The sequence below is a fragment of the Leucopleurus acutus genome (genome assembly GCF_964270905.1).
Source record: "Leucopleurus acutus genome assembly, chromosome: 2".
Classification (NCBI taxonomy): Eukaryota; Metazoa; Chordata; class Mammalia; order Artiodactyla; family Delphinidae; genus Leucopleurus; species Leucopleurus acutus.
In genome coordinates, this window is record NC_139143.1 from 104,394,470 (window position 1) to 104,463,003 (window position 68,534).

The 68,534-nt window shown below is 36.8% G+C and overlaps 1 protein-coding gene across 2 annotated transcripts; it reads left to right on the forward strand.

Annotated features, from left to right (window-relative positions):
• Window positions 1-21,800: 21,800 nt before the first annotated feature.
• DPH5 (diphthamide biosynthesis 5) lies at window positions 21,801-58,817 on the forward strand. 2 transcript variants are annotated; one of them, XM_082863042.1, is made up of 8 exons: window positions 21,801-21,879; window positions 22,226-22,383; window positions 29,694-29,818; window positions 36,610-36,718; window positions 49,225-49,345; window positions 54,246-54,285; window positions 55,759-55,862; window positions 57,797-58,817. In XM_082863042.1, exons 2-8 carry the CDS (start codon window positions 22,249-22,251, stop codon window positions 58,018-58,020), a joined length of 858 nt encoding a protein of 285 aa, XP_082719168.1. In that variant the 5' UTR covers window positions 21,801-21,879; window positions 22,226-22,248; the 3' UTR covers window positions 58,021-58,817. The 2 variants fall into 2 exon arrangements, with proteins under 2 accessions (XP_082719168.1, XP_082719167.1); XM_082863041.1 differs by lacking the exon at window positions 21,801-21,879 and adding an exon at window positions 21,889-22,000.
• The last annotated feature ends 9,717 nt before the right edge of the window (window positions 58,818-68,534 follow it).

Here is a 68,534-nt window from a genome sequence, read left to right on the forward strand (position 1 = left end):
TCTGCCCTTCCTGGACTTGGGTGGCTATTTCCTTTCCCATGTTAGGGAAGTTTTTGACTAATCTCTTCAAATATTTTCTCGGGTCCTTTCTCTCTGTCTTCTCCTTCTGGGACCCCTATTATGCAAATGTTGTTGCATTTAATGTTGTCCCAGAGGTCTCTTAGGCTGTCTTCATTTCTTTTCATTCTTCTTTCTTTATTCTGTTCTGCAGCAGTGAATTCCACCATTCTGTCTTCCAGGTCACTTATCCGTTCTGCCTCAGTTATTCTGCTATTGATTCTTTCTAGTGTAGTTTTCATTTCAGTTATTGTGTTGTTCATCTCTGTTTGTTCTTTAATTCTTCTAGATCTTTGTTAAACATTTCTTGCATCTTCTCGATCTTTGCCTCCATTCTTTTTTCCAAGGTGCTGGATCACCTTCACTATCATTATTCTGAATTCTTTTTCTGGAAGGTTGCCTATCTCCACTTCATTTAGTTTTTATTCTGGGATTTTATCTTGTTCCTTCATCTGGCACACAGTCCTCTGCCTTTTCATCTTATCTATCTTTCTGTGAATGTGTTTTTTTCCCCACAGGCTGCAGGACTGTAGTTCTTCTTGCTTCTGCTCAGTAGTTCATTTTTAATTGCTTATGGTATTGTATTCCAGTGTATGACTATCTCAATTTTTAAAAATCCACTTGCCTTTTTATGGACATTTGGGTTGTTTCCAATTTGTAGCTATTATGAATAAAATTGCTACAAAAACTCTTGTACAAGTCTTTTTGTGGGCATATGTAACCATTTCTCTTGGATACATACTGGAAGTCAAGTGGGTTATGTTGTAGAGTAGGTGCTTGTTTAACTGCCAAACAGGTGTCCAAAGTCCTTTTACCATTTTACATGCTACTAGGAATGTATGAGAATTCAGGTGCTTCACATCCTTGCCAACATTTGGTAGTGTTAGTTTTTAATGTTTTAGCCATTCTAATGGGTGTAAAGTTATATCTCATTGTTAATATTAATTTGCGTTTCTCTAATAACTAATTATTCTGAGTACTTTTTCCTGTGCTTACTAGCCATCAATAAATCTTCTCTGGTGAAGTATTATTCAAGTCATTTTTAAAAATTGGATTGTCTTGTTTTTGAATGGTAGCATGAAATAATAAAATACATGTTATATACATATAATGTATATTTTGATCTCTGCCCCTAGTTCCTGACACAGAACTCTTAAAACCCTTGTAAATAGGGGTACTAGAAGAATCTTTTTTTCTAATATTTAGTCTCTGACCAGAGTTCCTGACAAAGACATACTACGAAGTTGGTAATTTCCTGAGTGATAGGAGTATCTTGTTCTAATAAGGACCCTTGGTGGGCTTCTGGATGGGGACTGGTCACCAAAGATCAAGTCATAATCTTGGAACCATCAGCCCCACCCCACTCCCTTCTCTTGAATGTAATCATCAACCATGCCTATGTAATAGAGCCTCCATAAAGATCCAAAGGGAGGAGATTTGGAAGGGGTCTGGAAATGGAGTTAACAATCAGTCATGCCTATGTGTTGAGGCTCCAAAGAAACCCCAGTGGTATGAGCTTCGGAGAGTTTCTGAGTAGGTGAACACAGCTATGTGCCAGGAGGGTGGTACACACCAATTCCACAGGGATAGAAGCTCCTGTGCTTAGGACACTTCCAGACCATGCCCTATGTATCTCTTCATATGGCTGTTCATATGTATCCTTTAACATATCTCTTATTATACAATAAGCTGGTAAACATAAGTGTTTCCCTGAGTCCTGTGAGTTGTTCTAGCAAATGATCAAATCCAAGAAGGGGGTCATGTGAACATTTGATTTGCAGCTAAGCCAGACAGACATTGTGGATAATGCTGTGATACTGTGCTTTACAATAAGAAATACATAATTGATCTTTGTCCATTGTTCCTGGCACATTGCTTGTAAAACCTTGCAATTCCCTGTATAAGATCTGTAGGGGCATCTTTTGCTATAATATTTGGCCTTTTGTCATCGGTTCCTGAAATAGCTCCAGAGCCATAAAGGTGAAAGGAGTGTCTTGTTATTCACAAGCCCCTTTCAACTTCATCTGAATTTGTGTTAATTAGGTGACTTTTGGAAATCCCCTAAGGATGGGGACTAGTTGTGAGGGGAACTAACCATGATTAGGCAGTTGGAAGTTTCAATCCTACCGCCTGAGCTCTGGAGAGGGCAGAGGGGCTGGAGTTTGGATCAATCACCAATGGCCAATGATATAATCAATTGTGCCTGTTTAATGGAGCCTCTCAGAAACTCCGCAAGCCAAGAGCATGGAAGCTCAGTACCCTTCCCGCATACCTTGCCCTATGCCTCTCTTCTTTCTGGCTGTTCCTGGGTTATATCCTTTTGTAATAAACCAGTAATCTAGTAAGTTCTATGAGCTACTCTAGAAAATTAATCAAGCCCAAAGACAAGGTGGTGATACTCTCCAACCTACAGCCACTTGGCCAGCAGCACAGGTAACAACCTGGACTTATGATTGGCATCTGAAGTTGGGGCAGTCTTGTGGGACTGAGCCCTTAACCTGTGGGTTCTGACACTATCTCCAGGTAGATAATGTCAGAACTGAGTTAAATTTGTGGGACACCTGGTAAGTATCTGCTGAGAAATGGAGAATTGTTTGGTGTTGGAAAAAACACACCAAACAGTAACCTGGACACCTACTACTTGTGATTGGCATCTGAAGTTGGGGGCAGTCTCATGAGACTGAGCCCTTAACCTGTGGAGTCTGTGCTAACTCTGGTTAGTTTCAGAATTGAATTGAATTGTACAACACTGAGCTGGTGTTGGAGAATTTGTTACTGTGGGAAAACTCCACACGTCTAGTGACAGAAGTAGTGTGGTCGTATTGTAAGAGCAAAGTAGAAACAGGGAGTTTCACCTCTTTGCAGGATTTAATTTATTTATCCAGATGTATGTATTTTGAATGTCTTCTCTCAATCTGTGACTTCACTTTTCATTTTCTTAATGATGTCTTTGGATGAGCAGAAGATTTTAATTTTGAAGTTTACATTTATTAATTGCTTTTAGGTTAGGGTTAGTGCTTTTGGGGACTTTTATAAGAAATTATTTTCCTGACTTGTTCTTTAGTTTAAAAAATTAACAGTTAATAAATGAGAATATATTTCAATTTTAAAGATATTATAATTCAGTAAGATATTATTTCTCATAGTTTGCACAGTTTCATTAAGTTTCAAATATAAACCAAAGTGGTCACGGAAAATGGCAGAGCTGAAGTAATTTAAGTTCTATTTCTTTGACTTCAAATCACTATTTCTTTTAATTCTGTTATTTAAAGGACTATGTAGTATCACATGGGTTATGAGTTGCACCTGAAGAAAGCTCGAATGATTTCTAATCATAAATCCTAAACCAAGGGTTGACAAGCTTTTTCTGTAAAACTCCAGATAGTAAATACTTTAGGCTTTGCAGGCCATGCATAGTCTCTACTGCAATTGCTTAACTCAGCTGTCCCAGTGCAAAAGCAGCCACAGACAATATGTACATGAATGAGCATGGCTGTGTTCCAATAAAACTTTATAGACACTGAAATTTGAATTTCATGTATAATTTTCACATCATGAAATATGGTTCTCCTTTTGATTTTTTTCAACCATTTAAAAATGTAAAAATCATTCTTTGCTCACAGGCTATACAAAAACAGGCAGCAGGCAGATTTGTCTTGAGATATACAGTTTGCTGATCCCTAACCAAGGGAATTAATATTCCTTGCTGTTCCCTTTTGTGGGACAGGTTTACATCTAGGCTCACCCTTACACTGAAGGTATAGCCCTTTGAGGACAGCTCTGTTTACAGCAGAGGTTTCTTATTGCTTTACTTTGGCAGGCTGCAGAGTTTGTCTCCTGCCCTCAATAGTCCGAGTTGTGCAGATGAAGCTCAGGGTCAAAATGCTTTTGCATAAATCCCTGGGACAAAAGGTAGCTTGAGCACTACTTTAGCTCTCTGGGCTTCTGTATTCATTTTGCTTTTGTCCTGTGAATTTTTAAAATTTGTCAACTCAGTTATACATTTACCAATCATTTATTGCTGTTATCAGTAGGAGGGCTAGTCAGAATATTTTGCCATTCTGCAGAAACAGAGATCCTCTTCCTAGGGGTTATACTTCACTCCAGGCTAACAGCTCTTAAGAAAGAGTGTCAATACTGGTAAAATAGATTTAATGTTGTTTGGTTACTTAAGGTACCTCTAATGTAGGCAGAAACCTTAATCAAGATTTAATTCCTGTTTATAAACAAAATTTTGATGTATTATATATGGTAAAAATATTAAATTCAATCAGTAAGAAATACCAAATGGAGGAAATAAATCTTTTTCAGGGAAGATTTCTTTGTCTATTCTATCTAGTTTGTTTGATGCAGAACCTAAAAAGATTTCACAGACCATCAGCTTTATAAGAAGGATCGTTCAAGTTTTATTCTCTTTATATGCTCTTAACGTACACATTAGCACAATTTCTGAAACATATTCTCTAAACAAGGTGTAATCTAATTACACCTTGTGCAATCTAATTCAGAAGTAGCTCCTAATTCTGATAAATTTTTCTTGTATGGACAGCTTCTAACAGACTTTGCCAAATAGAAATTTATGCTATCACTTCAGTTTTTAAGTGACATTAAGACTTTTAACCTGTACATGAATGCCAAATTCCTTGCCCCACCCCCTTTTAAAGAACATTTAAGTTTACTCTCTTAGCAAATTTTAATTATACAATACAGTGTTATCAACTATAGTCGCCATGTTATATATTAGATCCTCAGATGTTATTATCTTATAGCTGAAAGTTTGTAACCTTTTACAACCTCTCCCTATTTCCTGCCATCCCCAGACCCTGGAAACCACTTTTCTACTCTGTTTCTATGAGTATAACTTTTTAAAAGATTATACATAAATGATACCATGTAGTATCTGTCTGTCTCCATCTGACTTATTTCATGTAGCCTAATGCCCTCAAGGTCCATCAATGTTGTCACAAATGGCAGGATTTCCTTCTTTCTCATGCCTCAATAATATTCCATTGTGTGGAATATATTCATATACACGCACACACATACACTGCATCTTCTTTATCCATTCATCTGTTGATGGACACTTAGGTTGTTTCCATATCTTGGCTATTATGAATAATGTTACAATAAACACAGGAGTGCAAATATCTGTTCAGTATTCTGTTTTCATTTCCTTCAGACCATGGTCCTTTCCTGGTATGATTAAAAGGACAGATGAATACAAATTCTAGATTATCAATATAATTTAGGTTTTGCACAAGCTTCATTTCTGGTGGCCAGACTTGTTTTAATTTTAGATGGTCTAAGACTATTGGCTAGAGAATGTGGCTGGCCTTTGTCCCCAGTTTCTGTGAGGTAGCCTCTAAATCCTCGGAATTTTGCCAGTGATTGGAGTGGCTTTGTTATTCATGGTGGCTTCTAGAGTTTATACTAATGAGATGACTCAGGATGGGAGAGAGACATGCTAGAAAGAGCAATCATGTGATTAGAAAACTGGGACCTTGAGCCATATAATATCAGCACAACCTCTGGGAAGGGGTGGGGGGGATGGAGACTGAGTTCAACCTTATAGCCAACGATTTAGTCAATCATGCTCACGTAATGAAACCCCAGTAAAAACTCTGGACACTGAAGCTCAGATGCACTTCCCTGGTTAGTGATACACTAAGCATCGTCACACATCAGTGTAAGGTGGGTAGCTAACTCCATGGGGAAAGGACACGGAAACTTCACACTTTGGGCCCTCCCAGACATCACCTTATGAGTCTCTTCTTTTGGCTGGTTCTGGTTTGAATCTTCTTTGCTATAATAAAACTATAATTTACAGTTAGTGCCTTCCTGAATTCTGTGAATTGTTCTAGTGAATAATCAAACCTGAGCGGGTCATGTGAACCTCCCAAATTTGTAATCAGCTGGTCAGAAGTGAGGGTAGCTGTGGGAGTTCACAAGCTTGCAGCTGGTGAATGAAATGAGGGCAGTCTTGTGGAAGATTGTGCCCTTAACCTATGAAATTTGGCCTAACTATGGGTAGAGTCAGAATTGCATTGCAAAGGCTCTACCATATTTATTTCCACTTGTATTCCTGAGCTACTTTCCCTTATCTCTAAGTTCTTTGGTTCAGAGAGGAACTGTGACCATTTTTAAAGAGTAAACTTGTTATGCATTACATAATTTTTAAAAAAAGAACTGTAATTGTAGATAGCAGTGATTATTTCTGAAGTAAATCAGACATCAGACATTTTTATCCAACAAGCTTTTATTAAGTATATTCCATAGGTACATTCTAGTTAGCAGGGTACAAAGATAATACATAATTCCTGCTGCTAGGGAGTGTAGGTCTAGGAAAGACTCAGACAAACCATTACAGTAGAATTAATCAGTGTGATAAAAGAAACATGAATAGGAAACATGGCAATGCCAAATGAGTAGGTGAGAAAGAAAAGCAGAGGCCTGGAAGAAGTGCTGTTAGGATTGAAGTTTGAGAGCTGGGCAGGGAATGGCCAGAAGGAAGGGTAAAAAGGGGAAAGAGAACAGCGTGGAAGGTGGAGAGTGGAGTGACCTCTGGGACCGGACACAAAGTTGAACTGCACATAGCAGAGGTAAGAGTTGCAGCTAGAGAGAAACACTGGGCCCAGAACATAAAATGCCTTATATGTACTACGCTAAGAAGTTTGGAGTTTATCTTAAATGTAATGGGGAAGCACTGAAGGATTTCAAGAAGGGGAATAAAATAATAAAAGCTGTGTTTCAGAAAAAAAAATTGAAGCAGTGTTATAAATAGAATAAATATCAGATGAGATTGGAATCAGTCTTAAGAAGTGATGAGGTAATTCTGGCCAAAAACAGTAGGCTTTGGAATTAGGAGAGAAAGATGGAATTAGAATCAAGAGACAATAAGCAGGTAAACTTGGCTTAGCCTCATTTGATTTTGAGGGGGGAAGCACTTAGGGAGGCATCAGGGTTTGGTCTGGATGGTGTTTCTCTTCATTAAAGGGAATCCAGGAAGAAAAGCATCCATGGTGGGAAGAGTAGGGTTCAGTTCCGTACATACTGAGATACTGTGAAACAAGTAAGTATAGCAGATATATGGCTGAATATATGAGATGGCAGCTCAGGAAGGTTACTGCAAGTGAAAATACAACCACTGTTAAAGGTTATAACTTTAACAATGATTTTGGAACTACAGGAATGAATAAGATCATCAAATTGGAGTCTGTAGAGCAAGAAAAGAATAAGATAAAGATAAGAATCCCAAGAACACCAACATTTGAGGAGTAGATGGAATCAGAACATAGAAATTGAAGAGAAATGGTGTCACAAACCAAGGAAGGATCAACAGAGCTACAGAGATCCAGCAGCAGAAGGTAACGCAGGTCATGAAAGACCATGGTTTCATTGTAGAAGGGATGAAAAATCAGATAAAATGGATTAAGAAAATAGCAGGAATGAGGAATTTGAGATGACCTCTGGCTATTTTTTCAAAACATGGTGTGTGAAGGGAAGAAGTATTGGATAATAGCTAGATGGGGCAACAATTAGAGGAAGGTTGTTCTGATTATTTTTAAGATGGGTACACTCTAATATGCTGAAGGGAAAAAGCAAGCAGTGAAATTAGGAAAGAGCATAATGGATGAAGCAAGGGCTCTGTGAATGTGGGAGAAGAGATTAAGAGAAGGGGTAGAGGGATACATGTTCAACAAACAATATGAGGAATACTGTATTGAGTAGGAAAAAAAAAACAATGGTAGGGATGGCACTACAAAGAGAAAACTTAAGTTACAACTCAAACTACTTACAAGGACAAGAAATTCACTAACAATGGCTCCTATTGAGCCTGCTAATCTTTCAAAATGATACAAAATAGGCAACAATTTATATACATTCTCTACAGAGGAATGCTATGCATAATATCAGGCTCAAAGAATAAGAAGTATGTTGTGCCATGTCTCATTTTCTTGACGAAGCCAGGAATTAACTATTTTTTAATTAATTAATTAATTAATTAATTTTTGGCTGTGTTGGGTCTTTGTTGCTGCGCACAGGCTTTCTCTAGCTGCAGTGAGCTGGGGCTACTCTTCGTTGCGGTACGTGGGCTTCTCATTGTGGCGGCTTCTCTTGCTGCAGAGCACGGGCTCTAGGTGCATGGGCTTCAGTAGTTCTGGCTCACAGTCTCTAGAGCACAGGCTCAGTAGTTGTGGTGCATGGTCTTAGTTGCTCCGCAGCATGTGGGATCTTCCCGGACCAGGGCTCGAACCCGTGTCCCCTGTATTGGCAGGCGGATTTTTAACCACTGTGCCACCAGGGAAGCCCAGGAATTAACTATTGAAATAGATACATAAGTGGATATTCTGTTTCTGCTGAGTATGCAGAATGCATGGCCATATTGTTGAGGTGTATTTACAACACTTTAAACTAGTAATCACTAGTACTCATTTTTCTATGAAAAGATTCATAAAAATAGCCCACAAAAACGGACTGAACTCATCCTATAACTGAAATTTTTCAATAGGACTTTGGCAGTTTTCATGCAAACAACAACAACAAAACACTCTGAAATGATGGTGGTACTTAGCTGTTTGGAATCCTCACAAGGTGAGTCACTCATTTCTGCATACCAACCCCTCAGGGCAACTGATTCAAATTTATGTCCTGGAAACAGGCTTCAGACTGGGAACTTATAAAAATGGGACTCACAAGAATCCCATTATGCCTGTATACTGTGTGGAAGATGGATATTTCCTTACGTCCTCCCGGAATCTAGGTAATAATACTTACTTTTCTGTATGGATTGTATGGTCATCAAGTAACCTTCAAGATGGTATCCAAAAGAAGGAACGTCCAAATTAGGAATATACATCCCCTACCTCTCCCCAAACACTAACAAAGTTGACAAAATGACACCCATATTTTTGTATGTCCGAAACAGATAAATGTAGTTAGTTTTAGCCCACTGCTAAGAAACTGGTATTCTGGGTAACCTGGAAAATCCAGTTAATATATTTGCAAGGCTGAAGTTCATCTGCAACTAGCTGGGCTCCCTGGACAACACCCACCAATACAGCCTCCCCGAAACTGTGACATAAATAAACTCTGCTTACCTGGAGACCAGTCAAGCATCCAGAAAGAGCTTCCTTGTGTTACCCAGATATTATAAAAAGAACAGAATTAGACCAAGCTATTAGAGCAGTATCCAGTTTAATTAATCCCTTCTTCCCTCTGTTCTCCCACTGTACACTGCCTGTGCCTTTATTATAGCATGTGTATCACTGCCTATTATCATGTTATCACTATGGAACATAGCTATTTATGCTGTTTTTCCCACCTGAATATAATTTCTAGAGAGCATAGATAGTAACTTATGCTTTTCTTTTCCCCTAAGAATACAGGACACATAGCCTTACACACAACAGACACTCAATAAATATTTGCTATATTGAACCAGGCACAATTAAGGTCAATTAGGTATTATAGGGCTTCAAATTAGTTGTGAAAGGAATTAAGCTAAATCTCTGCATGTGATGGACACTGATGAATGTGCAATAATCTGTCAAAAATGTGATCCTCCAGATATGAGTAAGTCTAGTTCTTGGGGGCTTTTGGGGAGAAAGGCATAAAAGTATTCCAAATAATTTGCCAAAATGAGTAATAATCTCAACTCTCACTATGCCTATTTATTCCTGTGTCCAGCTGGTTACAAGTGGGAAAAAAAATCCCACAGCACATTCTGGTTTTGTTGAATTTCACAAAAAACTGGATTTCATATTTAAAATAATCAAATGTTAAGACAGCCTTAGAAAGATTAAACAAAAGGTTTTTAAGGATACATTTCTCGGTGGTTTTAACCATTACTAAAGTGAATGCAGAGTACTGTTAACTTAGATCTGAATTTATTTTTATTCTCCTGACATCTGACATAAACTTCTAAACATAAGAAACAGGTTCCAATTAGCATCAACAACAGATTTTAATCAATCCCTGTCCTCCCCTCCCCCATTTAATTATGTTCACGGTCATCCACATTGATTTATATAATCAGTGCATCTCAACTTATTTTGCCATTGAGTAGACTCAAGATTGATTATCACCTCACATACAAATCACTACAAGAGTTCACCAAATCACTTCCCTGCTTCTAGCCTTGCCCCTCTCAGTTCCATTAAGCATATCTACTTGATGGCTCTTGTTAAGTGGCAGTCTCACCAAGACACTCTACAAATATTCATTGAGCACCTGTTATGAGCAAAGCACTGATATAGGTGTTATAGAGCAGATAAAGACCAGTAAAACACTGTGCTTGCCCTTCAAATCTACAGTCTAACTAGAGAAGTAACATGCAATCGTAATAAAACATTAAAGGAAATCAGAAGAGGAAGAAAGGAAAAATTGCAGCTCAGGTGAGATACTATAGATGAGCGGCTTCTAAACTACAATTTAAAGGATGAGATTCCTATGGGATAAAGTAGAGGAGTGTTCCAGGTGGATGCAACAGCACTGAGCAATGAGTGGCTGTGAAAGTTGAGTCAAGTTAACCAGAAGCAATATACAAAGCAGATGAGATCAAATAATTAAAGACTACAAACACTGGGCAGGAAACTCAGCACATGCTATCTAATGAAGACCACTCTTTAAAAGTGCTATTCTATCTAGTACATAATGATATGGCATATAATATTACTTTAAAACAAAAACAAACAAAGAAATCAAATAATGCAAGATTCAGGGTACCTACCCAGGCAGGGGCATAGCAGATGAACAATAGTTTAAGAAATAGAAAACTGGTCACTGGGCCACCATGTGCAGTTGTACAGTTGTATGTAGTCTATGTGAATGGCACTTTCTAAAGTTGTTCAGTGCACGACCTGTTCAAAAGTACTCAGTAACCCTGATGGTTTCAGACAGATGAGTAATTAACTTTGCCGGAGTCTAGCTTTGCAAAAGGGAACTCATTAATGTAGAGATGGGTCAGAGGGCAAGAAATCAAGTCTCTCAGAAGACTGAAATCAGTTGTACGGTTCAAAGTCTTGAAACAACAAGATAGAGATGCAGGTCCTTATACCTTAGGAACAAGATATAAGCAATGTATCAAGACAGTATGACTCTGAGTGTAATTTCTATGTAAGAATTCTTATAGCTTCTTTAAGAAAAGGATTGGCTCCAGAGTCTCGCACCACAATACCCTCAAACACCCCCAACTTACTGATGGAGTTTAATTGGCCATAGAACAAAGTTATTAGGAAGGAAAATATGTCATCACATCATTATTTAAGAAAAAAATGTTTAAGCCTTTATTTATTTTTATGGTTATTAATACCATGTTTGCTTCCTTTCATTACAAATCATATTTCAGCTATGTTATAATTTTTAAAAACTTTGAGCTTTAGCCTAGAAATCTGTATGTTTTCAGAGTACAAATATATTAATGGCACATTCACTTTTTGGGTGGGGGAGGGGAGAGAACGGTCCTAAAGTGCAGTTTTACTTGGACACATAGAAACTGTGTAAAATCGGGCTTCCCTGGTGGCACAGTGGTTAAGAATCTGCCCGCCAGTGCAGAGGACATGGGTTCGAGCCCTCGTCCACGAAGATCCCACATGCCACGGAGCAACTAAACCCGTGCACCACAGCTACTGAGCCTACACTCTAGAGTTTGCGAGCCACAACTACTGGGCCTGCGTGCCACAACTACTGAAGCCCACGCGCCTAGAGCCTGTGCTCCCCAACAAGAGAAGTCACCACAATGAGAAGCCCGTGCACCGCAACGAAGAGTAGCCCCCACTCTAGTAGTCTAGTAGTCTAGTAGTCTCACTTCAAAGCCCAAGCTCTTTCTCACTCACAGCTTTCTACTGCTTCTACAACTGGTATTCAAGGAGTAAATAATATCTTTGATACTACTGTTAGAATTTCATCAAGTGCATATTATTTAATGAATGTCCAAAGAGGAGCAACAACCAGAAGCAAAGATAAGATTAAAATAGATCTTACTTGAGTCTGGATCCCAATAAGGAATTATTTTCAGAAAATTTAATGGGCTTTGATAGTGAGGTGATGAAATTGCTGAAAAGAAACAATGATACTCAGCTACAGCAGAAAACTACTGTAAAACAAGCAAAAAAACAAATAAAATAAAGTAAAATGCAAGGAAATAAGGTTAGGGTGAATCATATCCTATGCCTGCCTAGGATCTAGAAAATGCAAACCAAATCTATTCCAAGAAAATTAATTTTGTGGAAATTCTGCAACTTGATATAGACAGGGGTTTAATTTTGGTTTTTTTTCTTTTTGTTTATTTTGCGGTACGCGGGCCTCTCACTGCCGTGGCCTCTCCCGTTGCGGAGCACAGGGTCAGGACGCACAGGCTCAGCGGCCATGGCTCACGGGCCCAGCCACTCCGTGGCATGTGGGATCTTCCCAGACCGGCGCACGAACCCGTGTTCCCTGCATCGGCAGACAGACTCCCAACCACTGCACCACCAGGGAAGCCCCAGGGGTTTAATTTTGGTTTAAAAAGTTTCTAGATTTATCATAGGAAAAAAAAACACTCTAAGTATCATAAGTGACCGTATTACTAAATCTGAATAACTCAATGTCTACACAGTTTATTAGTGTACACATTTAATAACAACTTATACGGTTTTTAAAAAATTTATATTCTGGTTATGCTAATTTCCAGGCTTAAGGAATTACTGCATTGCTCACTGTTTTATATCAGAATCTGTTAAAGGAGGGAAGGTAGGAAAAGAGTACGATGACAAAGAAACTTACTGGGGTTTAGAACCATGAAATGAAGCAAAGGCCCACAGGTGCAGAGCCCAGGTTGATTCCTGGTCCAGTATTCTTTCCATTCTAACCTGCTTATTTTACAGAAGGAAGTTTCTGAATCCTGGAGTGTGTCTTAGAAATCATCTAGCTAAAAACATCAATTTCACTGAGAGCAAAACCAGTCCAGGGCTTCCCTGGTGGTGCAGTGGTTGAGAGTCCACCTGCCGATGCAGGGGACACGGGTTTGTACCCCGGTCCGGGAGGATCCCACATGTCGCAGAGTGGCTGGGCCTGTGGGCCATGGCCGCTGAGTCTGTGCGTCCGGAGCCTGTGCTCCACAGCGGGAGAGGCCACAACAGTGAGAGGCCCACGTACCGCAAAAAAAAAAAAAAAAAAAAAAACAGTCCAAACTCACATAGTGACTGGCAACAGAGCCAGAGTGAATGGGCATCCTGACCACAGGTATTCTCTCTGGGAATAATTATATTTAGGCACGCACAGTCATTGGTGCACACATATTCCCACTGAAAAAAAGTATCTTAGTTTATAATTGGTTTACTTACTTACAAGTACAGATTCACCACTTAAATAACATTGTGATGGGGGAAATAAATACTTATGCTTTAAAACAAGTGAATTTATTGTACACAAATTTACACAATGTTATATCTCAACTATACCTCAATGAGCTAGAAAAAATATTGCTTGTTTAAGTATAGCAAGGAGATTAAAAAAATGACAGTGTTTATCTTTAAAAATAAATAAACTTGCTTAGAAATGTTTTCAATTAATACTGTCTTTAAAAATACTTTCATCCAAGGTGAATTCCACACTGAGTCTTCAAGGGTAGGTAGGAGTTAGCCAGGTGAGGGAGAGAGGAAGTGGGAGTCTCAGGGGAGGACAAGAGAGGAAGCTGTTCCAGGCAAGTGTTCAGTATAAGCCAATGACAGCAAAGAAAGAAACAATATAGTGTGCATGGAGGACTTCTTACCAAGTTTGGTATCACTAGAGACTAATGTTCAGCACAAGAGATGAGGCTGGAAAATTGACTATTTAAAAGCTGAAAGTGAAATATATAAACTATAAAGGGGATCTATTTTGATTGTAATACAATGTTCCTCCTTTCTCTTTCAAGATCACATTTTCTATTTTTTCATGAGCAAACTATATTTACCTACTTCAGTTTTTAAATCAGCTTTTTACTGAAGTATAATTTACGTACAATAAAACTGATCAATTTTCAGTATACAATTCAATGAGTTTTGACAAATATACAACCACCACCACAATCAAGATATAGAGTATTTTCATCACTTCAAAAAGTTCCCTCATGCCTCTTGCAGTCAATCCTTTCTCCCATCTTTGGCCCACTGATCTTTCTGCCACTAACCTTTTACCTCTTATAGAATTTTATATAAATGGAATCATATAGTAAACAAACAAAAAACCACTTTCATCCAATACAAAAATTGATATTGTTTTAATATTAAAGAATAAACAGGGAAACAGGGACTTGCCTGGTGGTACACCTGCCAATGCAGGGGACACAGGTTTGATCCCTGGTCCGGGAAGATCCCACATGCCATGGAGCAACTAAGCCCGTGTGCCACAACTACTGAGCCTGCACTCTAGAGCCCACAAGCCACAACTACTGAGCCCATGTGCCACATCTACTGAAGCCTGCACACCTAGAGTCCATGCTCCACAACAAGAGAAGCCACTGCAATGAGAAGCCCGCGCACCACAACGAAGAGTAGGTAGCCCCTGCTCACTGCAACTAGAGAAAGCCTGTGCTCAGCAACGAAGACCCAATGCAGCCAAAAATAAATAAATAAATACATTTATTTAAAACTATTAAAGAATAAAGAAATTAAAGAATGACTCAAGAAAAAAATTACATATGAGGTGATAAACATCTTAATTATCAAGGAACTGCATACTAAAACCACGAGATAACAATACACACTCACCAAAATTCAAAGGACTCACCATACCAAGTATTGGCAAGGAAATGGGGGAACAGGAACTCTCATCTCTTGCTGGTGAGAATGTAAATTGTACAAACACTTTGGAAAACTGTTTGGCACCATCTACTGAAGTAAAAACACATGCATCCTATAACCTAGCAATTCCAATTCCTGGGTATATACCAAGAGAAATGAGTGCTTATGTCCAACAAAAGTCAGATACAATGTTCAGAGCAGACTTATCAAACTGTACACTTAAGATTTTGTGGACTTTGCTGTATGTAAGCTATATCCCATTTCCAAGGTACTCTTTTACTTATCCATGTTGAGATCCTGAGATTCATCCATGTTGTTTTATGTAACAGTAGTTCATTTTTTTCATTGCTGTATAGTATTATATTGTATGAATGTACCACAATTACTTTTTTAATTGTTGTTATCTAAAATTTTTAAAAATTGTTTCAAACCCAAGTGAACATCTTCTCTGCTCATCAGTAGATTTTGTTTACTATAATACTAAGAAACAAAGTCCATCTGCATGCTAGCCATCTTCTATTTTAAGTATTAACATATTGCCAAGCAACATTTATTTGGTGCCAATCAGTGTACAGTGCTAAACTCAACTAAATGATAGAAACAAAGTTTTTCTCAGAAAGTACCTCAGAGTATAATAATAATGTTTGCTTAAGATGACCCTTTGTGAATCAATAAAATAGTCCATCTAGAGGACTGGTCTATAATGAACTATGTAATGATTTCAGAGAACTATTGTGAATGAGGAAAAGAATGAGAACCAATCTAGGTGGGAGATAAGGGCTGATTCTCATAATCTGATGGACACTGTAGATTACTATAAAATTAATTTCAAACTCCATATCTGCCAGTGTTGATTGAATCTTTACTAATTGCCTGACACTATGCTAAGTCCTTAATATGTATTCTTTCATTTATCTTCACAATAATCCTATGAGGGATGGTATTATTATCACTATTTCCACAGATGAGAAAACTGAGGTTTAGAAAGGGAATGAACTACTGAAACCATATACAAGCCCCTGTGTCCCTGTCCTTTGAAGTAAAAGGCTTTTGCTTTAGTTTCCCAGGCCTCCCTTGAGTCTCAAAAGGCTGACTCAAGAGTTAATGATTAGGAAATGTGAAGATGTGGAGACAAATAGCCATTGGGCTGGGAAACTGGTAACAGTTTAGACTATAAATCTGCCACATGGCAGAATCACCGAACTCCAAGTTCCCTAAAAGATATAAAGGCCTGACACACATTCCTAAGTTGTTTTTAGAGGAAGCAGACCCCCATCAGATGTAAAAACACTGACCACACGCACATAGACCCTAGACCCATTGAAACCCAAAGGTTGATGATACTTGAAACTTTACCTTGATGCCAACAAATCTGAGAACTATGCATGAGCTGATCATGTACCCTGCAGTCCCCTCCCTCACAGGGCCTTTAAAGCCCTTCCTTGAAAGCCATTGGGGAGTTTGGGTCTTTTGAGCATGAGCTGCCTGTTCTCCTTGCTTGGCACCCTGCAATAAATGCTGCACTTCCCATCACCACAACTCATTGTCAGTAGATTGTCTTTATCGTGCACAGGTAAGCAGACCCAAGTTTGGTTCAGTAACACTACTGAACAGAAAACACCTAAACTTAAACCAAGGTTTGAGTGACACGAAAACCTGAGTTCTTAATAATTATGCAAACTTCTCTCTGCACAGTTCTTCCCTTATGAATAAAAAATGTATTTATAATATATTACCATATGTAGATATGCACTCATTCATTCTACATACATCTATTGAGCATATGTGCCAAACACTGTTCTAGGTATTTCCTTCACATTAGTAAATCAAATGGAACAACAAATCCCTGCCCTTGTGGTGCTTATATTCTAGGACAACATGGACAATAAACGTAATAAGTAAGTAAATTATACAGTTATGTTAGAAGATGATCATGTGCTCTGGGGGGAAAGAGCAGATGAAGTGATTGGAAGTATCAGTTTTATACAGATTAGGCCTCACTGAGGAGGTAAATTTTGGGCAAAGACTTCAAGGAAGTGGAGCCAGAGCCACACAGATATCTGTGGAGGGGATGGTGGTGGTGGTAGGGAGAATGGCAGGAAGTGAGGTCAGAGAAATACAAGAGTAGTAGAGTGAGGGTGTGTGTGTGTGGGTTGATAGACTACTTTTAAGAACTTTGGCTTTTGAGTGAAGGGGAAACCATCCTCCTTCTCCCACCAAATCTTGGCTAATTGAGATATGTTTCCCTAAATAAATCTTAAAAGGGCAGGATGTAGTTTTTTAAGCGTAGAAAGAGTGAAACTATGTATCCCTGATTCTACCTTTTTAGCAATATTCTTTGGAGGAAGGAATTGCCAAGTATAAAAATGGGTTAGAAACGAAGAAAAAAAGTTTACACACACAAGGAAACATTTTGGGGAGTTACTTTACACAAAAATATAGGGTTGTAAGTGATTTTCTTACAATCAGTCCACATGGTTACTCTTTCAATCTATTAAGCTAGGGTTAAAAATAACAGTAAAAATTCCATATTTTTCACAGAAAATCACTATGGATATGGAGTTTTTTAAAAAAAATATTATTGTGCATTTTACATGATCACATCATGTAAAATATGTAGATGAGCAAGATCACTGAATAAACAATTACCTTTTTTCCCCCTGAGTAAGCAAATGCACAATAATGTAACTTCAGAACTTTTCTTGATCTTAGTAAATATAACTCTGTCTTCTGAAGCAATGCTATCTTTAATTATAACTTATTTGTGAATTGTTAGAAAATAATGACAATCAATTCAGGGTTTCTAAGCTCTACGAATATTAATCAAAATTTCCTCTAACAAAGAGGCAATCTCTGGGAACAGCTTCAGAGTAAAATAATACTCTCTATTCACAATAAGGTCAGATGGAGTTTACTCAGTAGCCCTGATATCTTCTTTTCAAAAGACACACAATGAACTCAAATAGGAAAATTGATGGATGAGTCCATTCAGATGTAAGGTAATTACAATTTGTTCATAATGTAATGCAATGTCTCAACTATGTGTTATCACTTTAATATAAAACTACTATATGAAGTGTTTATGACAATGGAATGGAAAACCCATCAGTATTAACTTCTTATGACTATCTGCATCTCTTTTTCACATTTTATGACTACTGCTTGAAGGTCTTAGATTAGCTATAAGAAGAATTTCTGACAGTGAAGGTACTAAAAATGAGTTACTAACAAAGGTTACGAAAGCATCTTAAAGACCTTTCAGGAAAGGCGTGAATGTTTACCCTCAGGGATGATCTGCTATTGTCCTACATGAAAGCAGAAATAGAAAGCAGAAAACTCTTCAGGCCCCCCATGATCCTTGTTATTCTTTACACTAAAAAGGCTTTTATCCCCCCCCTTTTTTCCCCTAGAATAATGGTTCTCTATAATCATGCCCCTGTCTTCTGCTACGTATGAAATTTCATATTTGCTATGACATTAGAAATAAATATTCTATTTGCTTTCATTATCATCAAAATAATGTTACAGTGTTGATTAAAAACTAATTTGAAACTGTTTTAAAGCAAAATTCTCAAGGCCCTGCTGAAATTAGATGAAGAAATGGTATCATTTAATCAGCTATATGCTTAGATATGTATGTTTTGTTAATCTGTTACCTAGATGAGGGGTTTATCTTTCACGCAAAATGCAATCATATGCGTACTTATGTCTGTAACTCCCTTGGAAATGCAACAAAATAATAACATGGGTTGATGGCTGAGTGGGTGGATAAATATATGATTGAAAAAATACAGCAAAATGTTAAAACTGTAGAACCTAGGAGGTCACTGTATGGACACTTACTGTAAAATTGTGTTAACTTTTCTACATATTTGAAATTTTTAACGATAAATTGTTGGGGAAAATGCAATCATACTTGAAACCTGTTTTACATGGCAAGGGAGAAACCAAATCACACAGAATAATTCTGCAAAAAAAGATGAGACCAGTTTTTGCCGCTTATATTGAGTTGAGGAGGAAAATGACTGCCATAACACCTTCATCAATCTACCTCCAGAAAAGTAATCCAAATTCACACTGCTATTGAGAAATGAAGGCAGGCAGAAAGGTTGGTTTGTTCAAGAATTCTATAGTGAAAGTAAGTTCCTTTAACTGAATTTTGAAAAGTAAGACTTGAAATTACTTGTGTATCTAAAAATACAATATTTCTTTACCTACTCAGAATAACTTCATTTTCAATACAGATTTCCTGAAAGGAGATAAAGTATACCTTCCTTTGGATTACTAATTATTCTTTTTGGCAATGCCCTTTCCCTATGAAGCTGTTTGAAATCACTCAAAGAAAATAAAAACAAAAACATGTTAAAAAATGACCAGTATATTGGAAAATTTACATACTAAATATGATATCATTTAATCAGTTATATGCTTAGGTATGTATGTTTTGTGCATATAAAGTATATATGATATGTGTCATAAGCCTTTCAACATAAATGACTTTCTGAAGTGTCATAAGCAAGGCATCTTTATGTTTGATAATTCTATCAATGATTTTTTGGTAGTCATCAAAAGCATATCACTACCTGCATTTTGTAAAGACAGAAAAAGACATCATCTCAAAGAAATTGCTCAGCTAGTAGTGGATAATGACCTATTTAATAAAGATTTATTGAATACCTACCATGTGCCAGACACTGGGCTAAGGCTTAGGGATGAGAATATAAATAAAATACAGTCCCTGACTTCATGAAATTTATGGTTTGGTAAAGAAGATACACAATTACAAAACACTTAAATTGACCAACAAGTATATGTGTGGAGTGTTACTGTAAGAAAAAGGAGATACCTAACCTAGCTGGGGGATCTCTGGGACTGCTTGCTGAGTTTAGTCTTAAAGAATGGGTAGCAGTGATTTAGGCAGGAGAAAATGGGAGAGGGTAGTCTATGCTGAGGTGGCCGCCTGACTAAAGGCACAGAGCAGCATGTTGTGGGCACAGAACTGTACTGCTAGAGAAAAAGCTCATGGTATGTAATGGAGACAGATGAAGCTATGGAGGTAGGCAGTTGTCATATCATGGATGATCTTGTGGGATATATAAAGGAGCCTGGACTTTCTCTTGGCCTGATAAGGATTTAGAAGTGGAGTGACATTTTCAGATTGTATCTTAGCTAGATCTCCCTGGCTCCTGAGAGAAGGATGAATGTGAGGGAGACATGGTGACCAGCTGCAGGAGTGACATAATGAGGACCTGAATCAAGATTGTGATGGTAGGTATGGTTTCTACTGAGAAAGTCCAGCAGATTGTCAGATTAAAACGTGAGGTGATTTCCAGGTGTCTGGATTGGATAAGAGTCAATAGATATCAAAGTAGATAACACAGAAGGAAAAGCTAAGTTGAAAGCTGATGGATTCAGCTTTGGATGTGTTGGATTTGACATGCCTCTGGGTTATCTAGGTGATTTCCAGAAGGAAGTTAAATACAGGATGCTGAGGAGGAGGTCTGAATGGGAGGTTGAAATTTGAGTCAGCAAAACATAGAGATATTTGAAATCGTGAGACTGAATATTCAGGATTTTGTTTTTGTTTTTGATTTTAGCCATTCTAATAGGTGTGTAGTAGTAGCTCATGGTGGTTTTATTTTTTATTTCCCTAATGATGTTTTGCATCTTTTCAAATGTTTATTTGCTATTCATATAACTTCTCTGGGGATGTGTCTGCTCATAATATTTCCCCATTTAAAAAATTAATTTGTTTTCTTATTATTGTGTTTTGAGAGTTCTTTGTATGTTCTCAATATAAGTCTTCTACCAGATATATGCTTTGCAAATATTTTCTCCCTGTGTGTGGTTTCAGTGTTTTCTGAAGACCATAGTTTTTATTTTGTTTAAGTATAATTTTTTCATTTTATCTTCTCTGCATCATGCTTTTGGTGTTGCACCTAAGAAATCTTTGCCTAAGTAAGGTCACAAATATTTTCTCCTGTTTTCCTTTGGAAGTTTCAAGTTTTTCACTTACATCTATGAGACATTTTGAGTTTATTTTTGTTTATTGAGGAATGGATTGATATAATGTGAGTGGATGGAACCAACCACTAAGAGTGTACACAATAAGAAGGCCAAAAGGTGGATGAAATTCGGGGAGAAAAGATAAGCCTAGGCTAAAGGAAGTAGAGTTGAGCAAAAAAGACACAAGGCATTATCAGAGAAGCACAAGGAAAACTCTGAATAATCAACACTGTCTACTAAGATAAGCAATGGAACTTGTCTTCTGAACTTGGATGAGGTCATTAGTGACCTTAGGAAGAGCATATTCAGTCAAAACAAATCATTTCGACATTAGAACTTCATTAACCAACCACTTTAAGAATTCCCCCTGTGGAAGCATTGGGACGAGGTCTGAAATGCCTGAGCATTCTTAGAGGTCACTTCTCGGGGCACAGGAGGGTTCTGGCCTTCCCGACACTGACGATGACTGAGACAGATTCCCGTCACGCCCCTTGGGGCACTCCAGAATGAGGTCTTGGGGACAAGCCCAAGGAATCACCGCCCCGCTGGGAAATCTGAACTAACACTCACCAACGGGTTCGCCAAGCTGGCAGCTCACGAGGAAGGCAGCTGGTGAAACTACGGCCGAATGAAAAGGCGAGGATGGGAACGTGCGCACTTGGGCAATCCCAGGGCAGACTAGGGAAACCCCTTCCACCCGCCACCCCCTAGTGCGTCTGGAGGAGGAGAGGGGGAGGACGTGGGGCTCCTCGGGCCAACTTCGCCGCCGGCTCTCCTCGCGGGCGAAGAGCTCCGGCACTTAGCCGGTCCCAGGCTGGGGGCTTAAACATAGGGGGTCGCGGGCAGGCCTCGTCCGTTCCCAAAGATCATGCTGTGGGCACTGGTCAGACTCCCTCCGACTTGCTGACCTTTCGCCTCTCCGCCCCAGCAGCCTGGGTATCATTCTTAGTCGCGGTGGGACAAGGGCACCCAGCCAGCTGCCGGAACGAGCCATCACTTCCAGCTAGTCGTAAAGTGCCGCAAAGCGCAGCGCCGGCGCTTTGCGGCACCGTAGGTGAGGCTGCAGCGTGGATCCTCGCTCCGCGCAATTCCTCCGGGTGGGCAGCTTCTTCTGGGAAACCGCGGCAGATAGGAGTTTGGGGAGGACGCTGACCCAGCTACGATTCTCTCAAAGGGTAATTGATCCTAGGTTTGTGTAACAAGAGAGAAAGTGGGTAGGGTTGTTTATAAACAGTACAGTCCTTATTTAAAAGCCTTGAAGTAAGGTTCTTAAACCTCCCTCCTTGTGACATGCCGTCCCTCCTCGTGCTATTTTGGTTTTCGTCTAAGTGTTCATCACTAGATTTTAGGCATCCTCCATGTAGCTGACACTTGATTTTCTTATTCATTTCGTCCTGCAGTCGCCCTCCCCCTGGACTTTGAAATGCTTTACATGATCGGTTTGGGCCTGGGAGATGCCAAGGACATCACAGTCAAGGGGCTGGAAGTTCTAAGACGCTGCAGTCGAGTGTATCTGGAAGCCTATACCTCAGTCCTGACTGTAGGGAAGGAAGTCCTGGTAGGTGCTTAAGGCTTTCCAGCCTCCTGGGAAGAACGATATTTAACAGCTGATTTTTATTACACCAAGCTGAGCCGAATTTTTCAGGTCTGTTGGTTCAAATCCTTTAAAACACATGCCCTGCTTATTATTAAGAATCTGAGGAGTACAAGAATGGACATAACACACTAACCAAGTGACTTGGAAAATGAAAGGGTGCTTTTTCTTACTTTACAAGTCTAATTGTGTAGCTTTCTCCATTAAATAGTAAAGTTATTTTACACTCTTGGGGATAATTATCAGAATCCCGTATTTCATGAGATAGACAAGAAATCCTTTCTGACACAGCCTTAATGAGTTGGTAATGTATTCAGGAACCAAGCTGAAAACCTCCCCCCTTTGAAGTATTTCCATAGGGAATGGTAATCGCCTTTCTGTCTGTATCATATCCAGAGAGATCTAACCTTTGAATAGACATCTCCCAGTAAGGCTTATACCTATACACTTGGATGTGTTGAGTGAGCCTGGAACTTAGTAACCGTAGAATTTGCTAGTATATCATACATTTACTTGGCTTTGGTTAAGGGCTCAGTAAATTTTGGAGGAGGGGTCAAATTCAGGTTCATTGTCAAATTTCAAATACAATGTAAATTAAGATGAAAAGATTGATGGACATGTTATAGGAGGAGGGAGAACATTTTAGGATTGTCTGGTCTATCAAGTCTTCCAGAGAAAAAGGTGACCTAGAGAATTTCAGGTCTTCTGGCCTCTCAGATTCACAGCCCAGAGAATTCTGAAGGTCTCAGAGTTTCTTTAAAATCTTAAAGAAGGGCTGCTACTTGATTGGCCATGCGTTGAAATAAAAGTTGTGTCTAATGAACAGCTTTGATTTGTTGGCTCCAGTTTATTAAGATGGAGCCAGAATATCCAAGCTCAAGATGATAGAAATGTTCCTCTCTAATTAATGATAAAGGGCAATTAGAATGAACTTAAAATCTTTTTAGAGAATATAGACAAATCAGTAGTTTTATAGAATTGGATGTGGTTTTATGTCTTTGCTCTGTCACATGTTAACATGTGACCTTGGAGAAACCCTTTAACTATAGTTTCTTACTTTGTAAAAAGAGGACAGAAATGCCTACCTTATAGGATTTTAGCATAGCGTCTGGCACAAAAGCGTTCAGAAAACATGAGTTGTTAACAGATACATTTCCAAACGTCTCTAAACCTCAGTTTCTTCATTTGTCAAATGGAGATAATAATCAGTTGGAAGGCTATTAAGATTATATCATTTATTAAGATGATGTATTTGAAAGTGCTTTGCAAATTTAAGTGCTAGCTAAATATTAATTTTGGCTGCTATGTTTTTTTAGGTTTTTTTTTTTTTTTTTTCCAAAAACATATTTGTAGAGTTACTACATACAGGGTCAAGATCTGGGGCTGAGCTCAACCTCACAGGTAGATTATATGTACTTTGTTAAGGTACTAGAATTCTATTCCTCAACAATAAAAAGTGCTAATATTTTTAGAACACTTATTATGCACTGTTTTAAACACTTTACATATAGAACAGGATTATTACTCTTTAATTACTGTTCGCAGTTTTAGAGTCACAGAGAAACTTGTCCAGGGTCATACAGATAGTGAATGATAGAGCCAGAATATGGGCCAAAGCAGTCCTCAGTTGAGATCCACCACTTTTGACCATACTGTGTCTCTGTACTCTTAGGGATAGATAATAGCTTCACAAAATATAACGTCACAGAACACCTACAGAGAAGTTAGAATTCAAGTAAAGTGGTCAATCCTGGATCCCCCCGTCACAAAGTTCCACTGATCTGCTCTCCGTGAGCCCCTCTGGGTCCTCAATTCATGTTCTTCCCTGAACAACTTTCCATATATCAGCCACCTTAAATGAATCCTTTCTGGAATAAAGTAAGGTATGAATAAATACAATCATGCCTTATGTTGCCCAGTAAAATTTTAGAACCACTTTATCTTCAGCCACTTTCTTCCTTTAATTTCTACCTTTTCTTTCTTTTTTAAACAAATTACTTAAAAAGTTGTTAAGATGTGCTCGTACAATCTGGTCTCAATAACTCTAGATAGTTATTATACAGTGAAAAAAAGATGGGAAAATTCTGTTTTCTGCAATGAATATATGCTTCCTTTTATCACTAATTACACGAAATATTTTTTTTTAAAAAAGGGCCACATGGATGTTGCTAAAGAAATCTAGAATTTATCTGTTCTTACATTGAAAGCTATTATTTTCAAATTGCCAGATGGGTAGTATCGTTTATATATTCCCTATTATTCAGAAGTTAATTAAACTAGAGACAGTGAATCCAGGAAAGACTTTTAGTTTTGGTATATACAGTTTGGATTTCTTTAGGCACTTTCTGTGGCTAAATTATTATCTTATGTGCCGGTTTGATGTAACGCACCTATATACGTTATACAACGAGATATAAGCTATGATCTTTGTTCTTAAGTGGGTCATGATTCATCTGTGTTTACCCAGGAAAACTTAATAATACTGGAAGATGTAAATAACAATTCATGACAGTAGTGGAAGAGAGAAACTATAAAATTATATTGCTGACAAGAACTTGATTATTTTATTTAAGCCAACACTTTTTCACCAATTAAGTAGTAGAAACTATCTCAAATAGCTACTAGGTATTAATTACAATTGACATACATGTAAGAGAGAAGGTCACTTCTGGCTGTGCTGGTCAGGGAATACTATGGAACAGATGGAATTTGAGCTATGTTTTCAAACGACACATCTCAATTGTTTTATTTTTGTTTTGTTTCTTTTGTTTAAATCATGGTCCAAATACAAAATGGTAATATTTGTATAGTTCTTCAGGATAAATGGAGGAAGCTGCTCATGGCCTGCGAGGACTAACTTCGGGGCCCTAGCTACCCTGCATAAAGCAGAGATCATTCATCTCTGCTTGTCTATGCCCCATTTGCAGTTCTGTGAAGTCCTGCAGTCAACTAATGTTCTGTGTCCTTGGGCAGTCATTTAAATTTTCTTTGCTCTTTTTCTTATCTGTAAAACAGGAATAAAAATAGTGCCTATGTCATAAATTGTGGTAAAGATTAAACGAATTCATATGCACAAGTTCTTAGAAGAGTGCCTGACCACAGAGTAAGCCCATTGTAAATGTATTATTACAGATATTGTTATTATAGATGATATTTGATAAGGGGAAGAGCAAGAGACAGTTATTACTATAGATAAGATTTGGTAAGGGGAAGAGAAAGAACATTCCTTGCTGAAGAAAAAATAATAGTGAGCAAAAGCAGGGAGGAGAAAAACAAATATTTGCTATAACTTGTTCTTGGGCAACACCAAAATAACTTTCATTTTCCTCTGGTGTATCTTTTCCCTCTTTTTTGCCTTCCAGTTTTATTGAGATATAATTGATATACAGCACTGTAAAAGTTTAAAGTGTATAAGTGACATAATGATTTGACTTTCTCACATCATGAAATGATTACAATAACTTTAGTGAACATTCATCATGTCATATAGATACAAAGTAAAAGAAAAAGAATTGTTTTCCTTGTGATGAGAACTCTTCGGATTTACTCTCTTAACAACTTTCATACCTAGAGTACGGCAGTGTTAATTATATTTATCATTATTCCTTCTCCTTTCTTCCTAACATATTTCACCTCGGTATACCAGCCAACTCTGTTTCCTTGTCCTCCTATCTAACTGCTGTGGATTGAGATTGGAGGGATAGGAGAGAACAGTAAAGAACTTTGCATTGAGAAAAATGAGGCCATCATCTATGACCTTTATTAGCTTCCTGTTTATCCTTACCCTAAATCTGAATCTGTCCTCCCTCCAGTCTTAGAAAATGACTTGTAAGATGAGGTTCTCTTCCTGTTCAAGTCTAATGCCATCTAGATGGGTTTTCTTTCAAACTTCTTCTCTCCGTTCCTTTGGAACCTTACTCCTGTCAATTATTCTTTCTTCTTTATGTTCGATCTATATTAATATCCTTTTGTCCTCTCAAGGGTCAAATACAGTTGACCCTTGAACAACTTGAGTTGGAACTGCACAGATCCACTTATATTTGGGGTTTTTTTTCCATAGTAAATACTACTGTACTACTTGATTCGAGGTTGGTTGAATCCACGGTTATGGAGGAATCACGGATATGGAGGGCTGACTATAGGTTATACTCAGATTTTTGACTTTGTGAAGGGTCGGCACCCCTAACCCCTGCATTCTTCAAGGATCAAGTGTATTGTCCATTCCGAAAACTCTCCTTTTTTAAACCTCTTTTCCCCATAGTTATTATTCTGTTTCTCTCTCCTGTTTCCAAAGCTTTTTGAAAAAGTAGTATACTTCTCTTGTCCCCCCACGTCCCCTTATGTCTCAAGACTCCTACAAGCTGAATTCCATTTCTCTGAAATACTTCTCTGTTTATTGAACAATTATTTAGTACCTGAGAACTCCAGAGGATAGTTTTGAATTTTTGTCTGTTTTACTTCTTTTGACATAGTTGACTATTCCTTGAAACCGACTTTCAAGACATGGCTCTCTATTGGTTTTATTCCTGCTTTTTCATTTTTCTCGGTCCCCTTTGTAAGCTCCTTATTTTTCCATTCCTACTTTAAATGTTAGTGTTTTTGTTTTCTTTTTAAGATTTTGTTCTTGCATTTGTTTCCATATGCTACTTTGAGCCTTTACTCTTCTACTTTTTGACTAAGTAATATGTTAAATAGTTTGAAACTCAAAGATACTAAAAGGTATATATACATCAAAAGATTTCTATCACAGTTCTTCCTTCTGGAGGCAATCATTACTAATTTCTTGTGTATCCTTCCAGAAATACCCAAAAGTAATTTTAGCTGTTAGTTTTTACTTTCTTCCCTATATACAAAACCCACCAATGGAAAACTAAGAACTAATTTTGAGTTTTACCTTCATTTTCACGAGTGGAGAAGATTAGGGCTGAGATACGAAAACTGTCTAATCAATCATTGGATAATATATAGTATAAATTTAAAATCATTTGTTAAATGGTGCTGCTTGTTTTTTAAATTTTCCTTTCCTGACCCTGACTAGCTTTGATGTTCCTATAGCACATATAATGTGGTAGTTAATTCCCCGCTAGACATTATGCTCCATAGGGCAGAGGTCATGTGTGTCTCATTCACACTGTTTCCCAACATCATGCATAGAGCTCGGCCTGGAGGTCATACACAGAAATATTTTTCAAATGAGTGGTTGAACGAATACATAAATAAGTGGTTAAGATAAAAATAATGTAGTACCAGTCTATTTCTGCTTTAGCAATCTCTTCCTTTTTTTAAACATTCTTTTTAAAGAGGATCAACCTTTGATTATATTGAGGTGTTAATGTGTGTTTCTCTTTAAGGAGGATGTTTTAAAAAAAATAAATAATCTGTTGTTTCAATTAGATAATGAAATATTTGTTGGGTTAGGGTAAGTGATAAATATGAAGTGATCATGATAAGTCTTGAGGAGAGAGTGGGTTTTCTGTTAAGTCATTTATAAAATATTGGATAGGATTACTGCCAGCATTAACCTAGTAACATGTGACTCCTTGATTTTTAAGAAATGTTAGAAGTTCAGAAAAGAACATTGTTTCCTTCAGTTTTCAATAATCATATGTGTGTTCTCTTACATATGTGAATATAAATGTTCCACAGCTGTTTTTTGTTTGTTTTGTTTTGTTTTTTGGCTGCATTGGGTCTTTGTTGCTGCACATGGGCTTTCTCTACTTGTGGCGAGCAGGGGCTACTCTTGGTTGCAGTGTGCGGGCTTCTCATTGCGGTGGCTTCTCGTTGCAGAGCACAGTCTCTAGGCGCGCAGGCTTCAGTAGTTGTGGCACGTGGACTCAGTAGTTGTGGCTTGCAGGCTCTAGAGCACAGGCTCAGTAGTTGTGGCGCATGGGCTTAGTTGCTCCACAGCATGTGGGATCTTCTCTGACCAGGGATCGAACCCGTGTCCCCTGCATTGGCAGGTGGATTCTTAACCACTGCACCACCAGGGAAGTCCCCTCTACAACTGTTAAGTTTATTGGGCTTACAAAATAAAAGTAAGTTGTATAAAAATGAAGGATTAAGAAAAAATATGTGGTACAAGTGAAAATAAAACATTTTCATCTCTGAAAACATCATTGTCATTGGGAACTTCTGGAACGTTATCTCTAAGAAGATATTCAGAGAAAAGGAAATAATCTTTTTTCACATTTGAGGAACAGATTCTAGTTAAGTATTAGGAAGTAATTATCACAGTTGAAACTGTAGCCTTTATCTTCAAATGCTTAATCATTTGTTCATTTACTCATTTGCTTGACAAATATTACTGAGTAGCAGATACTCTTCCATTACAGCAATCCTTATAACTTTTGACATATGATATAATCCTTATGACAAAAATAAACTTCTCAGCATGTAAGAAATAGTATTATTTATCTGTGCATCCACTTTTACTATATTTGAGTTATATTCGATATATTACGCCACAGGAAATCTGTTATAAGATTCATGATCTTGCATAATAGGTTGTAACCACTACCCCATGACAACTAGCACACTCTTACTTCCATGCTGCCATTCCAGTTAAGGTCACCCTCCTGGGTTTGTGCTTTAGAGTTGAACTTCTGCGGATTCGTTCACAAAGCAGTTTGTATGGAGAATTCTTATATATTTAGAATTCTTTTCTTGCTCCTGCAACTCTGCCTTTTTTAGCAGGAACTAGGAAATACAGTTTTAAATTAGTCTTTCCTGCAATTATGCAGGAATGTTTGCTGGTTCTGTAAACAACTAAATCTTAATTTTCTACTGTTTCTCATTGAAATTATCTTCTTTTTTAGTCAAGGTCTCATAGATTTCCCAAGGAAAATTTAATCAAACCCAGCTACCATGTATGTGTATAATTATTGTTTAATATATTTATTCTGCAGTACAGTGTTTCTGAAGTCAGGCTCATGCATACATGTTCTCTATTCATCCTACAATGTTTGGCCTGGTCTATTAGACCCAAATTTAGAGGTTAATTTAAAATGCAAAGAGCCTGAGGTGTTAGGAGGTCTACCTCCTCTTGGGATATTAAGATAGCCCCAAAGACAGAGTTTAATTGCAACATGATACAGAGGCCTAGCTCATTGAAGTGTTGTAGTCAATGATCTGTTTGGATGGTTGCCAAGATTTGCACAGGCCCCAGACAAAGACTTTTTTGTGTGTGTGAGAGAGGGGTGTGTGTGTGTGTGTGTGTGTGTGTGTGTTGAAATGGTCACCTGTGTCTCATTTTTATATTGGACTTAAATCTATAGGAAGAGTTTTATGGAAGAAAATTGATTCTCGCTGATAGAGAAGAAGTGGAACAGGAAGCAAATAATATTTTAAAGGATGCTGATATCAGTGATGTCGCATTCCTTGTAGTTGGTGATCCATTTGGGTAAGTCAAAGGAGATATTTTGAGTTTTAATTTATTTACTTTTTTAATCATTAAGAATTCTTTTATTACATTTAAAACTTTATCTTCCAGGTCCTGATAGGGGACTGTTTACCTAGGCTCTGTCTAAAATTTTGTAATTTAAACTTTAATTGTCTTTGAGATTAATGAAGAAAATTTATTGGGGAAGGATGTCATCATGTATCGCTTACATTGATTATCAAGTGTCAACTCTAAAGTTTATATCGTTGCTTCAGCTATTTTTTTAGAAAGTCACTTAGGGCATCAAATAACCTAAACTAGTATATCATTATTAAATAAGTATCTTACATTATCAAGAGTTGTACCTGCCATTTATTTTGCAGGTAAGTGCAAGTATCTTCTGCTAGCTTTGTCCTCGGCTTTTTTTTTCTTTTTTAATCATCTACTATTTAGCAATACTGTTGTCACTTTACTTGCCTTGAATTTATCGTTTATCAAGCCTCAGATTTCAATTTCTTATATCCACTGGGAGCTCTGTTCTTCCCCATTACTAAAAAGATGGGCTTATACTTGTCTAGTCAAGCATCATCAATCTGTAATGTCAAGCCAAACAGAACAGTTCTTTTTCTCCAGCTGGTGACCCAGGATTTATGTCACAGGTTTAAGGAACATAAGGACAATTAAATCACTGTGAACCCACCACCAAGGATATTTTTCAAAACAATTACATGTGCATGTAATTGTTTTGTGCATGTTAGTTACATGTGCATGTGTCTGTCAAAAAGAAAGTAATTTATATCAATATGAGGTGCCAGAGATTATGTATCATTATGATACTTAGTTGCAAATGGTATCCGGTCACTGATGAAGTCCAGTAAACCCATGCTACTTGAAGTGAGATTTGCAGGCTATTGCCAGCGCACAAACTTACCAGTCCATGATGAGATAACTACAGAAATTGAAAGTAGGCATTTAGAAACTTTTATAGCAATTTTACAAAATAATTTTATCTCTGCTGAAACTAATAATAAAAATTTGGAGCTTGTATTTTGTATTATTTTATATTTTATTTTTCTAATAGTTTTTTTTTTTGCATTTTACAAAACTAACGTTCTATGACAATTTAGAACTTAAAAAATATTGGCCTTTCACACAGTTTGAGAAGCACTGCTGTTGACTTTTGTTTTACCATGTTTTTCATATCCTTTCATTCCTTTCCTCTGTGGCAGCCACTATTCTACCTAATCCAAGCTCTCATTATACTAATTTAATATAGTAACCGTTTACCTGGTCCAGGTGTAGATTCTTAACTCATTACCTATGCTGTGATCAAATTCATGTTTGTAGATCCACAATTTTAAAATCTCACCTGGGCTCAAAATTAGACTATTATTAGCTCCATCATTGGCCAGACATGAAAAATACTGTCTAGCCTGCTCTTCTACTGGTGTCCTGCCAGTCTTGTACTGAAACCCACACTCACGCCAACCAGTTTGCCCTTCCCTGATCGTCATGCTTTCTCACCATCATGCATTTGTTCAAACTGTTTTCCTCATCTGTAACGCCCTTTGCCCTGTTTCTGACTGTCAGAAACCTACTCATTTTTCAAAGCCCAACTCAAACATCACATTCTCTGTGATATAGTTCCTAATTAACCCAACCAGAAGTTATATCTCTTCCTAACTGCTGATGTTAGTTTTCATATATTACCTCACAAAGTATTTTTTTATTTGTATATTTACTCTTTAGATTTGTAGGCTGCCCTTCACATTTTTATCTCCCTAGCTTCCTTCACAATACTGGGCTTATAGTAGACATCAATTAAATATTAATTGAAAGAATTGTTAATATTTTGCCTGAGGTCATGACGAAGGAGGACCAGGTGTATTTGGACTGACATCCATTCAGCAAATATCTTTTGAGCACCTATCTCATGACAGGCATTCCTATGTGCTGGATATATATTAGATGATAACTCATGGGGTTTACAGTTTAGTAAGGGAGACTGGCATTAGTTGAAGAAAAATAATAAATTTAAAAAATCAATAAATCTGTAAAGGAAAAAAAATAGAGACTAACAGGAACAGACTTATTTATGCAGGGTCATATGGAAAATCCTTCATGTGGAGGTGATATTCAAGCAGGTGTCTAAAAAGTAAAAGGAAAAGCAGAAGGGAAGAACATTCTAAGCAGAGGGAACAGCAAGAATGTATTCAAGTAACTGAAAGGCCAGAGTGGTTGGAGCTCAGTGAGTGAAGGAAAAAGGGACCTGAGAAGGAGTTAAATAGATAGGTGGGATCCAGACATGTAAGGCTTTGGAGGGAGTAGGGATTTTGTTTGAAGTACAGTGGTAAAGTTTTAGAGGATTATAAGCAGCAAATAATCACAATCTCATTGACATTCTTAAAAGATCACTCTAAATGCTTGGGTGAATGGGTTTTAGGGAGGCAAGGGTGGCTCTGGTAGAAGAGAGAAAAAGACAAACTGGGAAAAAATTAGAAGGAAAAATGCTCGGATGTATATAACAGATGAGGAAAAGGAAAGAAGTAAGTCTTCAAGGATTCTGGCTTTAGTAACTGAGTAGTTGATGATGCCATTTTTTGAAATGATGAAAACCAGCAGGAAAAAGGGCTGGGAGAAACAAGAATTGGTTCTGGAAATGTTTTAACTTTTGGATGTCATATAGACAGTTTGATATCTGCTACTGGAGCTCAAGGGAGGATTTGTCCTAGTTATATGACTTTTGAAGTCATCAGTATCTAGATGGTATTTAAAACCTGAGTAGTGGATGGAATCACATTAGGAAGGAACAAGAGCAAGAACAGAAGACCTAGGATGATCAATCCCTAGGAAACTGGCATTTCATGGTCTCTCAAGAGCAGAGGAGGAGGAAAACCGATAGAGTGTGCTGTCACAGAAGCCAAGAAAAGAGAATGTTTTAGAAAAGAAAGAGTGGTCAGCTTTGATGTACTGCTGAAAGGTTAAGTAGAAGATGAGGATAGAAAAGTGTGTGTAAACTTAAAGGCTTTATTTTATGGAGGAGTTGGTGCTTGAGCAAGGTCTGGCTTAATAGTTGAAGATTGTGGGGTAAGATTGTGGGGTAGGATGGGGGGCGGGGTTGGGGTGGAAGGTGGGATGGAAGGGAAACTTCAATGTAAATGAAAAAACCGAGGCCCAGAGAAAGTGCTGTGACGCTACTCAGAATCCTTCGTGGCCTTAAATCTTTTAACAGTTTATCTACTTCTTCCTTTGGCTCCTCTTCTTTTTGACTATGGTAGAGCCAAATTGTATAACTTTGCCATTTTGTAAATGTTTTACAGTATTCGCTCTCCATGTCTTTGCTCGTGCTTTTTCCTTAAACAGACTGTTCTTCCTAGTTTTTATTTAGTGAAATAGATTCTTTAAGACCCAGCTTAGATGCCACCTCTTCCATGAATCCTCCCTTATTTTATTCAGGAGTAAGTGCTTTTTTTATTTTTAAACTTCTAGCCAGTTAATTTTCCCTATGTCAGTGACTAATCATATATAACCTTGTATTTGGATTTGTATAATATTTACTGTAACTGTAATTATTTTTCATTTATCCACTGGATTACTGTTGGGATATAGTAGCTGGAGACAGGGTGGTAAGGAAGGTGTAAATTTTAATTGGGCCTTGAAGAATTAGAATTTGAATTAATTAAATGGATAAACCAGGAAGGGAATACAGAATGCAACAAGGCACTGAAATTCTTCCATGTATATATATGACCAAAAAATTGTACTTTGTTTAATTTTAGGCCCCTTTCTACTTATTTGAATAAAAATTTCAAAAAGAAGGGAAAACTGTTTACTCAATCTTAAATTCTTTTTTCTAATTTTTAAAAATTTTCTAATATTTTTTAAATATTTAAAAATTTATTATTTTAACCATTTTTTAGTGTACAGTTCAGTGGCATTAAGAACATTCACATTATTGTGCATCCATCAGCACTGTTTATCTCCAGCAATCTTAAATTCATGGAGAAGGTAATTGAAAGTAAGTTAAGTCAGTTGGTGTAGTTCTCATCTTTGCCCTTTTAATCTAGGTTATTAAAAGGAATGTGGAAGTTAATCACATAAATAATGTAAATGACTCTAAAAATGTTCTGCATCAGTAGATCTGACTCAGTCATGTGAGAGATGACAGTCTTAAGCTTTCTGTTCCCATAAAGAGCAGTTGAACAGGGTCATCATTAAACAGATTCCTTCTGGACTTCGCTGGTGGCACAGTGGTTAAGAATCTGCCTGCCAATGCAGGGATCACGGGTTCGATCCCTGGTCCGGGAAGATCCGACATGCTGCGGAGCAACTAAGCCCATGCACCACAACTGTTGAGCCTGCATGCTGCAACTACTGAAACCCATGTGCCTAGAGCCCATGCTCCGCAACAAGAGAAGCCACCGCAATGAGAGCCCATGCACTGCAGCAAAGAGTAGCCCTGACTCACTGCAACTAGAGAAAGCCCATGCAACAACGAAGACCTAACACAGCCAAAAATAAATAAATTAAAAAACAAAATCTTTCTAAAGATGGTTCTGTTTTTATCCATTCGCTATTTTAATATGTTCTGTAATATGTTCATGGTATATGCACACACATACACACAAATATACCTTTATTCACCTGTCTCCTATGTGCCTTAATGTGGATCATTTAATTGCTTCCATTCTGCAAATTAATGTTATTATAAAATAAAATTTAAAACAGACATACTAAGCCTTATACATTCAAATTGTCACCTTTATGAATTTCATTTTATTGATTCCATTGATCACAACATTCTTTTTTTTTTTTAAATAATATTCTATTTTCTTTAAACCCCACATTTGTTTATTTATTTATTTTTGGCTGTGTTGGGTCTTCGCCTCTGTGTGAGGGCTTTCCCCAGCTGTGGCAAGCGGGGGCCACTCTTCATCGCGGTACGTGGGCCTCTCACTATCGCGGCCTCTCTTGTTGCGGAGCACAGGCTTCAGATGCGCGGGCTCAGCAGTTGTGGCTCATGGGCCCAGTTGCTCCACGGCATGTGGGATCCTCCCAGACCAGGGCTTGAACCCGTGACCCCTGCATTAGCAGGCAGATTTTCAACCACTGCGCCACCAGGGAAGCCCAATCACAACATTCTTGAATCTCCTTTTTTGAAATTGCCTTCAGAGCAATTCCAAGTATATTATTAAGAAACATTTACTATTTCTGGGCATGTGGCTCTATCTAGAACTATATGTGTGTGTATATAAGTATATATGATTTTAGATAGAGCCACATGCCCAGAAATAGTAATAAATTTGTCTTTACACACGGCAGTGCACACGCGTGCACACGCACACACACACTTTCCCAGTCACTACAGTGAAACATTTTCATGAGCCACGGACCTGGAGGAATGCCCAGTATAAGGGTATTAAGCCCATGGTTCGTGCAGTTCTTTTGTTTTAATGAAGCAATGTAATCTAGGTAATTGTGATGATAAAATACCAATTTTATCACAGTATTTCATAGCAGAAATCTGAAAGGCTAATTTAATCACATTTATATCAGTTTCACAAAATCAAATCACTTTGCCAGGTCATTAAATCTTCATAGTACACCAACCACATCCGGTCGTTTTAAATGAACTTGTGATCAAAAGAGAATAATTTTAAACAGTTTTTTCTTTCTGCTCATCTATTTAAATAACTCACCAAGTAACTGATTCAGTTTTCCCTTAGCTTAGTGTTAAATAGTGAAATTCTGTTGAAAGTGATATTAAAAACTTATAACTGGCATTTATATTATTTTTTAAAAGCTTACTTTAAATCAAATTAAGGATTATTTTTATAGTAGTTTGTATTTTATGTGTGTGATTTAAAACAGACTTCCCTGGTGGGCATTCTTTAATCTGTTTCTGACTGCCTCGTGGGGTGAAAGCCCTTGATCTTCCTACTTGGTATGCATTGACCAGTTGACAGGTTCTGCTTGTTTGTATGTAGTTTCTCAAACATGCTAATGTTGCTTTCCCCAGTAGTGCCTGGAGTTTTCATCAAGGGGGAAAAATGCCTTTAATAATGCAGTTCTAAATTGATATGGGGTTAAGTTTCACAGTATCCATATTTATATGTATTCTCTCTTACCCCAATCTATCTAATTATAATCGTTAGATCTATCTCAAAAAAGGGAAGGCAGCAGGCAGAATAGGCACACCCTTACACATACTAATTATGCACAGTAACAACCAGGCTGAAAACAGTTATAAATAAAATGACTGCTAGACAGATAAAATCCAACTAGGAATATATCAGTCAGAATTCTGATCTACAGGCTGTGAAAATGTTCTGTAAATTGTGCCTTATACAGAAACAAAGCCTTCAAAATAGAGCAGAAATCAAGGAGGAAGTCTAGTGCCATAAGTTGGAACTCTGTAGCAGAAATTTTAAGAGTTTAAAGGAACCCTAAGACCAAAACATTTGAGAATTGCTACTCAGGAGTTCAGTTGCTGAGTAATATTCCACAGATGTCTTTTGCAGGTGTTAACAGGAGGAAAAGAGCAAGTTAAAAGTTCCCTTTTTTCTGTAGCTGCCAAGGCTGCTTTAAGAGTGTTAAAGGTGCAGTTAAACATTGTACAGGGCCTGTGTAAACTTACACTTTTCTTGCCCAGAAACCCAGATGAAAGTGTTATGCAGGTGCCTCGAAATATTTGAGGGAAAGCAGTGTCCTTGACCCTTTGATTGACTTGAGCTCATGAAATGCTGTGGCTTTACTGTCTTAAAAAGTCAGCCGTGGTTAGTTTAATCCAACCTGATCTTTTCTCACTACAGAGCTACAACACATAGTGATCTTATTCTGAGAGCAACAAAACTGGGAATCCCTTACCGAGTTATTCACAATGCTTCCATAATGAATGCTGTAGGCTGCTGCGGTTTACAGGTAATACTACAAAAGAACGGGTTTTTTTTTTTTATGGTATTTAGCAAAAATGTTTTAGTTTTCTACAAATTTCCATAGATTTTATTGTATTTTATGAATTATAAGACATTATTATTTTATATAAGACTGTGTATTAAGTTTTTTAATACTAGATTTTTTAATAATAATTTTCCCATAGCTTAGACTTCTTTTCCTCTCACTGGAATAGATCATTGAAATTTAGCTAGAGAAAGATTTTAATTTTATATCCAAATTGTAATATACAAAAAAGGGAATATAACCAAATTAAATTGGTTAAGTATTCCTAAAACTTTTTAAAATTATTCCAAATGACTTACTCTGCATTGCTGAGACCCATGTTTTTCCACCCAGTATTGTTTTCTGTGCTATTAAGAGCACGGTGATGCAGCATTTCTTAAAATAATCCATGAAAGAGCTAAAAACCAGTGATATTACGCTTTTAAGCCAGCTTTGCAATTATTGATATGTAAAGTTAGTTGTTTTTAACCCAGAAATCTTGGTTCTGAGGAGTTAAAGGAGCACTCCATAACTGTGTTTAATATTTTCTTCCAGGCTGCTGACATTCATTTTATAAGTTTGATATCTGTGTTCTGATGTTCACACATATATAATCCATGACAATTGTGACTGCTTGTGGCCAACAGTAGTTTTAAGACTTTATTGATTGTTAAGACACATTCCTATTTCAGATGTATTATAACAGGAAAAAATTTGCATCTTAGAATCTATGAAATAGGTATTTCCCAGTATATCTTCCTGGAATGCATAATTTAAAATAGCTGTTTACAAAGTAAGGGACAGCATGAACTGAGAACTATTGGCCTGTATTGGTTGGTTTCCTCTCTGGGAATATGAAACAGGCATTTTATTTTAATGAAATCTTAAATATTTTGATCATATATATGGAGAGTCCCTTAGAAAAGTAGTCAAGAGTCTCTCAAATATTCTCAAAATCAAATAAAAGAAAAAATAGTAAAGATTTTTTGGGAATCATTTATGTATTTCTAATCTCTTGGGAAATATAAAGATAGCTTGATCCTTTCTACACAGGTATTTTAAAGGAAATATAATCCCATAAAATTTAATTAATACTTCTATGCTTTAGTGAAGCCCATGGATAAAAGCTACTATCAGTTATGAAGTACTGGCATGATTATTCTGATAAATGCAGTTTTTAATTTTCTACACACTAATTAGATGTCCCAAATTAAAGGTGTGATACCACACAGAATAAGAGCTGCTGATTATTAGGCACAAAGAGACAACTCACAGCCAATGGATCACCTAGACTCTGAATTCAGTTGCTAGTTGTATATATAGGAAATCTCAAAAAACACCTTTTCTTTTCTTTTGTTCTGAGGGTCAATAAAATGCTATTTAATTCATCCATTAAAAAAAAAAGTAGCTGTTTACAGCAAGAAGCTACATTAGCCTTGGTACCCAATGCTGCGTCTGTGGCTTTAGAGGGACCTGTATTTTCTGTATTACCTATGAAGAGTAGCTCACTTTAATTGACTAATCCTGGCCAGGCATCCCAGAAATACTGCCTTTGGTTCTGAAGAACCAGAGAAGAAGTATAAATGATTCACCTTTCAGTATTCATTACTTCCTCTTAGTTATGACTACGTCTAAATTGGCAAAGAACTTTGCTGTCTGTTTTGTCTTCTAATAAAAGGCATACTTTAAAAAAACCTTGCCAATTCAAGTCTTTTTTACACTTAAAATTTTTTCCCAACATTTCTGTGTTGGAATAAATTGAATTCTTGACTCTCAGATTCATGAGTGATTCTCAGTCCAATATTCTTTCCTCTAGACATGCTATCTTTTAATCATTTAAGAATGATTGCCATGAGAAAGGAAAAAAAGAGAGGAATAAATTATGTGATAGACAAAAATGTGTAAATCTTAAGCTAATGGACTATGTATAAGGAACTATATATATTTTTTCATATTGGTTTTAATTTTATTTCTGGTGAAGAAGGTTAGTTAGCCCCTTTCCATCATATTTTGCTCTAAATTATCTTCTAATAATCTATTATTTAGAGTTTTTTGCTTTTTAAGTGTACTTTTTTTTTTAACATCTTTATTGGAGTATAATTGCTTTACAGTGTTGTGTTAGTTTCTACTGTATAACAAAGTGAATCAGCTATATGCATATGTATATCCCCATATCCCCTCCCTCTTGCGTCTCCCTCCCACCCCTCTAGGTGGTCACAGAGCACCGAGCTGATCTCTCTGTACTATGCAGCTGCTTCCCACTAGCTTTCTAGTTTACATTTGGCAGTGTATATATGTCAATGCTACTTTCACTCCGTCCCAGCTTACCCTTCCCCCTCCCCGTGTCCTCAAGTCCATTCTCTGTGTCTGTGTCTTTGTCTTTATTCCTGTCCTGCCCCTAGGTTCATCAGAACCATTTTTTTTTTTTAGATTCCATATATATGTGTTAGCGTACGGTATTTGTTTTTCTCTTTCTGACTTTCTTCACTCTGTATGACAGACTCTAGGTCCATCCACCTCACTACAAATAACTCCATTTCATTTTCTTTATGGCTAAGTAATATTCCATTTTATAAATGTGCCACATCTTCTTTATCCATTTGTCTGTCGATGGACACTTAGGTTGCTTCCATGTCCTGGCTATTGTAAGTAGTGCTGCAATGAACATTGTGGCACATGACTCTTTTTGAATTATGGTTTTCTCAGGGTATAAGGCATAAATATTTTAAAAGATCTTTGTCTTTATTATGTAAATCTGTTATCCAGACTGGGTAAAGGTAGACTAGGGTGACCCTTTCCTTCTGATCCCCACACTGATAAAGAAGTACAGTATTATTGTTCTCATATTTAAAATGGGTGAAGGTATTTGAGAGGGAATTTACTATGAGAATTGACAGTCTCCATATATATAAGCCCCCAAGATCATATCCACATTTACATATATTATTATTATTTTAAATTTAGCTTTCTCTCAGTTTTATATGGGATTTCTCTAAGCAGCCACAAAGTACTGTTTCCCCATCTTGGTTCTGTTCCCTAATCTGGATATGAAATGACTTACTACTAGTGTGAAAAACAGGAAGTACCTTTCTATTTTCTGTCTTTTGTATTTATGAACTCTCTATGGAAGTATAATTCTTGTACCACCCAAGGTATTCATATCCCAGGAGAAGGAGGTAATTATTGATTCCTTTGTATAGTTTTCTAAGATAAAAGACATAAAAAAAATAATCATATGCATAGCACACTTAAATTTTAAAATAAATGTATATGGATATCCTGCATAATGCAAAAATTTTGGCAAAGTCCCCTTATAATAGCTCGTCTTTTTCTCTTTACTCTTTGGACTAGCATTTATGGAAAAACAATAACCTATACCAGTGGTTCTCAGACTTTAGTATTCATCAGAATCACCTAAAGGGATTATTAAAGTTTCCTGGGCCTTCCCTTCAGATTTTCTGATACAGTGTATATCTGGAGTAGGGGTCTGAGAGTTTGCACTTCTAACAAGTTCTCAGGTGATGCTGAAGCTGCTGGTACAGGCACCACACTTTGAGATTCATCAACCTAGACAGGTAAAAAATTTCTTAGAAAGTTAAAAACTGCACTGTCATTCTTTTAGCATGGCAGAATTGGAAAAGTACGTTTTAGTTCCCAGAAATACGCTTGCTAAATGTAGCGTGTTAACAGGTTACCTTGCTATGCTCTCTTGCTCAATTTTCTAAAAGGGAAGTGGGCACCCCTTTCGAAAGGCATTCTGTCGTCTATGTGAAAGAGCTTTCCCATGAATTGAAAAACAGCCATCGAGTTGTTAAACAGAAGTTCTACTTGGGTAAGGTTACAGACCTGAATGGTATATACTTTTCCAACATCTTTACCTTAGGTTAAAGAGGAGTAGTATGAAATTCCTAACCTGAGAATGGGTACAATTGTTTTAGCAATCATTTATTAGTTCCTTTTGAACTATCTTTTTTGTTTTTTTTGTTTTCTAAAGCAGCATAGTTCACAATCGACCATTGAGTATTTTTTATTAACTTCGTAGTTTATTAACCAACAGAAGATTCTTGATTATCAGTATCTATGAAGGTAAGTAGTTGCATAGACTAACACTTCTACACACACACACACACATACACACAAACACACACACACACAAACACATACATAGCCAGTTGATATGCATTCTATTCTAGGCATGCCGTAAATACACTTCCTTACCACAAACCCCATATACCTAATGAAATTGTTGTTTTTGTTATATGGAAAGTATATTAGAGGTTGCCAAGTTAGACATCATTAAGAGGAATAGTGATCTCTTTATTCAACAAATACTGTTTTTCTTTTATTGTTTGCCTACTGAGTTTCTTTGAATATGGTGGTAAACCTGACCAAGAAGGTCTCTGCTCTCAAAGAGTTTACATTCTAGTAGGAAAAAGAGGCAATAACAAATTTAAAAAATAAAGTCAGGTAGTGGCAAGTATAAGAAATTCAAGTAGACTGCTAGTTTAGAGAGTGACTAGGTCACTACTGTAGTTGGGTAGTCAGGGGAGGTCTCTCAGGGTGGTAACATTTAAGATTAGATATGAATCAAGAAGGAACAACCATATCCCAGTCAGAAGGAACAGTTTGGACAAAGACCCTAAAGCGGAGATGAGCTTGGCGTGTTAAAGGAACCAAAGGAAGGCTTGCTGGAGAGTAGTAGGCAAGGAGAGGAGTGATCTGAGGCTGGATAGGTGGGTAGGGTTGGATCACTAGGCTAATACACTGTCAGGAATTTGGATTTTATTCTAAGTGATATAGACTAACTGCCTTTAGAGGGATTTAAACAGAGCAAATACTTTATCTGGTAAGTGTTTTAAAAAGATATCTCTGGCTGGTATGTGGAGATTGAATTTCTGCCAGGGAAGACTAGAAGTGAGGAAATCAATTAGTAGGTTTATTGCAGTCTTTTAGAGAAGAGGTGATGGGGGCTTGGACTTCATGGAGAGGGTAGGGTGCAATAGACGATTAAAAGAAGTAGATACATAGGAGCAGTGTCTATTAAGAGAACTGAGATTTAGGGAGATGTAGAGAGCCATTTGTGCCTTACTGATAATCCTAGGAAAGGAAACGGACTCTGTATGCTAATGGATCCTACCATCTCACTACCAGTTATCATGGTCCTTACCCCCATAGACTTGTCCATGGGGCTGGACCCTTCTAACACCATTGCCCAGGTGTTTTCTCATTTTGGTTGGTTGTATTAACTTGTCATTTCTAGAGAAGTTGCCTCCTGTCCTAAGAACCCTGTGCCAGTCTTCGTATGCTTTCAGGACCATTATCAATCTTAGAACTGATTATGTAGAAGAATAGGATTGGGTTTGTCTTACTCCCAGACTCTCGAAGGCATGATGTTTCCCTGAAGTATCTCCTTTTTTCTTATGAACAATTGGTAGTCCCAGCATAGATAATAAGTGTATGTATGTTAAGTGAAAGAAGTGAGACATAGAAGACCACATAATTTATGATTCCATTTACATAAAGTGTCCAGAAAAAGCAAACCTCTAGAGACGGAAAGCAATTAGTGGTTGGCTGAGGCTGGGGATGAGAACAGGATTAAGTATAAATGGACATAAAGGATCTGGAGTGATAAAAATTCTCTAAAACTGCATATAGTGATGGTTGCACAACTTAGATTTACTAAAAATCATTTCATGTACACTTGGAATGGGTGAATGTTATGGTATGATAATTATACCTCAATAAAGTGGTTTAGAAAAGGAATTATAAGGGGTTTTCTAGATGGACAAGAAGTTAAAAGACATTCCCAAAAGAGAGAAAGGTAGAGTTAGAGAGTCATGGAGGCACTTTGGGGCATCTGCAGGGTATTACAGAAACACAAATGAATCCATACATACATACCACAGAAACCTTGACTATCTAGAGATTAGTTAACACAAGACTTACAATACGTATGTTGGGTAAAAACTGACTACATAGTGGGAAGAATTAGTAAAGGAAAGGTATAATGGATATAATGGAAAAGGTTTAGAGTTTAACTGTAAATTAAAAGGTTTTGGTTTTCTTTTTGCTCAGGTGGTAACTAAGGAGTCATCTAACTACTCCGGATCTTAAGTTTCTTAACTACAAGGGAATGAGGTGGGAACAGGGAGGAATGTTGAACAAAACTAGTGGTTTTCAAAGTGCACCATGATTTATGAAGATGCTTTAGGGTTCTGCACATAATGAAGTAATTGACACCAAAACACAAAGAATAAATCCCTGAAGAGCCAGGTCATTATCTTTAACTCAATTTTTAGCATCAGTGATGTTCTATATAAGAATTCATTTGGAAAAAAGATTTGTCACTAAAAAGTATGAAGAATACTAAACTAGCGAAGTTCTAATATCCTGTAGTTTTGGAAGCCAAAAAGCTGGACTGTTGGGACCTCCCTGGTGGCACAGTAGTTAAGAATCCACCTGCCAATGCAGGGGACACAGGTTTGAGCCCTGGTCTGGGAGCAACTAAGCCCGTGCACCACACGGGCTTGTGCGCCACAACTACTGAGCCTGTGCTCTAGAGCCCGCGAGCCACAACTACTGACCCCACGTGCCACAACTACTGAGCCTGCGCGTCTAAAGCCCGTGCTCTGCAACAAGAGAAGCCACCACAATGAAGCCCGCGCACCGCAACGAAGAGCAGCCCCTGCTCTCAGCAACTGGAGAGAAAGCCCGCGTGCAACAACAAAGACCCAATGCAGCCAAAAATAAATAAATAATTTTTTTAAAAAAAGATTTATTAAAAAAAAACAGCGGTCCTGTTTTCCAGTTTTAGGCAAAGGATACATAGACCAAGATATGCTAGATACTCAAATTTTCATTGAGTTAATTTTAAGATTTTTTTGCAATTAAAATATTAGTTATAAACATGTATACTTTAAAATCATGTTGCTTGAAATTCCTAAGTAACAGATATTTCTAACACTTATTTGTATTTTGAGGATTTTTCTAGTCAAAGAAAAATCCATTTATTTGTCAAGAGCCAGGCAAGGTGGTTGTATTTAGACATTCCTGATAATGAAAAATCAGGAATTTTTCTCAGTACACAAAAGACAAGAGGAACAAGTCCTTCTTCTCTTGAAATCTTCAAGTCAGGCATTTAGCAGCTTAATCATGCAGAATCAGAATTGCTTTTATTATTGTTGCTGCTTTTGAAGAGCCACTTATAAAATAACGTTTTTTCTTGATAACAAATGACATATATACGCATAGAAAATCAGGAAAATACAGTAAGTATAAAGAAGAAAATAAAAGCATCCGTAGTCTCACCACCTGAAGGTAACCATAGTTACCATTCTGGTATGTTTTCTTTCAGTCTTTTTACTTAGCACTTAGGACTGTGTGTACATTCTCCTGAATCTGACAGGCTAAAAAAGAATTACAGATCCTAAAATAATTTTTTTGCATGGTACTTCATTTATTGTTAGCCATTTGGGTGATAGAATATGTTAATTATTTTGTAAAAGTTTGGTGACTGAAATGATTTTGAGACATTTTTAAAGGAAAGATAAGTAAGACAGTTTGAAACCAGGTAGCAATGATTTCTGCACTAAAAACTGCATTATCAGTTGTGGCTGACTTCAGGGAAAAAGGTTGTATAATTTTCTCATCATTATGAAGTGCTTCCACTTTCGCTGACTGTTGCATGAGTGACCTTGACTATTGCCATATGTTCCTCTGTTTATATAATACATATCTACTTCGGGAAAAAATGTATATTACTTTCAAAAAATAAGAACTCATTTCCTTCCTTTTTTTTAAATAACACAACACTCATTGTGATAGTCAGCATTTTTGACCTTGTAGTAGTTCTTACTGTTAGTTTTCAGAAGCGTTAAATTGCTTTCATTGTTGTCCAGGCACTATTGTAGAAATGATAAAACCTAATAAGTACAAAGAACACTTAACTAGGTAATAAAGGTATTAGAGCTCTACATTACTATGTAACCTTAGAAGAATTCATCTAATAAGTTCTCTGTTCTTTTAGTCACTTTGGAATTCTTTTTGACCACCTGTTAAATCATGAGCATGTTAAAATTTTTTTCCTTCCTTTCCATTTCCTTTTTTTAGTCACTATTTTAATAGCCACCTTCCCATCATTCTCTTCCACTTTATAGTTTTCTGCTTAAATCGTAGATCTGATTGTGTCGTTCTTCTACTCAAACAATCCTGGTAAATCTCTATCCTATAAGAGTATTCAGTTGCTTGCATATGTTTATGTGCTTACCATATTATAAACTCCTTAATTTACTTATCTTCACATCTTCCATGGTACTTTCTTGCAGTGCCATGCACATATAATCAATGTGTAACAAATAATGTGTAACAAATATTTGCTGAGTTGAATTGCTTATTTATTTCCCCCTCCCCACCCCCTACCCCAAGTTGAATCTTGTCTTTGGAATTGTATGCTTTAAGTTGTAATTCTTTCACTTAATTTGTATGTGGTTCTCTCATTTATATGTGAAAATATAAATCTAGCTGCTCTTCTGTCTACATAGTCATTCAGCTTTATCTGTGTACCAAGTGTATAGCCATGTGTATAATCTTTCTTACTGTTAGCAAAAGTCAGTGTTTTATCAATGTTAAGCAAAATGCATGTGAAGATTAAAAACAGCAAGTATTCTATATAAAAAACTAGTAACTCTTGATTATATGGTTTTGTAGTACATTTTTTGACAACTGCTGGCTCAGCTTTCTTTTACCTCACAGATTTAAGTGATCTGATTAGGATATACATACATAAAAGATACATGTGGGACTTGATAGAGTTCTTAGCAAGTTAAATTTTCTAATTTTTCCATATCTAGAAAAGATACTTTTTAATCTAAAAATCACAAAATATTTTAATTTCAATATAAAATACCAAAGCATTAAAATCTAATTATAAAATGGAGTTTTCATAGCACCTGTGCTTCTGAAAGAAAGGAAATACTGGCAGTGAGATGAATTAAGACTATTAAGGTCATTCAGGCAGGTGGTACTGAGAACTCAAACTAAGGTAGAGGAAAAAGAAATTAATAGTTTCTAGATAAACTGTAGAGCTAGAATTGACAGGAATTGGTACCTGGTAAGGTGTCAGGAATTAGAGATACTTGTTAGAGGCAAAGTCAGGCAATACTTATTTCTAGATACTTGGTTAATGCCACTGTAAATACTGCCCAGGATTTCCCACCTCTGTTACTTTGTTCACATCATCTCATTCTTCTGCATGTTCAATTTCCCCAGGCTAAATCTTACCCATCCTTTAAGGTCCAGCTTATATCCTGTCTATTCAGAAGTTACCTTCAGGTGTGCTCTCGGTGGGGGAAATGCTGAACTCTTATACAATTTATATCTAATTTTTTATTAGTATTTATTACCTCATATTTGTCTTTCTTGTACATCTTTTCACTCTTAACTAGTGCCTTATATATAATTAAGTAAATCATTTTGAATTGAGTTTTTGTCTTCAATTGATAAAAAACATGATCCAGTATCAAGTTAGATAAACTGCTTTCCTTATAACTTACTCTAGGTTAAAACATACACACAAAGCCTGTATTTACCTACTGTTTTTGAAAACAGTACTTTTTGTAATCTTTAAATGTAGATCTGCATCAATAATGGTTTGGGGGAAAATGATCACAAGCACAAAGGCTTACATTTTTAGGATGGTAGGTGCTTAGGCTTCTGTAACCTCAGTTCTCGTCACTGTATGATTTTGTTCCAGTTTCTTTTTGTAATTTACTGGTAACTCCTTGAATTGTGAAACACAAAGGAATTGGCCCTTTGTTCTTTGAGGTACTGACATCTAAATGGCGAAACTGTTTGCATAATGTTCCAGAATTCATTGAAGAAGTTTGTACCACAGCCATGGAAATGGTTACAGTCTATAAATCAGGGTCCTAGGAAGCAGTGCTTATGTGAGGTTTTCTTTAATCCCCCAAATTAGACAATTGAAAGACGCTTTTACATAAAGTGTTTCAACTAATGTTTATATGTGACTAGCATCTCAATTCTCTTTTAAATCATCTATCCCCTTCTATCTGAATGAAGAATTTACCTCCATAATTATATTTTCATGACTCTTAAAATATTGAAAAGCTATTTAAAGTATTTATATATGGTTGCATATGAAATTTTCTTTAATGGTTTTCCTTTAAAGTTTTTTTTAATAGAGTAATGTTAATATTTTAAAATCTGATCAGAGATGCCAAAAATCCTTTTAAGAATGTAAACGATTGAACTTGTCAGAATTAAATCATAAACATAGTTTCAAATGTTTGTTAATGTTTTTGAGCTCACTCCAGTAAGGAGAGCAGTTGGATTATAGCACAACACAGCATTTTAGAACATCTTCATATCATCATTATAAACATTATCGTTGTTATATTATCAAATTCCTAACATTTATTGAGTCTTTACTATGGCACTAGGCACTTCATACAGTATGTCATTTAATCCTTAACAAAACACATTATTAGGTTTATAATTATTATATCCATTTTGCAAGGGAGTTCCTCCTGAAAGTCACCGAACTAGTCACCATGATCATCCAACTAGTAGGAACCAGAGCCATGACTCCAGAGCTTTTGCCTGCTATGTAAGGTATAAGTGAGACTGCATACTTCATGAGGACCGGAGCTCTGCTTTGCTTCTCACTTTATGCCTGTGCATAGCATAATGCCTGGCACATAGTGGATGATTTATAATAAATTTATTATAAAATATTTGTTGGACAGATTTGCCTCTTATAGAACAACAACAATAACAGAAGCCCTCAACAGAGCTAGGTTTAGTCCTTGTAGCTTGGGTGAATGTATTCCAGGGATCTTACATTGGAACTCTAAATACATTTATTACAGAGAAACCATGTTAGGTGTGGCTGGAAGGTTTATGACTGAATTCTGAGAGTTACATGGGTCTTTGTACATTATGAATTCGACTGCCACTGGATAGCATGGCTTCTATGGGGAAATACCTTTTCAGACAATTTTCAAATGGACTTTGGGAATAAAGCCTATTGGTAGGTAGGTTGGAGGTTGTGGCCATATGAGGAATACGATGAACCTTCCCTTGGGATCTCAAAGTCACCATTATGAATATTGGTGATAGTTTTTAAGACCTCAACATATAAAAATTGAGAAAAGTTGAGGTTCTTCAGTGATGGGGGGATGAAGGACTTTGAATGTCCTAGCTTCTCTCTTTCCTCCCTATATGCGTCTCGCAGCAGCTTCTGAAAACTGAGAAGCCTGGGGACAATAATCCCTGCTCCAGACCAGTTTCTTCATTTTTCAAATGAAGAACTTTAGACTTAAAAAAGTTAGGTGATTTCCTGAAGTCACAGAGCTGTTTCAATCACACAGCTAATTTACAGTAGAGGACTAGATGTAATTTCCAGCATTTAGTGCTTTCCAGCTCTACCAAAAATTCTTTCAGGCACTCTTTAAATTTAATAATTAAACCTTTACATAACAACTTCAGTGTTATGTTTTACCATATATTAAGTCTTTGAAAATAAAATCCTTTGTGCAGTACCTAGATAAGAACTAATATAAGCATATTATTCACAGTTTGAATAACTTTTTACATGTTATTTGATTCATACAGCCGTGTGGGTTGGAAGGGCATATGTTATCACTGCTCCTATTTTAAGGATTAAGACTTAGAAAGAATAATGTCACACAGCTAACAAGTTGAGGAACCAAAATTCAAAACTAGATTTTCTCAGCATAAGATTTGGAGTTGGACTCTTAAGTGAGATGTGCAGTCAGCCTGGAAGCAAGTTGGAACAAAGCAAGCTTCTTGGTTGTGTGGTGGTCAGGTGGAGTGGGTGGGCCTCTTGGGGGGAAAGGAGGAGGTTTGGGAAAAGGCCTATCACTGAACTCTATAGTGAGGGAATAAACAGTGGGTAAATTAAGGGAGTAGATTTTGGGATATGGCTGCAGTGAGTATACAGTGCATGAATTTTACTGAGACGTCATGGTAGAAAGGAGCTTTTCCTCAGACCTCGGTTTGAGTTTCTTTTTCACTACTAACTAGCTGTGTGACCTTAGGCAAGTCAGTTGATCTTGACAGTGGACTCATCTGTAAAGTGAGGATAATATTAACTTTGTGAACTGTGCTCTGACTGCTCAAAAGTCTTTTTTTTTTTTTTTTGGCTTCCTTCTGGTTTCTTTGTATTTCAGTATTTTTAGCAGCTACCTAGCTAAATCATGAAGTAGTTACATATGTTCCCATACTGAATGCAGAAATACTAGAAATCTCCAACTGAAAGGGCATCAGAATGACACCAGCTGCTGTGGATCAAAGAGAATTTTTATTACCTTTTTTTTTGTGTGTGTGACAGTCTTGATACCCAGTCCATCTCAAGTTTGGTTCTCGCTTTTTATTTTTATTGTTGTCTATGAAATAGTAGTTAGTGAATTGTTCCATCATTAATTAATTTTAGTTTTTATTTTTTCTAGTTGTATAGGTTTGGAGAGACAGTGTCTGTTGTTTTTTGGACAGACACTTGGAGACCAGAAAGCTTTTTTGACAAAGTGAAGAAGAACAGACAAAACGGCATGCACACATTATGCTTACTAGGTAAGGGCTGTGGAGTTTCTTTAGGGTGACAATGTGGAGTTGTCATATTGTTCTTATTTTGATTTTGTGTGAAGGTGAAACTGTTCTGTGGGATACAGGCTAGCTACTCTGCATGGCATGCTCTCCCCCGTACTCTGTGGAGAAATGAATTTTCTGTTCCAAATACGACATGGCTACTCCTACATACGTGCCATAGTTCGTGCTGCTGCCTACTTACGCCCTAATAGATCCTCGCCAGCATTCCATCTTTTACCCATTGGTCCATTAAGACCCTGTTCTGGTCAATTTACAGCAATTCAGTAGACGTATTGAGCATTTATTCTTACCACGTTCCATCCTGTCTTCCTTACGGTGTCCTTTGAATACTGCAGTATTAATGCTACCAGAATCACAGAATTATAGATCTGAAAGAGACTCTTGACATCATCTTACTGAAGCCCTATTTTACAGATGAAGTTGAGGCCCAGAGATATTGAATCATTTTCCCACTGTCACCCAGATTATTAGTTGCAGAATTCGTAGAATCCAAATAGCCTGTTATTCACAGCTCTTTTCACTGTATTATGCTGCCAAATTCTGTTTCCTACCTAGTGTGGAAATGGCTGGGATCACTGTCTTTGTACACTAAGCTGGTGGTACTGATAGAGCTTCAGAAGGGATGGGCTGCGTTTGTCAGCAGAGGTACTGGAATTGTACTGATTCACATTTGCTATCAGTTCCTATTCTGCAGTGTGTATTGTAAAAATGCTATAACCAGAGCTTTAATCTGTGGCTAGTCAACAGAAAAGAAATAACTGGCATCTTTGATAACTTTGAAATGACACTTATACTTGGGATCAGAAGACAAAATCTGAGTGCTACTATATACTAGCTAGAGAATATTGTCAACAGTCCTTACCTTTGCCTTCATTTTTATCAAATAGGAATAATCTTTTCTTGCCTCATGGAAGTGTTTAGAGCAGTACTTCTCAATTTGTGGTGAAGGACCAAGTTTTTGTTCTTTTATTTATATGTGTGTGTGTGTAGATATGTGTGTATATACACACATACATAAAATAAATATATGTAAAAATACATATATTTATTTACTTTTAAGTTTCTAATCTTTTGTGTCAAAGTCAAATTACTGTAGGTGTTTGTAAACACTTATTCTTACTCCTGTAGTTTTTTTTTTTTATCATTTATTGGGAACAGAATTCTCACATAGTGGCATCAGTCCTCGGATCATACATTGAATTGCACTGTTTTAGTGATACTGTGTGTGAAGTCACAGCAGAAGAATGTCTGCCACATAGCACAGAATCAGGGCAAAGAATGAACCCATGGTTTTGGCCTCTGTAGTAAGTACAGATATTCAGAACATTAGAAAAGACTCCTATTTGCCAAAGGCATTTAGGTTATTTGTATAATATAGACAGTTCTCTATTATTCAATGATATATAATTTGTACATTATCAGAACCTCAATCAATATGTCTCTTTTAAAAGAGAAGACTGTAGAAAAGTTTTACTAATGGTTAGCATTTCTTATAGGTTAGAAATCAGAAATTATCCAGCAGGGGTTAGCAAACTAGCACCTGTGGATCAAATCTAGCCTACTGCCTGTTTTATAAATAAAGTTTAATTAGAACACAGCCATGCTACTTTATTTATGTATTATCTGTGGCTGCTTTCATGCTCCACTGGCAGTGATAAGTAATTTTGACAGAGACCTTGTGGCCCTCAGAACCTAAAATATTTACTACCTACTTCTTTACAGAACAAGTTTACTGACTCCTGATCTAAAGTGAAATTCTACCTAATCGGATGTGGTACACCCTGTATCCCCCAGTGATTCTCTTTCCCATTACCTTGTATTATTTCTTTTAAGTCTTACCATCCATCTGAATTATTTTATTAACTTGTTGGTTTTCTTCCCTACTTCATAAGAGCAGGGACTTAAGTCTTGCTAGCTCATTCAGTTCCAGCTAGAATACATTCCTTTTACTCCATTAACATTGACATCTAATTAATTCTAGATCTAGATCAGGCCATGCATGCTTCTCTAACATTTTTTTGGCTTATGCCTATATCCCACAATTAACTGGTATAATAATGTTTTCTTATTTTAGTTTATTATCAGGGCAGTTTAGTAATTCATTATTAATTAGCTTTATAGTTTTGTGTTTAGATTTTCCATGTGGAAAGATACTAGTTTTCCTTTTTTTGTAGTTCCTACTGGCAGGCCGACTGTAACACACTTGTTAATTCATGTGGAATATGCCATTAGATATATCCATCATGTTATCTTAAACTTAGATCCAATTAAGGCCAGCAGTATGGTAGAAAGTCAAACTAGAAGGATGTGAGGACAGCTGTTAAATGGAATTTTATTAAAGGCAGATGTAGAAGTATATGCAACTGAGGGATAAAAAATAAGGATTCATTGGAACTCAGGTACTAAAAAGCGTGTGTGTGTGTGTGTGTGTGTGTGTGTGTGTGTGTGTGTGTGTGTGTGTGTGTGTGTGTGTGTTTACAACAGAACTGAGGTTTTAAAACAGAACGGGGAGAAAAGTAGTCTTAAGAGGCAAGCTACCTGATAACATCTTCATGTATCATAAAAAATGGGGGAAAGGAGGAAAAATAGGATTTATCTTTTGGAAACTTTGGAAGGACAGAAAATCAGTTTACAGTATTTATTGAGTATTTACTGTATGCCCAATGTGGAGTTAGGTTCTTCTGGAATACTAAGGAAGTATTAGACATGGGTCCTGCCCTCAGGGTTTTGAAATCTAGTTGGAACTAATGTGCTGTGTACATGAAAGTTTATAGAACAGTTAAGATCTATTGTATGGAGAGGCAGGAAGGACAGACCAGAACTTTGGCTCTTGAACTCTCTCTAAGAGCTGCCTCTTTTCTTGGCTTTCCTGGGAAAAGACAAACAAGGTTAAACAATATATCTTCCTTGCTCCATTAACAAAAACAGGAACAAGGTGTGAAGTATAAGATATCATGATTCCAAATTCTCAAACCATAGATCTCATCATTTAATCACCTGGAATTCTCATTATTCAAATTAGTACCTATTTATTGAATGCCTGCTATGGGCCATGCCCTGTAGGGATTATGTCATGGTATGAAACCATAGAGAATTTAAAATTTACTTGGAAGGAAAAGACTGCTATATATAATGTAATTAGAGATTAATAAAATACAGCATTAATTGTATGGATATTTCAGAGGACAAAGAGCGTTTAAGAGGAAGTCAGTAAAGGCTTTCTGACGGAGCTGGGACTTTTACTCTACTTAAAGGGTAGATAGTTTAAGATGGGCTGGTTGTAGTAGAGCCATGTGAACAAATTTATTCAGTAGAATTTATGGAGTATCTACTAGGTACTTTGCATTATGCTAGGTGCTGGTACTAAGATGAATAGGAGAAGCTTACATTCCAGCAAGTAGAAGTAGAAAGGAATAATTATGGCCTGTGTGAAGACAAGGGAAAAGTATCAAGATAGGTCTGGCTTGAGATTAGTTCACTAATGCAGTCTTATGTTCAATTAAAAAGCATTTGCCTGTAAAAATTCTCCCCAGCCCTCTTAATTTTTAAAATCAAATTCTGTAGAGCATATCAGTAAAAAAGTAAAACTATTGAAGATATTAAATTAAAAACTTAAGGATGACAACATTTCAGAAGCTCAAGGTGAATATATTAATAAATGTGTTTAATTTTTAAAAAATATTACAACTACTGTGTAAAGGAGCTCAAAGTCGACTTATATATCATTAATTGTATTGCAGGCCATATTTCAATAATAGATATACATTTTTTTCCTATATGTGCCAGACAACTGGAAATATTAAATAATTAATGATATTTCGAACCTGAAAAATATATTCACTGCTGGTTCCAAGAACATTTAGAAATACATGTAGGGATTATCTCTGGAGTATTTTCCAAGCAAATACTTAGTATCCTTTATGAGAAAAACTTTTATAATCACTTGGGAAAGCTGTAGAAGTCTATCAGAAAGACCCCTCAGTTGCACTATATTTATTTTTGCAAAAACAAACTTTGACTGAACCATTTGTTTTCAGCATGTAGAACAGGAAGCAGCTGTCGCTCTTGCTGTTGTGTGCTGAGTTCCTGTGAGGATGTAGAGTGATTCTGCTTTTTTACCTTCTACCGAATTGTTTAGCTGAGCATCAGGGATTAAAAAGCGTAAAGGATCAAATCTTTGTGATGCTTGCATTGTCAAGCTTTATTAGAGCAAAGACTACGTGGGTTTTGGCCGCTGTGGTAGCCCTGTACCTGGCTACCAGTCAGTGCTCAGGAAATCCCAATTAAAGTATGAATACTTGGTATTAAAGTATTCATAAGTTATTAGGCATGTCTTACCATTCACAAGAAAGCAAAAGTCTCTTTTCAAAATGTGGTAAGAATTTTCTTTTATTTATGTTACATGCATTGAAGCTTATATTCTAGTGCCTGAAAAATAGGTAAGAAGAGGAACATAACAAGACTTTTCAGTTGGTTCTATGCAGTTACCACCTAATAGAAATGAACACAAAAGTTTTGATTAGCTGTTTGGTAGTGTATATGCCAATATTTATCTAACTCTTTCCTGTGTCTTCTTTTCCAAGAGGAAATTCGATCCTTTCAGGATGGTCTCAGGGCCAACTTCATGTTTGTTTTCTAACTAATGACGTTTACACAACCACAAGCTTCCCTTCTTCCTCATATTTCCTTTAAAAAGTGGCCAGATACAAGTGTGAGGACCGATTGTCATAGACTCAATCAAATTAGCATTTTGGAGACTTGAGAATAATGTCTACCACAAACTTAGGTGACTCAGCTGAAGTTTACACGTAGGATTTTGGATAAAGTAGTTAATTAAAAGAGAACTATGTTTTACTTCCTACAGACATCAAAGTAAAGGAGCAGTCTTTGGAAAATCTAATCAAGTAAGTTCTTATTCTGAGAATGCTTACATCTACTTTAATTCCGTGAACAATAAGTTCTACTTAAATAACATGAGTTCTAAAGATTGTTGAAAATCAGTTTTCAGTAATAGTGCAAAATTAAATACTTTCAGTCTTATGAAATGATAAGCAGTGTGATAGATAGAGTGGAAATAGCAATAGATTTCTTGGGTCAGTACTGAGAACAGTGGTTGGCACCCGATAGGCACTCAGTAAATATTTGTGGAATGAGTTAATTGGGAGTCAGAAGACACAGGTTTGAGTCTTGAGTTGGCCTCTGGTTATGTGCTCTTGGGCAAGTTACTTCCATTTCTGAGCTGTGTTTTCTTCATTTGTATAATGCGAGTACTAACCCCTTTTGCCTATAGATGCAGTGTCCCATACAGTAGCTGCTACCCACGTGTAACTAATGGGCACTTTAAATATGTATGGCTAATGTAACTGAGGAACTGAATTTATAATTTAATTTTAATTAAATTAAAACATACTCAACTTAGTTAATAGAAAACATTTAAGTATATTTAGAACAATTCAGTATGTAAATCTACTTTTACAACCATGAATTTTATGAAATCTAAATACAGACCAAGTATTTCCAATGAAAATTTAACATTTGAATTAAGATGTGCTAATATATAAAATACATTCCAGATTTCAAAGACTTAGTACAAAAACAATCTTTAATAATTTTTATAGGAATAAATGTTGAAATATAACATTCTGGATCTATTGGGTTAAATAAACATACTAAAGTTAATTTTTTCTTTTTTTTTTACTTTTATTAATGTAGAGACTATAGAAAATTTTAAATTCTGTTTACTGCTTACTTTATATTCCTCTTGGAGAGTGCTGACTTATAGAATTGTTCTGAGAGTCAGTAAAATAATCTATATGAACTGTTTTGTAAACTGCAAAAGCAGTGTTTTTATTTTGATCATTGGGCAAATGTGGTAGGCTTTTGAGGCATATGGAAGTAAACATCCTCCAAGATTTTGAGATATTTGTCTCTTTAGTTTACTTTTTTTAGAGGAAGATGTGAAAAGAGGGATATGTGGTTTAAACATGGTAATAAAAATGAACACTATAGAACCTGATTAAACTAAGGTATAGAACAAATTGCCACTTATTTTGAATTATTTTTGCCTGAAGTATCACTTTGAATAAAAGTAACTTTGATTTAAACATTACCTTTTAAGTTGTTGGACTTTTATTTCTGCCAGCATTTCAGTGAGATGAGAGGGCATTTGAAGTAGAACAATGAAAAAAGCATAAGAAACTTAAGATAAATGATCACTGTATCCATGCTTTAATGTATACTTAAAGTGGGTAACAAGTGACCGCTTCAAACATAATGTAGACTATGGTAATTGAGTATACCTGGGGGAGTAACTGTGTTAAAAATGTATTGTATAATTTCATGGCTAAGAACAGTGGCATCTAGTTTTACACTTACAGGGGAAGAAAGATCTATGAACCTCCTCATTATATGAGTGTAAACCAAGCAGCCCAGCAACTTCTGGAGATTGTTCAGAATCAGCGAATACGAGGAGAAGAACCAGGTACTGAAGAACCTTAAAAGGGCTCTCGTATTCCCCTACTGTTACACCGAGATGTGTATGTAACGTCTGACATACACACACATATATATACCAACACCACTGAAGTGAGAGTCAGTGTGTTTGCATTGCATTTTTCCATGTCACTTTTTTTCAACATTACCTTAAATCTCATAAGCTGAACGTTCTACTGAAAGAAAAATAATGGAGTTCCTTCTAGTAAAATTAATATCATTCTAGAAAGTAAGGATTTTTTACAAATTAACTATAAATCAGCTTTTATGTAAATATGTTAACATATAAATATTTTGGTAAAATACAGAACTTCCATTTTAGCCCAAGTCTATGGTAAACTCTGTCCTGTAAAAGTATACTTATTCTTGGGCTTCCCTGGTGGCGCAGTGGCTGGGAGTCCACCTGCCGATGCAGGGGACACGGGTTCGTGCCCCGGTCCGGGAAGATCCCACATGCCGCAGAGCGGCTGGGCCCGTGAGCCATGGCTGCTGAGCCTGCGCATCCGGAGCCTGTGCTCTGCAACGGGAGAGGCCACAACAGTGAGTGGCCCGCGTACCGCAAGAAAAAAAAAAAAAAAAAGTATACTTATTCTACTTTTTCTCATTTTCAACAATGAGACCAGGTATAGTTTTCTTCAGGGTAAAGACAAGAGAATTTATCCTTATATTCCTAATATCTAGACATAGTATTAGTAGATGTGGTATATCATAAAATGTTCACTGTCAGTAGGTTTTTATTGAGACGTTCTTAAATGAATCTGTCATTATATTCTGTTGTAAGGTGCTGACTGGCTTTGAGCACCTATTTCTTGATAGAAAAGATACATGAAGAGATTCTTGAATGACATTGGCCTCAGTAGGCCTTGTTAAAGTCATGAAACAAATAATCTGCAAGAGTGCTGTATATCCATACCTATGCACAGAGTTCCTTACATGCCTGCTTGTCCTTGTAGAAATCATTTGCCCCATTTTGACCATTTTTCAATCAGGACAGCTTTCCCAACTAAACAAAACCACAATAGCGTCAGCCCTTAAGCTGTCAGGCCAGAGTGAATAATACTAAAGTTCACTAATGTTGGTTATTTTGAACTTAAAAGCATAAGGGGGCTTCCCTGGTGGCACAGTTGTTGAGAGTCTGCCTGCCGATGCAGGGGACACGGGTTCGTGCCCCGGTCCAGGAAGATCCCACATGCCGGGGAGCGGCTGGGCCCGTGAGCCATGGCCGCTGAGCCTGTGCGTCCGTCCGGAGCCTGTGCTCCACAACGGGAGAGGCCACAACAGTGAGAGGCCCGCGTACCGCAAAAAAAAAAAAAAGCATAAGGAATGTCATAATGCCTATTATTTGTTAAGGGCTATGTAGTTTACTAAGTACTTTCATATCTATTATCTTAGTCCTTAAACCACCATTTATGACAGATAGTATTCCACTAAAAAAAAAAAAAAAAAACCTGAAGTTTGTCACATAGCTAGGTGGCCAAGCACAGACTCCAATCTGTGTATTTAGCTTATAATGCCCTGGTTTTTCCAGTATATCTTGGCCAATGTGAATATATCTCAAACGTTTTATTTAAAATATAAGCATGTAATAAACATTGTTCACTCGGAACTTAAAGACAAATACTATGCAATAGAGTATGGATACAGGAATTATTCAAGTCCTAAAAATTTAAACTAAGGTAGGTCTTAGGAATTGTGAAAGGGTAAAGTTAGGCAGTACTACTTTACTTTATATGTCAGGTAGTGCAAATAATTTAGAAAAGCCTTAGATAAATCAGTAGATAGTGTGTCCATAATGAGTGACTAAGGAGATGTAATATATTTGGGTCTTCTTTAAATGTACTTTGGTACTAGTGTTAGTTTGAATGGATTCAGGATAATGCATTTGCTGAATTGAATGGTGGTATCTTTTTTTTTTTTTAATAGCAGTCACCGAGGAGACACTCTGTGTTGGCTTAGCCAGGGTTGGAGCTGAAGACCAGAAAATTGCAGCAGGCACTTTGCAGCAAATGTGTACTGTGGACTTGGGAGGACCATTACATTCCTTGATTATCACAGGAGGCAGCTTGCATCCACTGGAGATGGAGATGCTAAGTCTGTTTTCCATCCCAGAAAAGAGCTCAGAATCCCAAAGCATTGATGGACTCTGAACATAGGCATTTTATTGTTAGATGTTAATTTCAGTTATATATGCACATACACATATTTGTATAACAAATCAAACAGGTATTTTGGTTTACCTAGTATGTATAAAACGAGTGACCAAGAAGAAAGATGCTGACTCAACAGTGCTTGGTTTCCTTTGGCAATGAGTTTTTTCCCTATGATGTCATCAGTTTTTGCTGCTATTTTGGCAGTTTTTCAGGATGTACATACATGGAGCAGACCACGCTAGAAAACTTAGAGATAGACATCCATCGACAGAACCATTTAAAAGCAATTTTTGTTTATGAAATCAGTTGATACAAGGTATAACTTTCTTCTTTCTTAAAATGTCAGATGTCCTGACTGCAAGATAAGTTGTCCTGACAGCATTTGGTATTAATGCATATAAACAGAGGTGGGAAGAATAAGTCCCCACCCAACAGTCCTACTTACTTAAAGCTCAGCTGAGCACATGCCACAACATGACATCCTTTTGAATTGCCTTGTCTTGTTTAGCTGACGTCCTAATTATGTGCCTCATATTCTGCTGTATTTTGGAGGTTATATAATTGTTGAATTATAAATGTTCAGCCAGCCATGTACAGTTGCTGTTTGGTTTTAAGTAGCATCTTTCACATCCAAGCTGACAAATGGAAAACTTGCTGACTACAAAATAAAATCTTTAAAAATTTACGTTTGAAAACAACAGTGGATTGGTCAAGATTTATCATATCTCTTAACAGTTAATATGCCTCTGTATGTATGCAAGTAGCCACATTCTTCTTCCTAGTTGTAAATCACACTCCATTTATTATGTTTCATGACTATGAAGTCTCATACTTTTGTCAGTTTATAACAGAAATAGCTTTGCTACATGTTAGTTTAGTTGGTCTAACTCTGAGTACCGTTGACCCTTGAACAACACAGGTTCGAACTGTGTAGGTCTGCATATACGCAGATTTTTTTTTCACTAAATACATACTGCAGTACTACACAATCCATGGTTGGTTGAATCCTCAGATGGTTGAATCCATGGATGTGGAACCAGGGATGTTTTCAACTGCATGGAGGGTCAGTATCCCTAACCCCAACATTGTTCAAGGTCAGTCAGTTGTGTTTTCATGGCCTAATCAACTTATCTGAACTCTTTGTTCAGTAGATTCATAGGAAGCTGAGCAACTACTTCCCTACTTTCTGAAAGCATCAATTAAGAAGAGATTATTTTGAGTTGTTTCATTTCATTTGAGATAAAAGATATTTTAATATATGTGAAGCATTCTGTTTTCACTATGTTGGATGAAAAAGAGGAGAGAAACAAGGGCATTTAAGTACCAGTTCTGTATTGTTTTTTTCTAAGGTGTTAAATTAAACAATGAAGAATTATAAAGTGAAGGCCTTCTGGTTTTGGTAGTGGTGGAATAGCTTGTAATGTACAAACCCTCCCAATTATAAACTCTGGAAAAATGTAATAAATAACTGTCTAAAGGCACTGGGGAGTGACCAGAAGCAGCCTGAGAACTATGCTTATATGACTTTTCCCTCAGGGCATTCACCAGTCTGTCTGGTGAGGGGGTGGCTAGAACTGAAGAGAAAGTTGCAGTCTTAATGACTTGAGGTATTGGAGGAATTGGGGGCTGCTTGAGGAGCTGTAAATTGAAGGAGGAAATTCTAGAAAGGAAGGTGGCACTGATGGAGGAGACTTCCAATCTGCATATGATTTCCTCTTAAGTCTTTTGACTAACTCCTGCATTGTGCATGTGCAGGGAAGATTCTAGTGAACCAGGTGGAAAGCCATAGCTGGAAGGCTGAAAAAGCTGAGCAGAGATTGTTGCTCTCAGTTGCAAGAGAAAACAGAGTTTGAATCCCAACAAGCTAGAAGGCTTGGTAAGTACCTTAGGCTTTCCCTCAAATCCCTAGAATGGTTGTGTATTATCAGAAAAGGCTGTGCCCAGCACTAAGGATTTGTGCTAAAACTAAAGACAAAATCTTTAACATAATGTAAAATCAAGCTTCCATAAAATCAAGGTGATTAGCCAATAATTTAACTGCCTGCTAGAACAAAGCTTATTACTTCCGGAGCATAACAAAATGAATCAATCTATCAGTAATGCCTAGAATACTATAAAATATTATGAGGCATGCAATGAAACAGGAAAATATGACTTATGGTCAAAAAGAGAAAAGCACACAGTAAAACGAGATCCCAACATAATCCAGATATTGGAATTCGCAGACAAGGATTTCAAAGCAGCTATTAGAACTATGTTTGAGGATGAAAAGGAAAAGTGGTTGTAATGAATTAATATAAGTGGTACGCTCAGCAGAGAATTGGAAACAAACAAAAATCCCCGAACGGTTGGACTTAACAACAGAGTGCAGATGATAGATGAATAGAAATTATTGATATCTATCTGAGGAATAAAGAAAAAAGTTTAGAGGGAAGAAAAAAAAGCACAGAATCTCAGTGCCATGTGGGGCAATATCAAGCAGTCCAACAAAGATGTAACTGGATCCCCAGAAGAAGAACAGAAAGGAAATAGGGTAGAAAAAGTATGAGTAGGTAAAGGCCAAAATTTACCCAAGTTTGGTGAAATTATGAATATACAGGTCCAATAAATTTAGTGAACTCCAAGCAGAATAAATGTAGAGAAAACCACACCTAACACATCATAGTTAAAACTGATGAAAACCAAAGATAAGAGAGAATCTTAAAAGCCACCAATAGTGGTATTGGGGAACCCACCAGGGAATAACAAAAACTGACTACTTCTCATCAGAAATAGTGGAGGTCATAAGACAATGGAAAGACAAACTCTTTACACAAATTCAAAAGCAAAACAAAACTCTTTATCAATCCAGTGTTCTATATCCAGTAAAAATTTCCTTCAAAAATAAAGGCAAAATAAAGCAATCTTCATGAAAACAGAATTTGTCACTAGCAGACCTGCACTACAAGGAAAGCCGAGGGAGAATTTTTGGGCTGAAGGTAAATGACATCAGCTAGAAGGAAGGAAATAATAAGTATGTAAGTATAAATGACTATCAGGTTTTCTTTGCTTCATGTTTTTAAAAGACAACTGACAACATAGCATTGTGGCATATATGTAGCTGTAAAATATATGCAAACAATAACACAAGTTGCAGGGGGTAAAGGGAATTATACAGTTGCATAATTATAATTATGCAGGTTGTTACATTTTATTTGAAGTAGTAGAATACTAACTGTAAGTAGGCTGATAAGGTAAGGGTATGTATTATAATCCCTTGTCAACTACTATCAAAAAAACACACATGGCAGAAGTAAAAACAAAAATTAAGGAATTAAAATTGAATACTGAAAGATACATGGTTAACCAAAAGAGGGCAGGAAAGGAGGAAATAAAGGTCAAAAAACGTAGGACAAAGAGAAAACAAATAGTAGAATGGTAGAGTTAAATTCAAACAAACCAATAATTGCTTAAATGTAAATTAGGTAGTCTGATGAAAAGGACTAGATTTTTTTTTTTAAAGGCTCAACTAAATGTCTCTAAGCATTAAACTTGAAATATAAAGACAGGATGAAAGTAGAAGATGGGGAAAAAATAGACCATACAAACAGTAAGCATAAGGAAACAAGGGGCTCTATTAACATAAAACAAAATGGACTTCAAAAGAAGGAGTATACTGGAGATAAAGAAAGACTTTTCATAAAGAAGAAAGGGGCAGTTCATGAAGAAGACATATCCTAAATGTGTATGCATTGAATACCAGCTTGAAAATACATGAGGCAAAAATTGACAAAACTGAAGGACGATATAGACAAATCTACAAAGTTGGGGATTTTAACAATCTTCTCTCAGCAACTGATAGAAGTAAACAAAACCAGTAAAAATATTGATTGGACAGCACCAACAATTTGGGTCAAACTGATCACTACAGCTAACAGTGGTAGACTAGACATTATTTTCAAGCACATATGAAACATTCACCAAAGTAGACCATATGCTTGGCCATTGACCACAATGGAATTAAATTTTAAATTGCTGACAAAAAGATGTCTATAAAAGTCCCAAATATTTGGAGATAAAACAGTATTTACTTTTAACTGAATAAAAACAGAAACATGTGAAAATTTGTGGGATGCAGACCTTCAAAATTTATGCAGGTGCAGTGCTTAGAAATTTATTGCTTTAGAATAGAAAAGAAAGTTTTAAAACCAATAATGTTTTCATTTTAGAAAGCTAGAAAAAGAAAAGCGTATTAAGCACGAACTAGAAGGAAGCAAATACTGAACATAAGAGCAGAAACTGGTGAAATAGGAAACGGGCAAACAGTAAAGAAAATTAAAGCCAATAGAATGTCAGAATTTTTAAAGGCTAACAGTAGTGAAAGCTACCAGGATATGGAGTAACTGAAAATCTCAGTATTGGTAGGAATATAAATCGGCACAACTACTTTGGAAAATAACTGGCAGTTTCTTATAAATTAAACATACACTTGCCCCCTGAACTAGCAAAACCAGTCCTACGTATTGACTCAAAAGAAATGAAGGGCTTCCCTGGTGGCGCAGTTGGGAGTCCGCCTGCCGATGCAGGGGACGCGGGTTCGTGCCCCGGTCCGGGAGGATCCCGCATGCCGCGGAGCGGCTGGGCCCGTGGGCCACGGCCGCTGGGCCTGCGCGTCCGGAGCCTGTGCTCCGCAACGGGAGAGGACAAAACAGTGAGAGGCCCGCGTACCGCAAAAAAAAAAAAAAAAAGGAAAACATACTGACAAAAAATAGTCTGTGAATGTTTATAACTTTGTATATTTATTCATTTATAGCCCCAAACTGGAACCAAGCCATGTGTACATTACAAGAGAATGCATTTAAAAATTGTCTGTTTTACGATGGAATATTACTTGGCCATAAAACAGAATGAGCTATTGACTCACACACAGACATGAGTGAATTTCAAAAACATGTTAGGTGAAAGAAACCAGACACAAAATTGTACTGTACACTTCCATCTATATGAAGTACAGCAACAGGCAAAACTAATTAAAAGAAAACAGTGGTTACTTATGGAGAGAGTGAAGAGTGACTGGAAGGGGACAGAAAGGAACCAGGGTCATGAAAAGTTTCTGTATCTTGATGGGGTTTTGGTTGTATGGGTATAAACATTTATCAAAATTCACTCAGTTATATAGATTTAGGATCTGTGCATTTTTCTGTGTTAGGATTACCAGATAACACAGGGTATGCATTTAAATTGAATTTCAGATAAACAATGAATAATTTTTTAAGATACAAATATGTCCCATTCAATATTTGGGACACATTTATACTAAAAAAAAAAAAAAAGATTATTTGTTTGAAATTGAATTGAGTGCCTGTGTTTTTATTTGCTAAATCTGGTAACTCTAATCTGTATGTAATTTAACCTCAATTTAAATGAAATTGTAAAATGAAAAATGTACACTATTCATCAGCAGAAAAAGGATGAATGTTATTGGTTTTGGTCTACTATTGTGGAATCCCAGTGTTTTGGCCATTTAAGTTGAAACACCTAAACACTACAATCATTTGTTTAATAGTTGTTAGCCCTTTAATACTATTAATACTATTATTTTTAATGCTATTTTAAACAATCATACAGTGAAATCACTCTCATAATCCAGATACAGAATAGTTCTATCACCCAGAAAAACTCCTTCACCCTATCCCTTCATATTCGCCCCTCTACCCACCTATAATCCCTTGTAACAATTGAGCTGATCTTTCTCTATATTTTTGTCTTTTTGAGCATGTCATATAAATGAAACTGGCTTCTTTCAAAACAAAATGCTTTTAAAATTCATCCAAGTTATTGCATGTATAAAAAGTTCATTCTTTTTTATTTTTTATTGCTAAGTAGTAGTCTCATGTATAGATACACTGTAGTTTATCCATTCACTATTTGAACGAGATTTGGGTTTTTCCAATTTTTAGCAATTACATATAGAGTTGTTAAAATATTCACATACAGGCTTTTGTGTGTACGTTAAGTTTTTATTTCTCTAGAGAAGATAGGCAGGAGTGCAATTGCTGGGTCATATGGTAAATGTATATTTAAGTTTATAAGAAACTGCCAAAATGATTTCCAGAGTGGCTGTGTCATTTTGCATTGCTGCAAGCAGTGTAAGAGTGCCCATTGCTCTGTATTTTTGTCAGCACTTCATATTGGCAATATTTTTATTTTAGCTATTCTGATAGGTGTGTTGTGGTATGTCATCTTAGTTTTAATTTGCATTTTCCTAATGGCTAATGATGTTGAACATCTTTTCATGTGCTTATTTACCATTTTATATCCTATTTAATGAAGCATCTGTTCATGCCTTCTGCCCACTTTTAATTTGAATTGTTTTCTTATGGTTAAGGTTTGAGTGTTCTTTCTTGCTTTAGGCTGCGTTGTGTCTTCGTTGCAGCACATGGGCTCTTCATTGCACATGGGCCCTTCGTTGTGGCACATGGGCTCTCAAGTTGCAGCGTGCGGGCTTTCTCTAGTTGCAGCATGGGCTCTAGAGCACGTGGACTCGGTAGTTGCGGTGTGCCGGCTTAGTTGCAGTATGTGGGATCCTAGTTCCCCGACTGGGGATAGAACCCAGGCCCCCTCCATTGGGAGCGTGGAGTCTTAGCCACTGGGCAACCAGAGAAGTCCCAAGTTTTCAGTACTTTATAAATTCTGGATACAAGTTCTTTGTCAGATTGTGATTTGCAAATATTTCCTCCCAGTTTCTGGCTTGTCCTTTCATTCCCTTAACCATGTCTTTGGCAAAGCAAAAGTTTTTCATTTTGATGAAATCCGGTTTATTACTTTTTTTTGTATAGATCATGTTGCTGTTACCATGTATAAGAACCTATCACCAAACTCTAGGACATGTAGATTTTATCCTATGTTTTCTTCTAAAATTTTTACAGTTTTGCAGCTTACATTTAGATCTGTAATACATTTTGTTAATTTTTTTTATGAAGTGTGAGTTTTAGATGAAGGTTCATCTTTTATTTCTTTTTGTTTTTGTTTTGCATATAGATATTCAACTGCTCCAACACCATTTGTTTAAAAAGCCCATCTCTATTGAATTGTTTCTGCCCTGTTGTCAAAAATCAGTTGGCCATATTTGTTTTGACCATATTTGTGTGAATCTATTTCTGAATTCTTTGCTATTCTGTCAGTCTATGTCTCTTTCCCTTCTATAATACTACACTGTCTTGATTTCTTAGTTTTATGGTAAACCTTAAAAAACAGCTAGTGTAATTCCTCTAGTTTCTTTCTTTTTTCAAAATTGCATCTGTTTCAGTTCTTTTGCCTTTCTATATAAATGTTAGAATTAGCTTCTTGACATCTATATAAAGCTTGCGAATTTTGATTGTAATTATTTGATTATGTTGCATTTCATGTGGATATTTTAGGGTTTATCCTTTGAGGGTTTGCTCAGCTTCTTGAATCTGTAGGTTTATGTCACCAAATTCAGGAACTTACCAGCCATTATTTCTTCAAATATTTTTTCAGCAGTGTATGTATGCTTCATCACTGTATGCAGAGTCGTTTCTTTCTGGGCCTCTGAGAACAAAATGTTAAGACATTACTTATTGTCCCACAGGTCTCTGAGCTCTGTTCTTTTTTTTTTTTTTTCCAAGCTATTTTCTCTGTTATTTAGTGTGGATAATTTTTATTGATATATTTTCTTTATTTATTTATTTTCATTTTTTTAGACATCTTTGTTGGTGTTTAATTGCTTTACATTTTGTGTTAGTTTCTGCTGTATAATAAAGTGAATCAACTATACATATACATATATCCCCATATCCCCTCCCTCTTGCGTCTCCTTCCCACCCTCCCTATCCTACCCCTTTAGGTGGTCACAAAGGTCTGAGCTGATCTCCTTGTGCAATGCAGCTGCTTCCTGCTAGCTATCTGTTTTACATTTGGTAGTGTATATATGTCCATGCCACTCTCTCACTTCATCCCAACTTACCCTTCCCCCTCCCCTTGTCCTCAAGTCCATTCTCTATGTCTGCATCTTTATTCCTATCCTGCCCCTACGTTCTTCAGAACCTTTTTTTTTTTTTTTAGATTCCATATATATGCGTTAGCATATGGTATTTGTTTTTCTCTTTCTGACTTACTTCATTCTGTATGACAGACTCTAGGTCCATGCACCTCACTACAAATAACTCAATTTCATTTCTTTTTATGGCTAATATTCCATTGTATATATGTGCCACATCTTCTTTATCCATTCATCTGTCGATGGACACTTAGGTTGCTTCCATGTCCTGGCTATTGTAAATAGAGCTGCAATGAACATTGTGCTACATGACACTTTTTGAATTATGGTTTTCTCAGGGTATTTGCCCAGTAGTGGGATTGCTGGGTCATATGGTAGTTCTAGTTTTAGTTTTTTAAGGAACCTCCATACTGTTCTCCATAGTGGCTGTATCAATTTACATTCCCACCAACGGTGCAAGAAGGTTCCCTTTTCTCCACACCCTCTCCAGCATTTATTGTTTGTAGATTTTTTGATGATGGCCATTCTGACCGGTGTGAGGTAATACCTCATTGCAGTTTTGATTTGCATTTCTCTAATGATTAGTGATGTGGAGCATCCTTTCATGTGCTTCTTGGCCATTGTATGTCTTCTTTGGAGAAAGGTCTATTTAGGTCTTCTGCCCATTTTTGGATTGGGTTGTTTGTTTTTTTGATATTGAGCTGCATGAGCTGCTTGTATATTTTGGAGATTAATCCTTTGTCAGTTCCTTCTTTTGCAAATATTTTCTCCCATTCTGAGGGTTGTCTTTTCGTCCTTTTTATGATTTCCTTTGCTGTACAAAAGCTTTTAAGTTTCATTAGTTCCCATATGTTTTTGTTTTTATTTCCCTTCCTCTAGGAGATGGATCAAAAAGGATCTTGCTGTGATTTATGTCATAGAACGTTCTGCCTATGTTTTCCTCTAAGAGTTTTATAGCGTCTGGTCTTACATTTAGGTCTCTAATCCATTTTGAGTTTATTTTTGTGTATGGTGTTAGGGAGTGTTCTAATTTCATTCTTTTACATGTACCTGTCCAGTTTTCCCAGCACCACCTTTGAAGAGGCTGTCTTTTCTCCATTGTATATTCTTGCCTCCTTTATCAAAGATAAGGTGACCATATGTGTGGGTTTATCTCTGGGCTTTCTATCCTGTTCCATTGATCTATACTTCTGATTTTGTGCCAGTACCATTCACTCACTCTTGCCTCTGTCTTCTCCATTCTGCTGTTGAGTTCATTTTGTACGTTTTTATTTTGGTTACTGTTCTAAAATTTCCATTTGGTTCTTTTTTATACCTTCAATTTTCTATTTTAACATTTGTTGCAAGGTAAGTGACTGTTCAAGCATTTTTGTAATAGCTGTTTAACGTCTTTGTTGTATAATTCCAACATTGATGTCGTTTCAGCCTTGGTATCTGTTGATTGTTTTTCATCTGGAAGTTGAAATTTTTGTGGGACTTAACCAAGTAATTTGGATTGTAGCTTGGACATTTTGAATATTATATCATGAGATTCTGGGTCTTGTTTAGATTCTATGGTGAATGGCATTCTTTTTGTTTTAGCAGGCAATGAACCTGATTAGATGCAGAATGCAGTCACCAGTCCAGCTTCTATGGACTGTGGTTCCAGTGTCAGTTCAGTTTTCAAGAACTGCAGTTCTTGTGATCTAAGATTTATGTGACCTGATCTGGAACCTATGCAATCTGGGACCTAGTCAATTGGATAGTTTAGTTCTGAAGTTCTTTTGGTATGCTAACTAGGATCAGATCCAAGCATTAGTGACTTGAGAGTGAACTTTGGGGTTCATAATCAACTTTACAACGTTGCTTTCCTCCCTTTCTATGATCTCCTCACTACTTCCTGGTTCCCTAGGCTCCCTTTCTTTAGTCCTCTGGCCATAAACTTGGAGTTCTGTTTACTCTGTTGCTCTGTGTCTCATACCTTCATGATTGGGCCTACATCCTGACCTATATGGAGTGGGGATAGAGGAAAAAAGCAAGAGAGGTTTTCGCTACCCTCTTGAAATCATAACTCTGTCAAACAGAAAAATTCTCATCTCTCAGTTGTAGTTCTTGTGGGTTTCCATAGTTGCTGGCCACTACTACAGGATTGTCTAGGGGAAGTCTTTGGAAGCCAATGGGAAGCCTTTGCTCCAAATGATATACCTACAAATGTAGTAACTTTGTCTTGATTTGAAGTTCTGAGGAAATCAATATGACCTGTGTACAAATTATTGCTCAAGGGGAAGTAGTATGATGCACATACAGGACAGATAACCCCTGTAAAGTTGAACAACAATCTGATCTAACTTAATGCCTAGGGTGGAAAACAGTGATGGCTAATCAGACAGACCTTATTTATAATTTTAGAAGCAGTTACAATGTTTTCAAAAGTCCAGGCCAAATGGCAGGGTTCTAATTGCTGTGAAACTATACCTATGCTTAGATGTGAATCTTAACTTCTTGTTTACTTGTACAGTGAGTGTCACCCTTT

Bases quoted from the DNA above. Each gene is read 5' to 3' on its own strand.
- DPH5 (XM_082863042.1), top strand. From the start codon at position 22,249: ATGCTTTACATGATCGGTTTGGGCCTGGGAGATGCCAAGGACATCACA. The intron at 22,384-29,693 runs GTAGGTGCTTAA...TTAAATCTATAG, and splicing joins CTGTAGGGAAGGAAGTCCTG to GAAGAGTTTTATGGAAGAAA. The intron at 54,286-55,758 runs GTAAGTTCTTAT...TTACACTTACAG, and splicing joins TCTTTGGAAAATCTAATCAA to GGGAAGAAAGATCTATGAAC.